Below are 72,089 nucleotides of genomic sequence, written 5' to 3' on the forward strand. Positions count from 1 at the left end.
TTATTCTGATGTTTTAATATGCATCTCCCATAATAAACAAGGTGCCTTCTCTTGTAAATGACACTAGCAGGTAAGAGACATCCTCCCTTCATACTGCTGTACTCTTTTTTCCCTACCATCACAGAAAACTGATTACTCTGTCTGGACACTCTTGAACACAAGGAAGTCAAAACTAAACCTCTACCTGACAGGGGCAGTGGTATGGGAAATTCTAACTTTGCTTTAACAGGATTTCACTGTCCCAGCTTAGAAGGCAACCTGCAAACCCTGTGGTGGCCAGGGCAGCCAATATGAGCTGCAGGCATGCATGGGGAAGGACAAGGAGCTTTAAACTCATGCTGCTTCCAGAGAAAAGTGGAACTGCGTCCTGAGGGGCCTGCATCATGCAAAGATGAGTCTCTGTTGATGAGTGAGTCCGCTCTGTAAAGTTCCCATCTGACTCAAGGAGAAGTCGAGATGAGTGTAGTTGAGATGCCCAAACATTAGAAGGCCGATGTTAAGTAAGATGAAGCCCATTTTCAAGTAATGTGTAACACACAAGCCTAAAGCCCAGCTTGCATGTCGCCTGCCTGTGAAGACACGTATCCTCCATCCTTGCCCTTCAGGTTGTGTTTTCCATCCTGAGCAGCTCAACTCTTGGCCCAGGACTGTCTGAGACACAGAAACTGAGCTCTGCTCTGACCAAAACCCTTGAGCAATCTAAGTCCAGCAGGCATTTGCAGAGGAAATAAACATACTGACAATTCTGGGATCCTCAGGAAATTTTGGAAGAAAGAGAGGTAGCTGCTGCTGCTTTCCTGTAAATGAGAACATATGGGAATGTATGGGTGCATCTTGCCCTGCTTTTATATAAAAGCTGAGTGGCAGAACATTTACCTAGGTAGTGGGAAATATGCTTTCAGCTCTTCCCTCTACTTGAGAAGGTTCAAACTCACATCTTCTGCAGCAGTGAAGTAGCCAGCTAAGCACAGGCTGGTCCCAGTGGTGTGTCATGTCTGAAGGTTGCCCTCTGGGGACTAATGTGGAAGTTTATCTAATTTCTCAGTCTGGCTAGGTCAGGGCAGAGTAGAGAGGCATAACTCTGTGTGAAAGTGAAATAGAGAGGCGGCACTGATGGATTTAGGCAAGGCGGAAGCTGTGAAAAGGTTTCCAGCATTGCACTGTTGGAGTCAAGCATCTCATTTTCACCGAAGATCCACTTCGGAAGCCCTCATGCCCTCTCCCTGAAAACTCAGTGGGGCAAGGGTTCAGCTGCCTGCAGCACACACAGCTGAGGGACAGATGCTGGATGCCACTTTAACGCTTTAAAGGTGTCTGAAGATAATATTTGGAGCTCCAGTGCACTTAATCCAGTCACTGTATGGGGGACAGCGGGAGCAGGCAGTGACTGTCAGTCACAAGTACCATTTTAAAGTTTCTTCCATGGATCTGATGGGCTCCTACTCTAGTTCATGGCCAGCAGCCCTTCCTGAAAACCATCTGGCTCCAATTTCAAAAGCTGTTTTGCCGTGTCTGTTGGAGGCAGCCTGCATACTTGGGGTTTTTGTTTTATGCCACAGCAAGATTCAATGAAGAAATATCAGGCGATTGCACCAGTCCTAGTGTCAGGAACCCCAGTAATTAAACAAATAATTTATTTTGTTCTCCAGATGATTGGGAAGGACTCCAAGGACCACTTGTGGTCTATAAAGATGATTATCTGAAAACCCTCCACCTAGGCTTGGGTGTTTTCTATTTATTATGTTTGTGGATATGCTACTTCATCCCCTAGGTAAACCCCATAGACCTTCTTCTTGTGTCCTTCCCATCAATATCATCATCAGACGATGTGTGAGTGGGAACAGGTGCACTGTAACAAATTAGACAGCACTGCATCCAAAAATAATTAATCTTAAGCAAGGGCTATTCTGATAAGACTCAACCATTTGAAATAAAGATTGCTTTTGTTTACCTGTAAGGTATTTACTAGAGTCTCAGGCATTGTGTTCAGTATTAAACCAAGGATGGAGTTGGAGTTTCCTTGGATGGTATTGTTATACCCACAGATATTTTCTCAGAGCTCAAAAATGTCAGACAGTGTAGGGTCTCACTGGTGCTTAGGAGTTTCCTGCTGTCTGGATTTACCAAAATCAAGTTTAAGAGAGATTTTAGCTGCATCCAAAATGGGAAATAAGGGTATTGCAGCAGTCGATCCAGCTCCCATCTGCTCAGCACCAGAGATAAGAATCCAGACTTCTCATTTTCCTTCTCCTGAAATTTGAGGAAGGCTGGAGTTACTTCATACTCACTTTGATGAAATAAGGAACAAAATGATCTGTTGGCATGAGTGGAGATTTCACAAATTAAGAGCAGCTCTCAATATAATGCAAGATTTCTGTAAGCTTTCCGCTATTCTGATTTATTAGTTCTCAAGGCTATGTGGAAAGCGAACAGAGAGCATACTTGAAAAAGAAATTAAATTACAAGAGCTTTCACTATTCTGAGGCACATTTGGACTCCTTCATTTGCAACTCTTAAGGTGTGATTGTGCTGTGCTGTTGCAATAGACTCCAGGTTTTGGATGGATACATTCATTCGGGAGCAAAAACACAGGAAAAGATTACCTCTATCTGTTGATTTTGATAAAATCCTGGGCATTTTTGGCTTCTGCCTGTCCCCAGGGGCATAGATCCACGCAAAACAATATCCAGGAAAGGAAAACAAGAGACAAAGCACACAGAATTAGCTAGCTAATCAAGTGGAATGGCTGACTGGTATTGCAAAAAGGCATTTAGCTGGGACGTGTCCTCACTGAGTTCATCCAGATAAGAACTGACACAGGTACTAAACACCAAAAGGTGAGCATCAGTGCAAGCACTGTTCCCTGTGCTCTGTGGAGTGTCTACCCGCAGCTCATTTTGGATCAGTGATGCTGTGGCTGCTCTAGCTACATTTTGTTTGTAAAACAGAGATTCCTACAGTGCCAGAGCTCGGAAAATAGCAAATGGCTCTGACGATGTATTTGGAGCCAAAACCCTGATACCCTTCCCATATGGCTCTTACAGGTGGAAGAGGACTTAGGACACAGATTTGTATGATATGGCAAGGGAACCAATCAGAAAAAAATGTTGTTAGTACTGCATGCTGTCTGAAAAAAAAGAAATCCTGTTAAAATCCAACTCAATGTGATAGTATTACTTTCGTTTCTTCTTCCTGTGCTTCCCAACTTCCTTCTCTGCTTTCCTCTACTTCCCTCTGTCCCTCCCTTCCTCTCTTCTTCCTTTCCTCCCTCTGTCCCTCCCTTCCTCTCTTCTTCCTTTCCTTCCTCCCTCCCTCCCTTCCTCTCTTCTTCCTTTCCTTCCTTTCTTCCTTTCCTTCCTTCCTTTCCTTCCTCCCTCTCTCCTTTCCCTCCTTCCTCCCTCCCTCCCTCCTTTCCCTCCTTCCTTCCTTCCTTCCTTCCTTCCTTCCATCCTTCTATCCTTCCTTCCGTCCTTTCATCCTTCCTTCTGTCCTTCAGTCCTTCAGTCCATCCTTCCGTCCTTCATTCCATCCTTCCTTCCTTCCTTTCTTCCTTCCTTCCTTCCATCCTTTCATCCTGCCTTCCATTCTTTCATCCTTCCTTCTGTCCTTCCATCCTTCAGTCCATCCTTCCGTCCTTCATTCCATCCTTCCTTCCATCCTGTCCTGTCCTGTCCTGTCCTGTCCAGACATTTGGAGGTACTGAATTTTTCCTTTTCAAATACTTTTTATTTTTGAATTGTTATGCTTATGTGGTGTGATATGTTTTATAATATGATCATGAAAATAAAGTTAAATGTTTTGTGGAGTTTATTTTTTGTTTCTCTTTCAAATAAAATGAAAACAAGTTAAAATCTAGAAATGATCTGAAATGGGATTTCTATTCTCCATGTAGATGAATGGCAACTGGGATCACAGACAATAAATTTTAGAACAGAAATGCTCTGGATGTATCGGGGTAGATTTATCACCATAAATTATTGGCATAAATAAAGGTATGTTGATTACTATCACTTGGATATCTCCTGTAGCTGACATTTTACTCCATTTCTCTATTTCTACTGAAGTTTCATCAGCACAAGAAATCAAAGCAGCAATAATACAAAAGAATCAGTATAGCCAGCCACTTACTACCGAGTGCTTTATTTTCTCCATAATATTTTCAGAGTGTTTTGGGGAGTAATTTCAAACAGTCAAGTCAGAGTCCACTGAGAATTGATTTTTGTGACCTCACATATTGTAACAGAAAATTATCACAGGAAATAAACCATTAAGTGATAAACAAGGAAACATGGATACAATTACTTTCAGAACATAATTTTATCCACTCTAGTTTTGAAAATGAAGAGATAGTACTGACTGGAACACCTCAATTCTGAATGCAAACTGTACAATCTATTGTATTAAACAAAGTCAAAAGCAATGTGAAAGATCTTGAATCTATTCAAGGCATGCACCTCATTACAGACTTAGCAAATTAAAACACAAATAGGATTAGAAAAGAATAATGTAACAATCTCCCACTATGGTCCCTGGAGCATTAAGTCATAAATTGGGTTTGCATTAAATTGTGCCTGCAGTATTGAATTCAGGGAAAGAGCTATAGGCTGGAGATAAACCTTGCTAGGCTGGCCAACTTTGGGGTGTGTTTTCATAAACACACAATGAATTTGTTGGTCTAAAAAGGCTCATTCAGAAACACGCATTTCGTATCTTAATTAGAAAATGCAGATATGGTATAGCAATTTCTGGCTATACCAAAGCCAAAAGGCATTTGAAATTGTCGCTTCATCCAAAGATGCTGTTTAAATATGGAAGTTAAGCACTTTTCATCAGATAACCTACTGGGTTTACACAAGTTTTCAGGTTTGCACAAACCTCTAGTGCGTTACAAGCTTCTTTTAAGTGGGGAAAACAATCTTACCCAAAAAGACTAGAGAGAAGCAGAGTTTCCATATTACAAATTTATTCTGTTGTTATGGGAACTAAAATGGTGAGTGATGTGAAAAGCATCCTTAGCTAACAAAGACCGGCTTGATGATGTTATGGCAGCAGCTGTACAAAGTGCAAAGAGATCTGCAGGAAATAAATAGAGCTTCTTTTCTTAAAGAGATGCAGACTCCTGAAAGTATTAACTCTAAAGAGAGTCAAATTCAACCTCTGTGTGCCCCTAGACAAATTACTGAGTAATACTAGGAATTAATTTCATGAATTTTTTCCTTAATAAAGGCTTTATCCTTCAAAGATATATTATTACTGTCATCATCCTAACTGTCATTTCGGGGATTGCTAATAGCAGCTGCTCTGGTTAAGGTGCTTGCGATTTCACGCTACAAAGGAGTCTTCGTATGATATTACACTGGTGTTTTGCTCCTTCTTTTTTAGGGGTTCTTATGGCTCCATTTGTCTGTAGTAGTCTTCTGCAATTTGGCAAGCAGAAAGCCCTTTGGGCTACCTAACTTTGTCGGTGTATCTTTTCTCAACTTTTGTTGCTACAGTCTCTCAGCATCTGCCAATTCCCTCCCCTAGTTTCCCCCAGTTCACTGCACAGAACTGTACTAGCAGCATGCTGAAATAATAACGCAACCCATTAGTATTTTAAGTCTAGTCTCACAGCCACTGCCAAAAAAGCATGCGCTGTCCTGGGAACACTTGGATTTTGACAAAGTGGCTAGGGAGAGAAGTGAACTTTGAGCAGTGGTTGGCGGATGCTGATACCAAGAACTGGTGCAGATCGATGGGGCTGCGGAGCCTGTATCTAACCAGTGGGGTCCAGGGACATTCGCATCTAAATTTGTATCAGGGCACCAACATGTTGGGCTGAAAGCAGACTGGTCTTGGTCTCTTCCTTGCAAGCATTTCCAGGGATGAGCAGGGGCAGGGGCATTGACATGGGACAGCAGCCGACTCTGGGGGACCAGCTCCACAGCTTGGACATGGCACCAGCACTGTGCCTGAGACTTATTTGTTGTCATATACAAACTGCGAGGAGGCAGACAGCGATGAGGCTGAACTTGGTTGCCTGGGCATAGGATGCAAGGATGCTCGAGGTCAGACCACATGCGTAAGATCCAATCCTGTCCAGCGTAGGGGTGCTCCAGCTCTCAGATGCCCAGTTCTGGGGAAGAGGATGCTGGAAAACGGATCATCTTGGGTCTACAGGGGAACATCTAAACTGAGGCTACTGGGATTTCTTTCCCGAATCCCAGGTCCCAGGGCTCAAACAAGGCTTGCCAAGGGGCATATACCTGAAGCTTGTGTGCACCCTACTGTGCCACGCACCCTCCAGCTGGAGCTCCAGGCTGCAGATAAGAGAACAGGGTTTTGGGGGTAACATTGCGTAGTTTACTGGTCCCTCATTTTAGAGCCATTGAGGTTTTATCCTGGACTGAGGATGGGAGGGGTCTTCTCTCCCTCCTCAGTTTGCCAGTGGAGAATTTGTTGGCTAAACAAGGCTGTCTCCTCCTCCTGCCTGACAGCTCCCTTCTGGAGCAACCTTTTAACATTTTTCTTGATTTTCTTAAACAGCAAACATTAGACACATTAAGAACAGCAACAACAAAATCATTAAGCACTATAACATTCTCCGAGGAGCCAGACATATCCTTTAATCAGGTTATGGAAAATTCATTCCTCTTCTAGCCATTTATCTTCTTTGTTTATGCACATACCGAGTGACCCACTTCTCAGCATCAAAAGTAACAACAGAGAAACAACCAAGGATTCTTCATTACTAATGGATTTATGTACCATTTATTTTGCTTTATTGGAAAAAAAGTAATCAAGTTCATTCATTCCAATTAAACACAACACGCAGTAATTGTCAATCATTTCTGTCAGGGAATCCAGTCTTTCACTTCAAAGTCACTACTTGACCTCAGTGGGGAAAGGATCGGTATCGCGCTTCCTTCTATAATGATTGATTGTTTGCGTTAAGATGGAGAAGCATAGACTGAAATTAGAGATATGCTGTGCTTTTCTCCCCATTACTTTACACCTCCAGTCTCCCATACAGACACAGGGGCTATAAACCCAACTTTATAATTTCATGAACTAAAACTGTAGACTGCTTCAGGTCAAATTTGTCCCCAATTTGCATGATATATAACAAGTATAATGTAGCTATTGTCATGTAATGAGTGATGCATAGATCTGTAACAAAAATTCTGTGAATAAAAACAATAAACATTTTATGACAAATGGCTTATTAAGTGGTTTATTTTAAAAATGGCTTATTAAAAGCAATAAGACCTTAGTCAGCCTAAAACCACTGAATTACTCAGGTAGACTTGACAGAAATTAGTGACAGAAGAACTCCTCATTACATAAGTCGTGTGCTAATGTGATTCATATTTTGGCAGCTAAACCAAAACTCTCCCAAAAAAGCAACTTCAGAAGAAATAATCTCATTGTTTGATTGAGGTTTCAGATCAGGTAATTTTTGTTGTTCTTGACAAAACTATTCAAAATGAAATTTACTTGATGAGAGGAATACAGGAAGGTAAAGTAGGAGTAGACACTGCAAAAAGTACTGTAGAAAGTTAGTTATATCAAGCAAAGATATTCATTAGTATAGGCAAGAATACTTCTAATTTTAAAGAGACTATATTGTGTTTTAACTGGCAATTAGTTGCTCAAAATTGGCATGGATTAGGAATTACAGTGTAAGCCATGATGGAAACAACAGAGCATAGAAAAATATCTTTACCAGTATGGAAAAACCCCCAACAAATCAACCTGCTTCTTTAGCCTGAAAAAAAAATGTATTTTGTTACATTCCATGTTAATTTTTATTTTCTCTGTTAAAACATAGTTAAAAAAGGGATGTAACTCCAAGGTTGTTTTATCAGCACAAAGCTGACTAGATATGAAATATTTCTCAAAAGCTGTTAAGAGGGCACTTTGTGGTACTTAGAGAAGCTGGAAGAAAAGGTTATAGAAGAATGTCAGAGGACAAGGCAATAGAACCAGGCTCCCAAAAACAGAGAAAAAGAAATAGCAAATACTAAGAAACATAAAAAATATCGACTTTGTCACTGTGCGTGATGTAACTCTGCTGAACATCTGCTAGTAGACTTCAACGCCATGTCAGTGACATTAGCACTGGTTATGATTTTCTTTTATGAAGAACGCACAACCACGTGCATTTCTGAAAATCTACCACAAACAATGGCAAGGTATTTGCCCACGGGGGCCGGACTGGCAGGAGCCAAATCAGTTTCTTTCCTGCAGTAGAAATTTGTCATTTCAGGATCCAAAGATGTTTCAAGTGGGCACATTTTCTGGTTTTATTCCCTGAGTTATTACGGGATATGAATGTCAATAATAGATAAGCACATCGCAAACAGACTCAGCAAGTTCTGCCTTTTGTGCCCCCGGAGAGCCACTGTTCAAGCAATATCTCAGTGGCAGGGTGACAGTTCTCCCTGGAGGGGGACAAGAGACAAATACCTTCCACTCCACAAGCCCCCTGGCCTGCACCATCTGATGAATTTATAGTTTCCAATACAGTTAGGTGTGTATAATTCAATGTATTGCCGAAGACCAGTTACTGTATTTTATAGCTGACATTACAGGGGATATTTTTTCTATGAAATAAAACAATATTTGTTTCCTGAAAGGGAAATGTGTGGTCTGTAGCTATCAGCAGCCAACAGTTGCTGCTGGCTAAAGCTAAGGGAGAAAAAAAGAGGTGGATTTTACTTTAGTGATATTGGAAAGAATGATTTATCATTCACAGTGCTTTTTCACGATCAGACGGCCCATTTGAAAGTCAGTATAGGATAGCTGCTTTATTATAATGTATTAAACAATTGTGTTAAAAATAAGGGTTACAGAAGATATCCTGACATGTCAAGCGCTGCAACTAAACCCAGATTCTTACAGTGTATGTGACTTTTTGTGTAAGGGTGTGACGAGGGGATGGAAGGTGCCTATCACTTTGAGGGTCCATAGCTATTTGCCATCAGGATTTGATTCTGTAATTTCCGAACACTTTACAGAAATTCATCACTCCATTCACCCAGTATGTCTGTGGGGTAGAAAAATGAATATGAGTTTGGGAGATTTGGGTTTTCCTTTGCTTTTGGCCCTATTTCAGACCTTGGGAAAGCACTAATGAGTGATTACATGGCTTGCTCCCTGGAAGACAGAGCTACTTTGAGGCATTAAATGCAAAAGTGACATTCTGGAGAGCACTTGGTGTCAATCCAGAGCTGCAGGTCTGTGTCAGAACAGCAAACCGACACCAGCAACATCTGCCCCAAGAGGCCTCCACTGGACTTGTCTGGGGCCACAGGAGGACTTACCCTTCCCAGAGAGATTACAGATCAGCTTCTCCTGCCCTACAAATCCCTTGCTTAGAACATCCACTTTTAACTGTTTCACAGGATACTGGTTTGGGGAGAAGAAAATTTTCTTTTGATAGGCTGTCTTCTAAGCACATAATGGACCAGTTAGCATTGCATATCAGGTCAGATATTAGCTCTTGCAAAGAAGATCACATATACTACTGTCCCATCACACAGAGACTTCCAATTTATTTCTTTATTTCTTTGTTGTTGATTTTAAGCTAAAGCAAAGGACAGCTGGGGTACAGGAACACAACGTGAAGAAAGAGCATTTTTTTTTTTCTACCTCCAGGAGTCAGGATATAAGAAATTATTCTCTTCCATGGTCCACATTTTTGCTAGGAAATAGATGCTGCAAAGGAGTTGAGGGAAGACCTGTTCAATAAGCAGGTAGAAACATCCAAAGGCTTCCCTGGTAGAAAGCTGTGATAATGCTACAGCTTCTACAGTGTTTAAAAAGCCTGTGAATGATCAGCAAATGGGTGAGGTGGCTTGTAAGGATGCAGAGACCTTATACACACTTTGCATGAAAAAACATGTGCTATTTGCGTTTTGCAACAATATAGTACAGTTATTTGGCCTTTCTACCATGGTGAGCCTGTACCAGACCTGGTGAAGGTATATGTGCCTCCAAGTCAAGGACCTGCAGTCCTTTGGCAGGCATGAGGCAGGTGATGAGCAGCTCTTGGGAGGACTCAGACATGGGCTATGAAATCATCAGAGGATATTCGGAGCATGACATGCCCAAACCACATGAGGGACAGGGTCTGCCACCTCTGGAGTGGCTTGTGATGCAGCAGGGACCTGGGTGACATTTACTGGATCACTGTGCACAGCTTATCTCCAGGCATCCCAAGTAGACTGACATGTCTACAAGAGAGGAAGGCAGCGTGATTTAGGGAATAGCCTGCCTTTCGGAGAAAGCCTCAGTGCTTGGGTAGTCCATCAGCCTCTCCATGTATCTCTTGCTGCTCACAATTCATTTCTCCTAGGCATTAGCTGTAATGAAGATGGGACGGTCTACAACTTCCTGACAGTTCCATTTATTTCTACTATTTTCACGTAAACTCAAGCAACGAGCAGCAGTTGCTTCCTCTGCAGCTTGATGAATGTCAGTATTAATTAAAATTGTTCGGAGTAGGGTTGGGTTTTTTCCCTCTCTCTGCACCAGGCTGGCAGGGAGGAGAAGCCTGACGGGCAGACGCAGCTGCTGAGCTGTTGACTGGAAATGTCATCACTGGGAATGAGGCAAAGGAGCGGTAGCCGGCCTCTGACAAAGTGGATTGGAAATAGTGGCAGCATTTTGTCACCTGCATCGCGCTGCCACTCAGCGCAATGTGGGGGAGGATGCCTGGATATGGGTCTTGAACTTAATCCTTTGCTCCCCTGACTGGGAAGTCTGCAAAGGCAGCTGTTCAGCCCATATGGAGGGGATAGTGCTCCCCCCCCCACTACTATCTGATGATGCTTTCCTGACTGACACTCCAGAGAGAGCCCTTGATTCAGGAGGGAAGGTCAACACAACACAGTGCCTTTTAGGATACAGGGGGAAAAAACTTGGGGATGCCCCTCTCCCTAAATCTTCCTGTGCCACCATGTACTTGTGTGCCCTCTCTTCGGACACCAGCCCCACCAGGACATTCATAAATAAAACATCTTCTGTCAGCCTCATGGGAGGTCAAGTAGCAACCAAAATTATGCTTCAGTGGTTGTGGATGTGCTTGTTTCCAGCTGTAGCGGGTCTGGATGCAGCCAGGGCCCCACTCTGACAGTCATAGTGTTGGCATCCTCACTTCTGTTACAACTGTGAGCTCAGAGGAGGCCATTGCGATCTGCTACAGCTGATTTTCATACAAGATTATGAAATAATTTTCTTTTTTCTTACCAATACTAACAAAAGAGGAAATAAATTCAAATGAATCCATGGGAGTTAAGTGCACATGTTCTCCCAACTTGGACTGAAACCTGTGCTTCACTGTCACTGAGGCACATCTCAACAACCTCCCCAGAGTGTTTTTCCTGGTGGAGAAAACAGCTTGGCTTGCACAGCAGGATCAATCCCTCTTTTGCAAAATGTTCTCAAGAAAAAAAAAGGTGAATGGTTTTACACACACTTTTCCTAAAGTTTTGTGTTGTTCTCTGAGAAACTGAAGTGGAGAGAGAGAGAGAGGAGGCTAGGGGAGGCAATAACCTCTCCAGATCAAAGGATGTATCCCAGCGAATAGAGAGTTGAAAAGGTTTTGGAAGCGCAAAATAAGGTTTTTGTAAAACCATGCTTCTTAGACACACACGGACACCTAGGCTTGATTTGCAGAAGCACTTGGTGAACAAAGGAAATATACCTCCTCTTGGCATCCGTAAAAAATCTCATCCACAAACACAGGTGTGGAACTGTAATTAAGTGAATATCGCTGCTGTAAACGACAACTCAGGTTCATTTCTCTATTGAGCTTTTTTCTGTTTCTTTTTTAGCTTTCTGGAACCACAGACTGATTCTTCTAAATACCGTCTCCTGCAGCTACACCTTGATTCAGGTACAAGCCCTATTTCCCTTGCTCTTGTTTCAATTTACTGTAATCCTTTGATGATTGCATTTGTTTGTATTTAGCACTGAATTCGTTTCCACTGCTGGTCTGTACAAATTACGCTTTTTCTAGAAAGATATTGACTTCTAAAAGTCTCTTTTCTGTGAAGACATCTGTCACACCAAGTGTAGTAGTTTAAAAAAAAAATCCTAAGTAGAAGTGTCTTTTACCAGTATAAAAAAATAACAATCAAGACTCTCTCACCTGTCCTCCTGGTCTAATCTTACAATGAGTTAGGGTTTCTGTCTGTATGCTCAAAAGAAACCTGGTTTCTGTAAATTTCTTTTTAATAAAAATGTGTTACCTCTGATAAATACATATTGCCTAGGTCAAATGAATATGATTGTGAAAACATATTGAGCAAAAGTATTGGTAGGATTTAATTTCATCTCTTTAAAAAAAAACCACCAAACCCCAAACTGTAGCTATTGAATGCTGGTTTGAATTAAATTCTATTTGTTTTAATAAAAGTGTAGTGGCCTGAGTGTACATATATTTGTTTTAGTGGCAGTGCATTGGATCCAATAAAACTATATTGGCTTCACTGCTTATGTCTCCTTTTCAGAGAAAATGGATTGAAAGGAAAAATGAAACAGGCATGAATCAGCCAGCCCTGAGGTCTCTGCTCAGCTCTGGCACCCAAATAAACTGGTAAAAAAACCCCAACTTTATTACTAAACATTGCTTTAAAATTTAAATATGTTTTAATGTCAAGGCTGCACATGAGAGGTTTAATTGTTTCTGTAAAAGAGAGCAGTTTTCGGAACCAGGCTTGGCTGTGGAGGGTCGGTGCATCTGCTCGTGGCTGCAAAAGTGGAAACCTAAGCTGGCTTCGGCTCTCCGTTCCCCTGGTGTAAGTCAGGCTCATTGGCAACGAAGGCGCTCAGCTGATGGCCACATAGCTTCGATAACACAGATCGAGTGTCAGCAGCCTCAGCACAGGGACACCTCTTTCCTCTTTCCAACACGCAGCAGGGATGTAAATCATGTCCACATTGGATACTACCTGCCGGGGACCGGCATTCCTGCAGGGACCCAGCTGCCACAAGGGTTTTGTACACCCTCCTCCAGAAGCAGTCATTTCAGTCACCTGGAGGGAACGCTGTAGTCACCCACTTTTGTATCAGATCTCACAAATGTCTGTGTTTTCTACACCGCGATACCACCTGTACATGTTACTGCAGGTAGGAAAGCCACCAGAGGATAATGAGGGGCTGGTCTGGAGCACGTTCACGGTGGCTTTTCAAGCTCATATGCAGTAGATTTTGCTAAGTGGTGATAAGGACATGCTCAGCAGAGAGTCTTAAATAAGCTAAAGTGTAGTTTAGCCATTTGTTTTACATTTGGAAACTACACAGTCCCGTTTCTAGTAAGAGTGAGGACCTGAAGAGAGCAGCTCTGTGCAGCTGGTTGATGCCCTTTGTTGAACATGGGAATGCGGTTCCTCACACTTTCACATGCATTTGTCTGCAAAATCATTGTCGCCTCAGTGTCAACACTCCTAAAAATGTCACCAAGCGCCCTTTCTAAACTCCCTAAATTGAATTAAAAAGTAAAATGTATTCCTGTCCTTTCCCAAGCTTCCTCAGTGCCACCTTTACAGCCAGTGCAACTGGGGGAGAGCTCCACGCAACATCTCTGAGGTTAGAAAGGACACTTGGCTCTCAGCATGGCAAGCACCATCTGGATATTTGCTAAGGGGTGAAATGGATGCTGTTGGCTGGCCTGGCTTCTCACATACCTTAAATCGCTGTAAGCTGACAACCCAACCTGAGTAATGCTTTGTTTGATGCCGTGCTTCCTTTTAGGAGACTGGAATCAGGTTTGTGTGAATCCAAATCTGCTATGATATTCCTTCATGAGAAAACATGATCTGCAGCAACTCATTTACAGTTTCTGCTGAACTGGGTGCCCCTGGGACTGCGGGAGCCAATCCAAGATAGGAGAATTTGGCTGCAGTAGTAGTTTAGCTGTGGGAGAGGAGATGGCTACAGGCTTCTCCAGTACTGCCTCCTCAGAAAACTGTGAATGAAGAAATAATTTTAAAAAGAGCAAAGAAGCTGTTATTGAAGGAACATTCAGGTAAAAACCCAGTTGAAAAGTGGGTTTGAGAGTTACTGCACTGAGCATCACCAACAAAATCCACAAGACTCTGTGGAAGTGGAATACAAGTTGTACACACTGCAGTCAGTTCCCATACCCCAGAAACAAGCTGTCTCCTGAGCCCAAGATGCCCAAACCAGATTTGTGGTAGCTGTGAGGGCTTCATCACCGTATGTGTGGTGGTGGTAAATGTGGCAGACCTCATGAAGCATCTAAATAACTTTGATTTGAGAGTGCTAGGGAAGATTGATGGGTGCCAGTGAATAAAATGGATGCAGCCTTCATGGTGATGTTCTGTGAAACACTCCCTGCACAGGGCTGTGCAGAAATGCAGATATCTGTGAGGAGCTAAGAGACATATAGGGGAAAAAAGTTTGGATTTTTTTTTAAAGAATTTGAGAAATCCTAGGAGGAGACTACCCAGAAAGATGGGATCTGACAAAACCAAAATAGGAGCAAATAGTTGGCTCTTACAATGTAAAGGGTTAAAGGAGAGTTTTAACTAGAAGCTGGCATAAATCTGGGTGCAGAGGAGTACACAGTCGGAGTTGACACCACCTCCAGGGGTGAAAACATAAATTCTGTATCAGAAAGGGATTGGATAAATTAAGGGAGGACAACTTTCACCAGGGCTATTAAATTCTATGGTCCAATTCCTCCTAGCTGCTGGAAGCTGGAGGTGTAAGTGAGGGATTTATCAGAGGCTCCAGGTCACGTGGCAGTTAGGTCTTCTTGGCCTCTTTCTTGATTTATGATCTCTGCACCAGTCAGAGTGATGCAGCTGGTGATGGAGAGATCTTTAAACCTCCTACTCACCACAAGATCACCTGCCTGGGCCCCACGATCCCACAGCCCATCTCTGCCCCTTCTTGCCTGCCACCCTGGATTCCCCATGGCCCACCATGCCCTGGTTACCATGCAGTGCCAGCCCCACACACCAGCCTCCTCTGGCCAGTCCTCCACCTCCCGATGAGTGGCCACCAACAGCTTTTCTGCCAAGCTGGGGATATTGCAGCCACCTGGGCAGCTCATGCAGGGCTCTTCTGCTCCTTTTATCCCCTTCCCAGGCACGTGGGAGATGCCTTGTTTGAGTCCTATATACGTTTCACTTAAGCTGGTACTGCTGCAATCTTTGCTAGATCTCTCTTTACATTGCTGTAATTACCATAATAAGCTGTTTTAACTGGCTCTTTTATAAGTTACAGCAACATAGAAATATCTCAGCATGTTTTCCTTTAACGAGCTACAACTTCTGTGTAATCTTCCCCACACTTTCTTTGGTGTCTCTGTTTATGGTGGATGTGACATCTTTTTCATCTCCTGAGCATCATGCCACTTCACCCCTGAGCAAGCAAGGTGGCCTGGGAACCCTCAGTTGGGCTTTGTCTGGACTGCCCCAGCCTCATAAATGCAGTGGTGATGATGCTGCGTGATGCCAGCATGGAGCACAGGAGCATTCCCCCTGCCCCTTCACCAGTAGCAAACTTTTCAGGAAGACTCAGGAATGGAGACAACTTTATCTATGGGTATCATGACCAGCTAAGCAGAGGGAGGGGACTCTTGCCACCACAGCCGTGGGACCTGCCAGCATGTGGGTCACACTGTCTGGCTGCTGCAGATGCTACAGGGAATGCGTTACCACCACCAGCATCTCGTGTCCATTTAAGGACACCAGCAGGAAAAGTGATGACAAAAGGGATTGATACCCAAATGCTAAGGCAGAATTTCAGTGCTGGGGATGGTAACTGATACAAGTGAGTACAGATGAGTTGCAAAGCAGAAAGGGTTTTGACTATGCGGCACACGGATTTGAGGGACAGCTGCAGAGAGCTTTCTCCGTCATTGCTATTGGCAGAAAGCGCTAACACCGTCAAGCCATCCGTTCACGCCGCTGCCACCCAGCTCCATCAGCCCGGTCTCAAGGAGCGCCTCTGCCCCTCGGCCTGCACCCCTCGAACACTGCTGCGGGGAAGAGCCAGCATGTGAGCACAGAGCACCATCCAAAAAGCCTCAGTCAATTACGCCACCGTAATATCACATCAGCAAACTCACAGTTTGACTGCTTATGGCAGATGGACGAACACTTGTCAGTTAGCTGGTGCTGAGTGAGAGGCAGATTTATTTCCAAAGCTTGTGACTCTCATTTCTCCCAGCTGAAGCTGCAAGGCAGAGTGTGCATCTGTGATTTTTTTTATTTTCAGGCGCAGCTCTGTTGCAGTGAGGTCTGTCACCAAAAATAATGGGATTTTTGGAGTGTTTTTACAGGGAAGTCAGGAAGGAGGGTGGAAGGTGTCACTGCTTTCCACAGCACTGGAAGCAGGTTGAATTCACACAAGCCTGAACTGAATTTCCAAATCTCAGCCATACCGTGTGTGCACTGACAGCAGCTTCACCAGCAAAGGACTGTAGAGCCCCATAAAGCAGGGTGAAAAGCATTGGGTATCTGGATTGAGGTGACATTAATGTGCACTCTAAAAACAAAAGAAATGGTGAATTGCCACCTTGGAGCTGCCCAAGGGTCCACTCAGCCCTGTCTCCAGTCCTGGCCAGCAGCAATATCGACTGTTTTGGGAAAATGGAAGGAAACCCCTCAGGAGACAGCTGTGCTGGTCTCTTGAGTAAGGCTGACTTAAAACTTGAAAGTAATGCACAGGCTACAGAAGTAACTGCACTTGCTGCAGCATCATATGCTTTCTGCCAGCGTTTCTCCAGCGAGACATCAGTGCAACACAAGAACTGCTAGTGGGCAGTGCTAACAGGGACTGAAATATATTCTGAGGTTTGAGATTTACTGAAACCTGTAAAGCAGCATCTGCAAGAACCTTACTTACTAGCCACTCACTGAGGCTCTTTTATTTCTTGAATATATCCTTGTAGGAAATCTGGAAAAAATGTACAATTTGCAAATGTCCATGAAAGGTATCAATAGCACTACTAAGGGATATCTTCTTTCAAAATATGCACTATAGGACTTTATACTTTATTGATTTTTTCTTTAAAAGATGGGTAGTATTTATTGGAAACTGTTCCTGAACTCAACCACTGATGTTTAGTTCCTTCATCTTTAAACCTGGACGTGGAGGGTTGTTAGTACCTGACTGGACAATGGTTTTGGTAGAAAAGGCAATGGAAAGTACACATCAAATGGGTATCAATTTTCTAAACAGTTTTCTCTGTTCATTTTTTATGAGGTCTGGCTTAGAATAACAGAAATAATAATTTCATTTGGAGCAGATCAAATATTTTGATATTACACTTTTTTTTTCCCCCCTTAAAAAAGATGACACAAGGGAAACAGGAAAAAAAGAAAAAAAACAGGCGCTGTGCTTATTGCAAGGAAATCTGTTTATGCATGATTTGAAATCAGAGCAGAGTTTCACTTCATTCTGTCTTGCATTGTTGTGTTTCATATTTCATGCTTTGGTTAACACTTATTTAGTCTATTCCTAGAGGCTGTGACAGGTTGTCCTGAAAGTTTTTAGACTTGCTGAGCATACACTCACCACAGAGCATGTCAACATGAAAGGAACAAAGAATTCATTCACTTTTATGCAAAAAATCCCCATTTTGATAGTTTAAAAACCCAGCCTTTCTGTCTGACATTACAACATGAAACACAAGTCATCAACACATAGGTTACCAACAGCTTTGAAGAAAACAGAACAACTTTGTGTGGAATTTCCTTTCCATAACTCAAAGAAACACGGGGGAAGAAATTAGTTCTCCTCCTGAATTCTGGTGAAATAAAAATTAATTGTTATTTTCCCAAAAAGTTGCCCTTTTCAGTCAATTCTAATGTTACCGGTTTCAGGGGCTTTACAGAGACTTTTCCTTCTTCCCAGTCACATCTCTGTGGGGAAGGAAGATATGACCAACACATGTCCTGTGCTTGTCAGCTTGTGCTTTGGCTTCATCATACTCTGACTGGGTGTGATTATACTGAAAATGTTTTAGAAACGTGGTAACATCATTGTAACCCCCAGCACATAGAGGATCCTTTGGGAAGAGAAAGTGATGGGTGGAGGTGACTGCATTTTGCCAGAACTGCGAAATTCTGACGCTGTTTCTTCCTGTTTTCCTAAGCCAGGCACTCCGGCCCTTGCCACAAGAAAACACCAATCTCATTTATTTGAAAGAGTATCTTGCTTTGCCATGACAAAGGGCACTACATTTATTTTGGTGCAAAGTCCCTGCTTCTCCCCAGCTTAGTCCTGGAGCGGCCGGTGTGACTCTGGAACCTGCATGAGCCAGGGTGGTTTTAAGGCATCGTTTCTACCCAGCTGAGACCCTTGCCCCCCACCTTGAGGCTTTCCATAAGGTTCTGACAACTGGGCATCGCTGGACTGACACAGGCCCTAATTGCATTTCTTTGGCTGGTGGCTGCCAGGAGGAGGACAGAGAAATGCGCCGGGGCTCCCTCGGGCTCGTGACTCCCTTCTGCTTGGGGATGCCTGGGGATGCCTTGCCTCCCAAGCCTGGGAAACGGCATCTGTGCCAAGCACATCCCTGGTGTTACCCAGCTCCTTTGTAAGTTTGCCACTAAAATGCACAACAGAGGGGATCCTTTAAAAAGCAGGAGACAGCAACTCTAACAAAGGCATTTGATCTCTAAGCTAATTAAAGGTGTGCACAGAGGCACGCACACACACACACGTCTGCTAAATAACCAGGCAGGCAGTGTGGTACTACATTTTCATTACTACCTCTGCCCCCTGCCCCATCCCTGTGTTTGAGGCCCCCAGAAGGGCAATTACCCTGTTCCCTGTCCTACCTACAGGCTCAGGAAACCCTTCCCCAGACGGACAGTGCCCAGTGCTTAATGATGTCCTCAATCTTGGTTTATAGACGCAGCTGCAAACAAAATCTTTTTTTTCCTGGTTGAATCCCTGTGTTCCTTGGGTTTCAGGTGTAGCCCCTGGATCTATTTGGTCACCTTGTGTGTTGCAAGTGATATAATTTTTGTGATTAAAAAGTAAGACAGAGTGGGGCAAAGGCTGGCATTTATTATACTGGGGAGCAGCACTGCTCACTCGAGCTGATGCTGAGCACACTCATCCCCGGTCTCTCCCACTTGCCTTTTCCATTGAGGAAATTCAACCCGCTGCCATGTCATTGTTATAATAATCTCAGGCTCCTGGACACCAGTCTGAGTATGACAGTCACACAAAACCGATGTTGCACTCATCTTGGGCAGGCTGTGCTTTGGCATTACATCTTCATTCCCAGCGGCTGCTGCGCTGACTTCCTGCCGTCATTCCCCTTTACGGCGGCTCAGGGCCGGGCATCGCAAGGAAGAGGAGCTGCCCGTGGCACTCCTTCTTGCTATGGCTTTTCTAGACCTGACTTTTTATTTCTTTCTGCCCTACAGCAAAAATCCTCACTTGTGTTGGTGGCTACAGTCTCCTTCTGTGTTCTGACCTTGGCCACATGCAAAACGTGAGGTCCTCTTCAAGTACGTCCCCGTAGCTCATTGACTCCTCTCTGAAAACTTCCAGTGCCTCCTCTTTTCTAACACAGACAGGTTTTTGAGAGCTCTTGATTTCAGGCTCTTTGCAGCCTTGCTTCTTTCTATTTATTGCTCTTGATTCTTCCAAGGAAGCCAGTGTATCCACAGTCCATTTTTTTAACAAAACAGCTCTCATGCATTTTTCAGTACCACTTCTCATGCACAGCGTATCACTCCTGAATTATCCACAGGGCCTGGGGTTCTTCCTGTCCCTTCTCAGCTTTTACCATGAAGGTTTGTTCTATTAGTGGTTCAGAGAAGGGGCAATTGGGATAAATGAAATTAATTTTAAAATATAGCTTCATGTTGTGCTTTTTTTTTTTTTCCTCTGGGCCTCTGCCTTTATATGCTGGATGCACTGTTGGTTTATGAGCTTCTCTAAATAGCAGCTATGTCTTTTCAGACACCCAAAGAATAATTCAGGGTAATCCAGTCTGACACTGCAGCTTTCCTTCCCAGCTGAGGTCTTCTTCCACAAACACTGCCAAGGGGGAGAGATGCTCATTAAAAGCCTCCTGCCTGCCACTCAGCTGGATGGAGGCAGCAGGCTCCGCTTTACATTGGGGAAAAAACAGCTCAAGGAGGAGTCTCACTGCTGAGGTCTTGGGGAGCATGGCCTGCTGGGTCTGATGCGTGGACACATGAATATTTCATGTCCTTGCCTTGAATAGGGTGCGATTGAGGCTGTGCTGCTCTGGAGGCTGCCAGGACTGTGGCAGGTGAGAATGCTCACTCAGCAATCCCATTGCACTGGGCAGGTTTGGGGTGTCATGAGATGGGGCTCCTGCTAAGACTCTGCCTTGCCTCCTTCTGCACAGCCCCCTTTGCTGCTTTCTTCTCACCTAAGACCAAAGCTGAGAAGTGCAAAGGCCTGTGAAAATGAAGAGCAAAACAAGAGGAAAATATTCCTGTGGGTTTCAGAGGCAACAGCCGCTGGAGGGGTGAGCACAGTTGTTGGCCCAAAAGAAATGAGCCCTTCATTTGGGACTTCAGAGAAAAAAAAGCTGATTCTTCAGCTGTGTGCAGCTTTTACCTCTGACTATCCACAACTGGATGCCTTCAACCTTCCAGAAGGGTTTCCGTCAACCCATAGGGCAGAGCTCACAAGCATGGGAAAAAGGCTGTGAAACCACTGGGATTTCAAACACAAAACCAAAGCATACACGTATATCTTCCCCTCGTACACACATACTAGCAAACAAGTGAATTTTTTTTTAATAATCTCTCACATTCAGGGGTCAAGATAGGGATTATGTTATGTGGACTGGTGTTACTGGCAGTTTGAAAATTGATTCCCTTTGCCCAGACTTCCCAGTTTTTTTCTGTTTGCTTTCTGCAGACATTAGAGCGATGGACCCTGGCTTGCAAGAACGCCCATGGAAAGTCCATTTGAAGTTTGCATTCTCGAATACTGCCATATAGCAGAAGTACTGGGCTGAGATGACAAAGCTGTACCAGAGCCTTAAGCTTAAACTTGCCTAATGAGGGAAAAAAATTCTTCATCCACCACTGCTGTGACCATTTCTCTTCATTCTGTGCTCTGCAATTAGTACATTTGAAAGGGACACTTCTTAGAACAGCGAGTCCCACTCTCTCAGGAAATTTTTCTAGAGTGCAGGCACATGGGCGACTGAATGGGGTTTTGACTGTGCCGTTGGCAACCCAGCCTGGGGATGCAGGTGCCATTATTTCAAGTAAATGTAATAAAAAAATTTCATTTCAGCTCTGCACACAGACAGTAAAGACTGCAGTACAACCAGTTTTCCAGGGCTGAAGCTTTAAGGAAAACCCCTCCAGCAGGATAAAATTTATATTATCCACCCAAAGCTCTTTCCCTGATCACAAAATTTGCATTCCTGCAGACAGAGGAAAAAAAACCAATCCTGTGTGATACCACTCATGATGTACTCAGCTCTCTTTTGAACAGGCAGGTTGAAATACTTATAGCAGACCCTTCACAGTCTATCTGACCTGTTAGGAAAGAAGAAAGATAACAAATTGGACAAGTAGATTTGAATTACATATAAATTAGAGGAAGCCACAATCAAGGTACTGACATTCAGTGAGCAAAGAAAAAGAAAGCTTTTGTGTGGGTAAATTTTCTACTGTGAATTATTTACTCAGCTCTGCTGTGAAGATCTCTCAGGATGGGGTGGACATAAGCAGGTACTTTGTTTGCTGGTTCAGGCTTCTGGTCCTGGGAATCAATCTTTGACCATTAAAAAAAAACACTGCTGTCTTTTCAAGTGTAATTTATTCAATAAGATGCTTTTTTTTTTTCAGGATGCTGCAGAGATTCTTGATTTTCATTTGTCTTTGTCTGGAGATGCAAAATAAGTTTGCCATATTGTCCATTTCATGCTAATTTCTCAATATATTAATATATTCATTTTGGATATGGGATTTGTGAAGGACTCTGCTGACTCTCAGACACTGCTGTTAAAAATGGAGATAAACCTGCTGAAGATAATTTAACTTTATTTCTGTATAGCAGGTAATATTAAAACTAATGACGTATGAGAGGAGCTAGGTTTTTTTTTTCACTTTGAGTGCTTTAAAACAGTTTTGAAGAGCAGTGGTCCTTGGACGGGGAGCAGGGAGCCCTGGCTCCTGCTCCACGCTGTGCTGCCAACACACTCGACCTCTACTTGAGGTGTTGGAAGAGGTCCTGCTGATTTGGGACAAACCATACCATCCCCCTCAGTTCAGCCTCCCTGTTCCCAGGAGACACTGTATCTCATGAGGATCTAATTTCATACACACAAGTAAGATGTTCCTCAAAGGCATGGGTGCCTCCCAATCCAGCACAGGCAGCAGCAATCTTTCTTCTGCTTTCAAGTGAAGTCCTTCAAACCCAGGGTAGTGGTGGGCGGGGTGGGGGGGGGGGGGGGCGTTAAGGCATGACTTGAAGCCTGGGGCTGGAATAACACCGCTGTAAAGGTGCTCCTGGGACAGATGCAGGCAGCGAGGGGTGTTTTATACCTTCTGTATCTTTATCTTCCACCTTTATATACACTTCAGGTTGACACTGGGTTATTTTTAGGTCATTTCAGGAATACGTATTTCTGCAAGAGCCATTTCTGGGAGAAATGCCAAATTGGAAACTGCAGTAACCTATATATCCCCCGCAAGGATGTACACCAAACAGCTGCTGCCGTTCGCTTCCTTGCTACTCCTTGAAGCCCCCAGGGAAAAGGCAAATCAGTCTGTAGGAAAAACAAATGCCCCTGCAAGGCTCTGTAAGAGCCAGTGCCCAGCAGAGCTGCAGGCACATGTCCTTTCTTGGAAGCAGCATGCGTGCACCCATCGTCCAGCCTGGCTCACCCACACAGATGCCAATGCACCGAGAGTAGTGGGAGTGCTGTGGAGGTGTGAGGGAAGGGCAAGGCAGGGCAAAGTTGGAGTACGTCCCCCCCACTGCCCCCTCACAGCTGTTCTGCTCCGTGCTCTGATGCAGTGGACAAAATGGATGGGAGTTCTTCGTATACCAGGCTGAAGCTGTTTGTCTGATCAGTAGGTCCTGCAACAACTGCTGTAACTCCAGATGTTGTGGCTTTCAGGGTTTGGAAATTCCTTGTGTTAGAAATGTTGACCTGGGTTTGGAATCCTGGAATTTCATCTAGGAGCATCTTTCCATTCATCAAAAATGCGTCATGAACGAACCAGCAAACCTGAGTTTTCCTGGGTTTGGATGCACTAGCAAGGGTTTGATGCAGCTGCAAAACACCATGTGCAAATGGATCCCAGGCACTGCTGGGGCAGGGCAGAAGCATGGCCCTGAGCACAGGAACGAACTGAACCTCTTGCAGTTGGTCTGCGTTTTTTTCAGGGCTTGAATGGTTCTCTGTTTGGTGTAGTACGGCACAGTGCTTTGAAATGTGGCCAAAGCTATGAAGCACAGTTGCTTCTCTCCGTTCATCACTGGCAATGCACTAGAACTAACGAAAAGTGACTAAATCCCTTTTCATGGCACCATCCTTTCCCGGTTTGGGTGTCAGGATTTTTCTGTATCATCTTAATCATGTCTACAAGTCATGATGCTATGAGTGCTACAGGTAGGGTTTTTTTTACTGTAACACTGCCTTTTTCCTTTATCAGAAAAGTCTGGATCAGCTAAATTCTGCTGTACATAGGGGAACAGTTTTCCACAAAAGAAGTCAATAGAGAAAAAGAATTTAATTGCTAAATTAACCCCCCAACAAAAGCAATGTTTTAGCCCAACACCTCCTCAACGTCCAGAGCAAATTTTGCTAAAAGCAAGTTTTGTAAGGAATCTGTGTCAAAGTAGATCTATTATCTGATAGATAAGTAATGGGCTTCATCAGTCATTTTTACCGTGGGAAGGGGGCAAAGGAGGGAAGAGGAAAGTGAGCCTGTTGGAAGGCTGTCTGTTGGAAGCATTACCCAGACAGTGAGATTGCACGTCTGCATACAGACTTGAAAGGACACAGATCATCAGATACCAGCGCATGCCTTTGAAAACGGGTCATAAACATTAGAGGAGAGGCTACAAGGACAAAGGGAGTCACAGAGCTTTAAAAAACAGAGGTTATTTAAGTGTGTGTACGTACGTGCATGTGTATGTCCGCATATGTGTAAACAAGCAGGATCAGGAACGCAAATCTGTCAAACAATGATACTGAGTTAAAGGCTTGTTTATAACAATATTGCTTGACACTCCTCTGCCTCCCTCCTTGAAGCTGTGCTGGGAGCTATGTTAAAATACCCTGTACAGTAGCATCTGAAATACATAGGGGAGCTGAGAAGGCATGGAGCAATGGGAGCTGTACTGCGTAATGTGTATCTCCATAGCATTATCTTGACTCGCTCCCAGGTACTGGAAGGAAGTTTTCTGTCCCATGAGGTTGTCAGCTTGCTCCTGATGTGGGACACAAACTCTCCTTCGATCAGCCCCACGGCATGGTTTATGAGTTGGCATGGTTCTGGGACAACAGGCAGTTTGGATGTCACTGCATCTTTCTTATAAGATGATTAAGAAGGGGACCTTGCTTAGAAGATGATGTGTTTCAGCACATGAGCATCATACATACGAAGCGATGCCTTACAAATGAAATGGCATGATTTGCACCCTTGCTGTCCTCCTTCCACACACAACCACTAGCTTCAAGGTAAAAAGTGGTCAATAAAAGTCTGTTAGAGTGATACAGGTACTTCTGGCTGCTGCTCCCTCCTCTGCTCATCTCACACTCTTTAGAAAAGAGGTTAAACCAGTAGTGGCTTCAACAACACTTCCTTGGGAAAATAAAGTGAAGGTACTGGAATTTAAGGAGTTGGTGAACTGTGGCAGCAGTGGGTTTCTAGAAGCTCTTCACATCTTTCTGTCCATAACAGGGGCTTTATTCCTCTTGTGACTCAAGGGCAGGAAATGGGAATCTGATAAGAAAATAAATCAGTTTGTTCATATTGCAGGAAGCCAGAAGCTGAGATGGGCAAACATCATGTGAGAAGTCCCAACGCAACAGGATGCATTAGAACCGCATCATGCTCAAAACCCAGCAGAAATGAACATGTCTGACAGTCCGAATTAATTGAAAATAGGGAGTATTTCTGAGCAGTTTGCTTAGTGTCATGTCTTTATTAGAAATGTTGCTGTCCGCCATCAAAAGTATGTGTGCGGCTGGAAGGTAAACGACATGTGCTCAACGCTCAGGTATCCTCTCCGTAGAGGGAAAAGAGTAGCCCTGTGAAAGACCTCCCACACGCTCTGGGATCATAGCCTCAAGACCTGGGGTCTCAAAGGGAAAGATATTTTCTATATTGGAGAGCACACAGAGCCCACCAAACACACATATTCCAATATTCCCTTTGTACTTGCCTCCAAACAGACTGTGGTATTAATAATAATCTGCCAAAACCAGCATATATAGTAGACTATAGGCTCAGCCTCAGCTTTAGTCACTCACCTGGCCTTTGCAGTCATGGAGACATGTTCCACCACCATCAGCAACTCCATAGTGGCTCCATCCCTTTTCTCTGGTTGCAGCCTCTTCCTCTCCAATACGGCCATAAAAAAAAAAAAGTGCAAAAGATTTACTCCAGTTCTTAGGGCACTGAATTTTTGAGACACCTGAACCTTGAAAGAAAGAGAAGAAGGTTTTCTTTCTGGAAAAGGGAACACAGTGAAAAATCAGAAGGCAAAAAGTAATTTTATTTGTGCTTTCATTCTCCCTCTCTCTGTGCAACCTTGAGTGTAGGAAGAGGTATTGGTCTCATGGGATATGCCAGCACGCTCCAGCTGAGCAATACCTAAAGAGAGCGTCCACTGAAGACGTGGAAGCCCCTGGCAGCTGAGGCAGAGGATGGTCGGACTGGTGGAGGAGTGTGCTGCCTCAGGGTGAAAGGACACCCCGGGTGAGTAGTAGCTCTGGCACAATCTGCCAGCTTTCATATAAATAACACAAAGCTTTTGTGTCTCCTCCCCTCTCTGGCCTTTCTCCCATCCTGCCATATATGCATATGCTGTATGAGCATCAGTTTTTCATAGATCATTCACCAGATATGAAGAAATACATGGTAGGTTGTGCCCATGGCAGGCTGGCCAGGATAGCTGCAGTCCAGGCTCTCCATGAGGTGATCACAGAGGGACTCCAGAGCTTCTCTTTATCTTCTGCCAAGTGAACGTGACAGCCCTCAGACGCAGCCAGACCATTGCAAAGCTGCCACACGTGGGATCCAGGATTAATGCACACTTAAAGCATTGCAAGTGATATTTTCCTAGTAGATGGGCTTAAGCACCACTTTTAAAGCTACTGTAACAGTGAGTGACATAGGGAGGTTACGCATCTACAGAAGAGCTTCAGACTGTTATTATTATTATTATTGCTGAGTGCAGTTGTCCTAGTTTCAAGAGGCAAGACAGATGAAATTTATTGCTGTATTAATAATCTTCATCATATCCTTTTTTTGCAGATCCCTCTTGCATGTTTCTTTAAAACCCATGAGATCATCCGCTGCCTGTTAATGGAAAGCAGTTTATTTCAAAGGAGGACAGACTGACAGATTTTTGTTCCCATGAACTGTATAAGAAATCTAACAAACTAGATGTAGATGGATCAATACAGGCTGCTCTTTATTTATCACCCTCTGTCTTCCTCACTTTATTTTTATGGCTATTAAAGATGCTATCATTGATATACCATTTTTGACTGTCGCTATATAATGTATACACTGGACAATGCTGCCATTGATATTCATGTAAAATGCTGGGGTATTGAATGACCTCGGAAAGCGGCGCAGCCTGCCTTTCATTTCTGCAGCACTGGGTTTAGCTGGGGCTGGATCTCTAGTGAGTAACATTTCTGCTACGCTTCAGGAGGCGCGAGGGAAGTTTGATCTTTGCTCTGAGTATTTCTACACTTTCAAGTTTTTCTTTAGGTGGGACTTCAGCCAGCGAGTTCCTGGGCTCTCTCTTTCATTAAAATAATTCCCTTTGGGCTTGTGATCACCAAGAAACATAGCAGTGCTTGACTGCAGCCCTTTGATGATGCGATTTCAATTAAAACTCACTACTTGCTATGGATGAGGGGAAGTCATGCTCCAAACTGTGACATTTTGTCACAAGTAAACAACCGATGGGAGCTGAGTGAATCTGAAGCTTGATGTGGCTTATTCACTGACTGACAGCACCATGTCAGCTAATTTGACTGTCGACAAGAGAATTAAACCTGATTATGGAAGCACGGGTACCAGAGATGAGAGCGTCTATTTTGCAGTCCTGATTGCAACTGCTGGACAACGTAGTCACCCGCAAGCCAGTTTTAAGTGATCCACCCTGAGTCTGGTAGCAGTCTGGAGGTGGGAACCCAAATTCAGCCATGAGTAGTCACCCCACTGCTTGGGAAGATTTACAACCTGCTATGTACTTTCAGTTTAGGGTCTGAAATTGGACTGAAATTGGACATGGAAAGCTTGATTTTCCAGGCAAGTCAACTCAGCTCTTGTTAAAAGCAAAGCAAAGGAGAACACCTCTACGTTTATCAAAAGCAGCTTCAAATGTGCTTCTGCAGCAAGATTTGCCTCAGATGTCAAAATGAGAGTGTGACGCTCTTATAGGTCTGCCATCAGGTAACTAGTGCTGTGTAGTTGGGAAATGTGGTCTATCTAGGCAGCCTGTATTGATTGAGGCAATCCCTGCAGCTTTAGTAAGAAGAAAATTAATTCCTTTGCCCAGTTAAATCTGGGATAAGCAGTTAGAGATCCAGAGCTAAAGCCTTACAACAGAAGGAAATATTATTCTAGCGACTCAATTTGCCAAAAACAAACGGTGTGGCATTTAAATTGAGGCATCTATCTCTAGCAACCCAGCACCTCTAATCAGTTTCTCACCTTTACATTGGAATGCAGTGAAGGTAGAGGTACTGCATTTACAATTATAGCAAATGACTTCATCCTTCTGAAATGACTTTAAAAGATTAGAATTCATAGATTATTTATTAACTCTTAGTGAATGTATTTCCAGAATGGGAGCAACATATTGCATCAATGTCTAGTTTCCCAGTTTAACTATTTTAATTAGCAGGGAAATGTATACCGCTGTAAGGAACTCAGCCCACATACCACTGTGCAAGGCTTTTTCCTTACTGTTTCCTTTTTAGTACAAAGCCTTTGTTCCTTTAAACTCGTGTTAATAACAGTGATCATAACACTGGAATCTTCCTGCGATAACTCATAAATAACAGTTCTAGCTGTTCAGCCAAAACAGGCAACTCAAGAGTTTAATTGACCCGTTTTGATAGAGAGTGTCTGATTCAGAGGTTGGCAGAGGGATTTGTGATGAAGTGGCCCTGGTAGCTTAACCCAAACACTCCTGCTGACTAGATAACAAAAAACATCTTGGGTAAGTTCATGACAGTAACTGCAGCATATCCAGAATTGTTTTCCTTCCTTGTTGGACCTTGTAGCAAATATCTCCTGTACTAAAGCCTTCACTTGATTCCTGGGTAGTAAAAAGGCTTGGAAGTGCTAAAAAAAAGACGAGACAAGCATAAACACTGAGTTCCAGACCTCCAAACCAGGTGCCAGTCCAGATGAAATATAAAGCTGTCCACAGCTAAGCGGAAAGAGTTTTCCAAGGAAGGCGGAGAGGGGTCAAGTAGGTGAGGAACCAGACCCATCCACTGCAGGAGGAATGCCAGCTCCTTGCAACAAAGCTGGGGAATGAGAAAGAGGTAAACACGTCCCTGGATGCCTGTGGTAGCTGATCAGCACCAGCACACCAACAAGCCACAGCCCAGGCTCTTCTGTAGGAAAAGACAGGGATCAAAGTCAGGAGGCAGAATATACCGTGCTGTGATTTGTTTTGACAAAGTGTTGTTCCAACAGTAAAAGAAAGCAACATAATTTAGATGCTGTCAGAACAGAATGTCACATTTCAAGAAATGGAGATCTAATTATCAAGATATCGTTTGGGAGACCTCGTATGGAATAATTCACAGGCATGGTGAAAAAGTAAAGATTTTCAAAGCCACATAAACATATTTTTCCTTTATCTTTAGTGTTTATGATTGTCAACTAGGTTAAATGAATCAAGCTTAATCATTGAGTATTTGAAAACACACTATATAATGCTTTTAGGCTTGGTGTAAAGCATTATTACATACTAAGATGCTAAGGACTAGTTTCACCTCAATGTTCTGATTCATTAAACAACTAAAATTCCATGGTGCCATCCTTTAACGATAAGACATATCTGCGAAATGCAGCAAGAATTTGCAGGATAGCACCCATACAATTAGGATCATTTGAAAGGCATAAGAACTAAGAACCAAAAGGACCCATCAAGTTCACGTCAGGCTATTACAAGAAGACTTGTTCTGTTAAACAACAGAGTTGCTTTTTTAAACTCTTGCACTGCACTTTTATAGTGGTGAACTCAAGAGCAAAGTAGTTACCGGGAATTGCCAAGCTGTTCTGAACAAGAACTGCCTTAAATCCTCGTCAAACATAAGCGTAAGTCTCAGGTTCCAAAAATGCATTGGCAATTTTCCATTAAAAAGAAATTTTTATTTGGAAAAGTGCTTTCACAATTCACTGAAGATTTTGAAATGGAATATCTTTTTTTTCCAGAAATTTTCAGTAGCCTAAATTTCCTCCTTTTTTTTCTGGACAAATAGTTTTTGCACATTTGGACAATGCTTAGGACAGGAAGCCAAACTTGTGCGTACTTAATAAACAAAGCGCTAAACAGCTCTATGGCTAATCCTTTGCTGGTTGCTACAAATAAAGGTAATTGCAATGTTGGAAAATTACAGTTAATTACACTTAAGAAAGGCAACTGTGGAACTTGATCCTGCTTAGTTTAAACCCACATCTTTCCTCTGGGTCAAATCCTCAAATTGTTTAATGCAGTTTTTTATTGCCTCAAACTTCTTTTATCTTCTAGCTTAAATTCAGTGCATACAGCATAACGGCTGCTGAGGTGGAGTTATGGGGCATGCCGGGAAAGGAACTCTGAGCTAGCAGTAATTTGCATGTTTAATTAACTATATAATCAGGACACTTGGGCAAGGCTTTTTTTTTTCCAAGGAAACATTCTTTACCTGGATATGTGCCGTCATCAAACCCAGAAACTTCTTGTGGAAACATATGTGATTCCCAAGTCAGGAATGGAAACTTCTGCCCCAAAGCAGCAAGCGAGGCACATCTTCCTCCCAGCAGGACTGTGGGCTGAGCGGGCATTTGCAGCTGCATCTCTGGTGTCCAAACGGAGGGGTCTACCCACCAGTCTCTTGCAAGGTGGAGCCAGGTCCACTTCTCATGCCTGTGTCCACATGGAAGAAACAGTTAATTTACTGGGAGAGCTTCTCTGGTTCAGTGATCATTATGTGAATCTACAGATAAAATATTTAGGAAGCAGGTTCCAGTCTGGACTGGGTACTTCAAGGATCTCTCATGGTCCAGATGGCAGCACTGGACTTTTGGCTACTGGGGCATGACCTGATTTGGGACACCATCCCCACTCCCTCCCCTTTCTAATGACCAGAAGAGGGTCAAGCTCTTCTGTGGAACAGCCCAGCTACGTGTGCAAGATTTCCCCCCACCAAAATTCAGAGCTAAAGCATTCTTATTCCTGCTAAGACAACAGCAGATTAAATAGGATGAACTGATCGGCTATACTTCTTGTAAAGATATCCCCAGAGATAAATGTACAATGTTGTTATGGAGGCTGTGGTGGTGTCTGCAGCGTAACTAAGGCTGACAGACTGCCTGCATGTGGGTGGCTGTCTTCTTTCCAGCTGTGACCAGCTGAATTATATCACCTGTCCCACTTGATATATTAGGATATGCCCAAACTCAAGATGCATGTTGCTGCAATAGGGAAATTAATGTCCACCACTGGAGGCAATTAATAATGATTAGGAGCAAAACAGCAGGGTTAAATCTGTGCATTTAACAAAGTGTTCATACAGCTTTTTTACGCTATACTCCAGCCATCGGCTTCTCTCAAATTTCTGCTCCTTTTTGGGGCGGGGGGGAGGCTAGGACAATCTTATCTTAATTAATGTGTAAACTTAGTTGAAATGTCAAAGTTGTTTCAGCGAGACATGTTTATTCATTACTTAATTCCAGCTTCAGCCCTGATAGAGGAAAGCATCAAACATGCCTGTGTGAAGGAGTCTGTAGAGAAAAATGTTAATGTTCATTTCTGTGTCCATTTTCATTCAGAACAGCACAGCTCTAGGTATTTTTCTTTGAAGTTGCCGCACGTCTTTGATTTCTGGACTCCTCAGCTAGCGTACTAAGAAGTGGCAGCAAATTGGCACATGGAAAATTTGCAATGCCTAGTTTAGTGCAACTCCTTAATTACCCTAGAAAATGGTGAGTGATGGGTTATTAATTTCTCTTTTGTGGCCAAAACACGATTTCAGGTATGAATATTGGGCATCTAATAGGAACAGGATGCTTTTGCATATTTTAAACCTCCAGGATACAGGAAACCTTGTGGTGAGGTGCTTTGTGAATCTGTGTAGGAAAGCACACAGTATTGCTGACTCCAGGCATTCCAAAACTGATTGATGTTTCTAAACTCATAAGAATTTCCTTTTATGCAGCTTTAATAATACTGAGATTCCTTAATTACTGAGATTTACAGCATACATACATACACATTCTCAGTCTTTCATCTGCCTTTTGATTTTTTATTGCCTTATTCACATTTTCACACCTTTGAAACTATAAGGACTTAAATCTTGCTATGGGGAACCTACAAGTCAAAAAAGACTACAAGACTTTAAGCAAAATATGACGATTGTGATAAAGTAGGGAGAGTCTACAATGGGGTGTATGATGGCAGGTCAAGGATTTCATTAACCTCAAGATCTGCCTCAAGTCAACTGTATCTCTTTGTTGGATTAGGCAACAGTTTTCATCAACACTGAGGGACAAAGATAATAGATTTCACCAAATCCAAGAGCCACCCTTGTCAGTCAGGGTGGGGATGGGGATGATGATGGCAAACCACATGTAAAAAATATTCATAACTATTTGCATCTTCCATGCTAGCTGTATCTTTCCAGCTTTCTTCTGTGATAAAAAGGGTTCTGGGAGTTGTCCATTTTCATGCTTGCAGTCTATGATTGGGTCATTTGCAGAATCTCTAAACTTTTGCCTTCCGTTCCATGCTTTCTAACTTCAGGGTCAGTATAAATATCATGCAGAAGCACTCTTCAAAATGAAAAATTTACAAGTTCGGTACTGATACACCTCACAAGTCCTGCAAGTTCATCAGATGCACAATACCTAGTGTTCCATTAGGTTCTGCATGTGAATGAAAATACAGAAATGCTTTTGCTCCTTGTAGATAAGGAGTCATACATCTACTTATCTGGAAGTAGAAGAAAAGACTTTTACTAGAGTTAAAAGTGATGTGCTATACCTTCAACTGCAACCTAATGGTTGGCAGGAAAGCCACTTTGTAACTGTCCCCCCCCCAAACCTGGGAAAGGTTTTGCATGCTTTGCTTGTTTTCACAGTGGATCAGTGCAATGTTATTTAACTTACATTCAGTCTTGAATACAGAATTGTCAGACTTCCTTCACTTGCCAGGAAAAAATTTACTTCCTTGGTGTTTATGATGATGAGCAAAAGAAGCCGTACAAAATGCATTTCACTGAAAATAAAAAAAAAATAGCCAAGAAGGAGAGAGAACCTGACGGATTACTTGAAACACATCAATTTCTGGGATAGTAATACAAAAATTGAAGTAAAAATAGAAAAGCAGACCCATAGACCATACCGAATGAGCTAGGCAGAGGTAACAGCAATGATCAGCAGACAACGACACCACTCCCATCAACTTGGCCCGAAAGGAGTACTTGCTATTAGATCTAAGACTCCTGCATAAAACATGGTGGTAATGATTACTCTGAACTGGGTCCTTGTGAAGAGGGAATGATACTGACAAGATAAATGGGGCTATAAATATTATTTCAAGACCAAGAAAAGAGACCTTGAAGCAATGAGATACTGACCCAAGACATTTCCTTTCCTGTGAGAGCGAGGATTGTCATGAAAGCTTCCACATTCAAATTGTTGACTGCACAGAGAAGTAATGATCTTTAATGACTACAGTGATATCAACTGAAGAAGAAATCTACTCTGTACAGTGTGCCAGTTTTGAAGATAGTAACTGATGACAGGAGCCAAAAAAAAAAAAATCAGGAATAGAAATACATCTTTCAACTGTATGAAAGGAAATCTTGAATTGCCTCAAGTGTTCTACATAAATATCTGTAAATCTAGACTCCCTTGCTGGCATGCAGGGCAAAACAACCAAGAATAGTTGTATAAATCTCAACGTGGTCCCCTGACAATAAAGAGAATAATAATGATAATAAAAATTAAAATAACAATGAATTTAAATCTTCTTGAGGCAAATTGATCTCAAGGAAGGCCTGGGTTTGTGATAGCTATCACCAAGAACCCATGGGTTATCTGCTTTGTCCCAAGATTTGTATTATTAATTTGCTGAATTAGTCTTCAGTATATAAAAGAGAGCATAGGGAGGGAGGTAGATTTTCTATCTGTTAATTATTTCTATCTGTTAATTTTCTCTGTTATTATTATTTTGACTTACTTGACTTTCAGCAATTATTTATGCAGACCTATCTCTCTAACCTAATCAGTTTCAACACATTTTTCTGTAGAAAACTTTGGGTGGCAGGAGAAAAGCTATTATTTTAGATGCTTTATTGGACAACAATAACAAGTGGATAGGGAATAATTGTTTAATCTCGTTGTTGGTTTTAAGATATGAATTGTAGCAGGCTGGGCTGGGCCAAGGCAAGGAGCAGACATCTGTTCATATGTCCCCAGGCTACGTTTGCTTGATCTTTCTTTATCGCAGTGCCTTGATCTAAGAACAAGGAGAGCTGTGTGCAGCTGGAGGATGGAAACACTGTGATGTTCTTTACTTTGTTTATTGATCTGAGCACTGCCGTACAAGGACCTGAAGGGTTTCGGTGTGTCTCACAAAACCTAGTTGAAATCAACTCTCATTTATTCTGTTATTTGGCTATTTATTGTTACTTTTTTTTTTTCCCTGCAGGCCTGAACATGACACGAGTTCGCACTAGTATTTTTCAAACACTGTGCCTCTGTAGCTGGGTTAATATAGACATAGTCAGCTAGTAGCTTGCTTTTAGATTATTTTTTTTTCTAAAAATAAACTTGTGCCAGATGTTTATTTAGAAAACTGGTAGAACAGACTGAGAGTAATTCCAGTTTCTGTGAGTGAAAATTGGAATTCATTATTACTGGGCACTAAATGTTCGGATGCTTTTCTGAGGTCCTTAAATCTATTTCATTTCCATGTTGACAGAGATATTAGACAGCTGCTGGAAAATCTGTCCCTTCTTTCAGTGCTACAACAAGAAAGCTTTCCGTTTAACTGCCAGGGGTCAATAAAGCTCTTTAATGTACTAATCAGTGTTGAGTGAAGTGCAGGAAAGTATAGAAAGAATTCTTTCACTTTGATTTTTGTGTGAAATTTCCTCAGCTTTGCCAGCTTACCAGTGTCACTCCTGGCCATGTTCATGATGGACTGGAGAGCTGAAGCACATTTTCTAAATGGTTGCCCCAAGGGCTGGGATGCAGTGGGCCTGTTGGTGGCAGATGTATTGGGGTCAGCAAAAGGTTTTGCTTTCTGCAGGATTTCCAGGCTGGAGAGGGAAAGGCTCCCCGCTCTTCCCCAGGGTCAGCCTGAGCAACTGCAATGCGGGGTTGTTTCTTGAAGTTATTTGAGATCTCGTGTTTTTTTCATGGTGTGAACAGAATCCTAGCAGAGATTGCCTTGTGGCCATCTCCTCTCTTGCTTGCAATCAAGTGACATCACTATGGAAACTGCTTGCATGGAAGAATAACATTAGGGAAGGCAGTCTGTGTTGTTAGCTCTCTTTAATGCAATATGTGTCTTAGTCTTTCCTCCCAAAAGTGGAATTATTGTCTGGCTTTGCTCTTTATGGGAGCTCTCCCATCCCAGCTGTTTTACTTCCCCACTTCTCCAGGCCATTCTTTCCTGACACCTGATTTTTCTTCCTCCTCAGTTTGCTCTCTGAGAGCTTGCATCCTTGCTCCCTGGGCATTTTACACTGCCAGCTCTGCTCTCCCTGGCTGTTCCTGCTCCTCTACTGCTTGCAAGCTGTGCTGACAAGATCCAGGCACACTGGTGGCTTTGCCCTTAACAAACATCGCTCTTCTTTCCTTTTCCTCTTCTTAACAGCGCAGGAGGATGCCAAAGTGGGGCATCTTAATGATGTCCTCCACCTTCTTCCCAGCTGCTTCACCCAAAATTTCAAAATTAAGAAAAAATTTAAGAACACAGTGTCCAGATGACTACCAAAGTGACCGCAGAGGAGAAGGCTTCATCTAAGCTTTGAAGCCAGCTTTCTGCAGGGAGTTGTGAGCACAGGCTGTTTGCATTTCCTGCCTCCCAGGGTGCAGAGCTGGTGCTGTAGGGAAGCGTTATTGTAGGTGTACACCTGACTGCCATGGGACATTGCTGAGTTTGTTTTCTATGAGACACAGTTCTAATATAACACTCAGCATGCCAGTGCCTAAGAAGAGGGGATTTTCTATCTCTTCATTTACCAGTTGATGCTTAATTTTTTTTTTCACATTCCTGACATCAGAAGTGGTTGAAAGTAGAGCTTTTTGCACTGCTCAGTGGCCTTCCTCAGATTTGATAGCATATTCTGTGTCCTTTTTGAGTACTTTAACATTGCAGTCCCCTTATTTTCCTGGAAAACAAGCAATAATTCAGAAACACATGGCTGAAAAAAATACATGCATGGTGGTGACTCCTGAGGAGCACAGGACTGACTGGGTGCTCTTCTAACCTTCAACCCTCAGCGGCACAGTGACCTAGATCCAAGCCTCCATAACGCTCCGTGTCCCTCGTTAGCCATTTGTAAAGTATGTATAACACCCCAGCTTCAACCTCCATGAATGCAGGGCTGCAGATCAGCACAAAGTATTACTATATTATTATAACTAACAGGTGTTAAGCGCTGCCTTTTTTTGCCAGGCGATTTCATGAGTCCCCATTTTGAACAGAACTTGTAGGAGCATTTTATAATAATTTGCCAATGGGATGCTTGGCTCTCAAATTCAGTAATCTAAACCAGCATGTAAGAAGAAAGAAGTACTTTCTGCTGGTGTAGCACACTAACACTCTGACATGAAGGTAAATGCTTTGCAATTGTTTGCTATTAAAGTTTTAAAATCAATTTTTCCAATAGCTTTAAATACTTGGGTAAAACCTTATAATAGGTTGGGTAATCATTTTAGCTTTTATAACATAATGTGAATTCAGACACATGGTTATGCTAAAATCTTTCCCACTTGCATACCTCTTACACAGATTACAAAGGGAATGTGTTACAGACAATAAAATCTAGCGGGGGGGAATTGTCATCCCTTTTCTCCTATGCCATTAAGCACAGAGACAGTGATGCTGGCCATTCCTTTGTAAAGGAAAAACAACAAGTTTACGGTTCCTCATTTCCCATGGCAAACAGATTGCTTATTTTAATTTTGAAAATAAAACGATGGAGGCAATGTGGGTCTGTAAATAAGAGTGTGCATCTCAATTTTCTGCAAATGCTTAAGTGGTTTACATCTGTTTCCTCCCAGTTGTATTTCTCAAACATGAATTTCCATTTTAAAAAGAGTCATAAAATCACTACTGTTTCTCTGTGGATCTATTAGCAATAAAATAGCCTACAGAGGTTTGCACAGCCATGGAAAATGTACAGTGATAATAGGCTGTCCTGCTGTTACATGGCTTATGCAAACTTTACATTTATCACTGCAGAACCATCTATCCGCAGGGTTGGAGTACAGCAAACAACTGAATAAAAAAGACCAAAATAAGGAAGATGATACAGGAAGCTCTATATACACATCATTAATCAGACATGATGAATTCACAAACTTGAATATGTGTTTTCTCAGAGCCAACCAACGGAAAAAAAATGCTGATCACAATCTGAAATGTTAAAACTTTACATAAAATTAATCTCCTGCAAACTGATACTGCACTGAAGGACAGACAGAGAAAGAGAAAAAGAGAGAGAGAAATTATTTTCATATCTGTCTGTTAGCTTTCATTTATGGCACTCCTGCTATCCAAGGACTAGCATCTTGTGGAAAAAAAAAAACTTGCAGGCTGTCTGATACTGGAACCAGTCAGTGATTAGTGCAAATCAAAGCGTCAGGAGTGTGAAAAGGCAGGAGTTGCAGCCAGACACGGGAGGATCCCTAAACTCTCCACCAGGACCAGACCCACCACTTTCCATTAGCCAGCCGCAAGGCCAGCACTGTCCCCGTTTGGCATCTCCAGCTGAATGGGGTTTTACGGCCAGCTGAAATTCCACAGAAGAAAGCCTTTGGTCACCTAAGTCCAAATGAAAGCTAGAATTACCAAGACCAGGGTTATAGCTGGAGGTCTTCAGATAATTGTCACCACAAGCAGAAGCTCAAGACTGTTCTAATTTTCACATGGTCCTGGTTGGACTTGAGGATTTCCTGAGGCAGTGGGGAGCAGATGGTAGGCCCTTGCATTCTGACCACATTGTCCCTTTGCCAGCTATGCCTTCTGCCAACGGTCACCAAGGAGGACAGCTGGAGAACCATTAAACTCACTCTTTACCTATTTGGGACTCTTTAGCATCTTCCATAGGAGTGGTGGGCTGCAGCTCCTGCAGAAGAAGCACACATAAATTAATCTCTCACAAGAAGGCCTCACGGGGTTGTTCCATGTTTTTCTCAGTCTAGTATAAATGTTTATCAGAATGAAAGCAACTGGCTGCTCTTTATAGATGGCAGAAGGCGACAGTAATATCATTGGATGCTTCTTATCTAAAGGGCAATTGGAATCAGAGGAGGAAAAGGGGAAGAGGGGACAAATAAAAGGGGAAGGAATGTGGCTTCTAGAGGGACCACAAAGACTGGTGAGAAAAAAAAACCTCTCCCCATTTGGATGGATTCCCACCATTATTCGAGTTGCTAGCTTCACAGCATGAAAGCCAGAAAAGCACCCATTCCCAGCACACAACATTAATCTGGTTGCTTAAACAGAGAAAAAAGGTAAATGAAGAGAAATGATTCCTCAAGAGAAACACAAGACACATATGAGCTCAGAAAGAGCAATGACTTTTTGTATATTACTTTGAAGTCAAAAGCAAATTGTCAAAACTTTCTCTTTGAAGGTCTATGTGCTAGCTTTTGTACAAATGCATCATCTTTTTCTCTCATCAGGCATCTTGCAGGAAGCATGACAGCAGCCTTTATTGCTTGTAAATGGCATACTGAAAAACACGAGGCAGATTCATTGCTGGTGGAGTCGTAGTTTTGTACAAGTACCTCTGTGGGTAAGTTTGGTCCTTTGAGACCTTCTCAGTGCATTGCTGTTTTTAACTGAGTGTAAGCATGATTGGAAATTTCAGCTTTGTGAGCAGGAGCTTGGCTGTTGACTGTTTTAGGAGAGACGCATAAGTCACAGTGATGATAAAATACTTCCATATTTCAAGATCAGTGAAACATCCTTAGTCAAAAAACTCCATCATGCTGGAAGAAGCTACTTTTCTCTATCCTCTCAGATGATACACTGGCATTTTTTATGTGGCTCCAGGTGTCTCGAAGGTTTATTTCTACAGCTAACTCTTCTGTTGGAGCCAACACGCAATGTGGTAGCTTCATTATTAATGAGTATAGTTATTACCCAATGATTTTCAGAGGCAGAGTTATTGAGTGCTGCAGTGTATATTCAACAGGGAGGCTGACAGCTAGCCCTCTGAATTTCTATAAGCCTCTACTGTCCTTCAACACTGGGAATCATATACTAGAGTTTATATTTGCCAGTGCTCCAGGACTAATCCTAACCTTCCAGGAGCTGAGGGGAATCTTAGTCTGTGTGTTTATGCTGTGCAGGGCATTTCTTACATTCTCAGGAAATATGAGGAATCACTTTCTTGTGGGAGATTTCCTTAATGCAAGCAAAATTATGGCTGTGTTGTAGCCCTGTGTCCATGGAGCCTGGAGGGAGGCTGGGTTTCATGTTCTGGCTCTTTCTCTTTATGGGCAGCTGCCACGAAATCTGCAGAAAATTGTTTTCCTGTGTGTTGTTTTGAAGCACAGGGACATCTCCCTTGTTTCAGTAAGCCAGGCAGTTTTAGCTTTGTATGGGCCACGTAGACAGAAGACAGATGGTGTGAGGAAGGGTTGTGAAGCATCCCACTATGACAGTGCTACAGCAGTATTGACGGTGGTACATGCTGGAGATTACTTTCCTGTGCATGACTGGGAGGATATTTTTGTTCTGGTAAAGAAGATTTAACACCTGGAATTGATTATCATAAGAGAACTCTTTCTAAGATTGGTCATCAAAAAATAGCATTGTGGAAGACCTAAACAGAAAAGCAGTGACTGACATCCTCAGTGAAGAAAAAAAATAGTAGCATGACATTTGTCAACAAAAGATTAACAAGTTTACAGGACAGTGGTGTTAGTTATTCAGTGTCTGGTGGTTCTACATCTTGAAGAAATGGTAATAAGTAAGTGTTCAGCAAACATTTAAGAAGCACAGGATTGCTTTTCAGGTGAAAAAAAACAGGGTTATGATGTTGAGCAACAGGATTTTTACCATCGACTGTCTTAAGTTTTCATACTTGGCTGTTATTAATACTCCCATAACATTGGATTAGGGATGTTAATACGATTGTTACAGTTAAATTCCAACTCAGCTTTCAGTAATTACCTCTTTCCTGCCCAAAATCCCCCAGTAGTTTTAACTGCATGAAAGGCTGCGCTCCTCCCATTTCAAGCTTCTCTGTGCACAGGCAGAAGATTTGCACAGCTCAGTCCGGAGGTGGCTGCAGTTCATGGGTGGGCAAAATGATTCAAAGCATGCCAGAGTCTGCCGATCCCTCGGTGGGAAAGAAACCTTCTGCAGAAGAGTCCATGGGTGCCAGGCAAGAGGCAGAAAGAAAGAGTGATCAGCTGTAGGAAACCTTAGTTCATGACAACTGGCTTCTTTTTCTTTGTAACTAGCCTGAAAAGCTGACCCCATGCTCCAAACCTATCAGATAAAGGGCCAAGATAAAAAGATACATAATCATAGTCTGCTGAGCAAATTTTGGGAAGCAGAGGAGGTCTGCTGTCTGAGGGTGAGACCAAGGGCTGAACAGTTGCCCAGGTGAAGATGAACTCATCTAAAGGATGCCCAGCTGGTTTCGACTCAGCTGGAGCTGTGCTGCCAACCTGTGCCACCAAAAAATGCCTGCCAGCTCCTGACAGGGGCAGCTCACCTCCTGGGTTCAGATGACTGGGTAAACAGACCGGTCTGAGCTGTTAAGGTAGGTCTGGCTGCAGAAAGGCCCCAAGGAGAGTCATCCTCCACTGCACGGACAAGGAGGATCCAGTGGATGCCCGCCTCACATGGAGGACCACCACTCAGAGATGCAGCATATACAATGAGTGACCAGACTCTGAAATCAGATAATTTCTAAAAAATATCTTTTTTGTTGTTGTTTTTAATTGTTCCACCTCTCCCAGTCATGGAGGGATGGTTAGAAGCCTAAGTTATTGCTCAACTCTGCTGCTTTTGAGGCCATCTCAAAGAAAACCTTTGGGACGCCTGCAGAAGAGAGGGAAATCCTTGCTAAAGCACGTTCCTAAGAATCATTTTAAACAGTGAAAATATCTTACTGCTACTCAATCTAGTTAAAAAACCAAAACCCAATGAGCTCCTGCAGCTCCTACTGACAGCAGCTCCGTAACATCGTCACTGATATGAACCTTAGGACAACTCTCTCTCTGCTGATGGCACTCCATAAATAATATTCCTACTTATTACTAAAACCTGAAGAGAAATGTCATGTGCCTGATATAACAATATTACCGATCTGAAAGCTAATGCTCCTATTTTTTTCCTTCATATTGCACACTATATTGAGAAGACCCAGTATACTCTATAAATGAGGATACCTATAATTCTTTTTTCCTCCGGGAATCTTCACACTTTCTAGACTTACTGAATGCCATAGAGGGAAGGAACAAGTTTAAAAAACAATTAGTAGGACATGTGGTGCTCATTCTTGGCTGAAACTGCACATTCTCATCTGCCTGAAAATACTCAGCAGTCGTTCATGAAAAATGTTTTCGAGCTAATGAGCTATATTTGCATTCCCCTTAGAACAGATTCAGAATTTTTCATCTACACTGCACCATGAAAAATGGATGCGTTTTTCACAGAGGTAATTTGAACATAAACCACCGCATCAATGGGAAGACAACCTTTGCAGAAACTTTTTAACTTAGCACATTCCATTTGTTTTCGCTGGGGAAGGTCAAACTTATGTGAGAGATGTAAATTTCATGCACAAACCTAGATGCTGATGAGATTTGTTTTTGTAGATAATCTGCAGCAGAGAAATTTTTCATAATGTCACCGCAAAATAAATTAAAATGTTCATCTTCATATGGCTGGTTCCATTGCATTAAAATAAATGTTGCAAGCTCATTTAATTAGTATAGTTAGGAATGTCTCTTCCCTGCTTCACTGACTCTCCAAATCACAAGTTAATTTGTCAAAATCAGACCATTGTTTTTCCTTCATTCTTCATTACTGAAAAGACAGCCCCATTTAAATAAATGTTTATGCTACAGAGAGCAGAGCAGTGAACAACCCCAAATATTTTTCTAAGCCCGTGTTGGAAAAGTTTTGAGTACAAAGAGCTGGAGTGCTTTTGTGCGTGTGCATGCATGTGTGTGTGTTGTTATTGGATATCTGACTTGCTGGAAAGGTGCAAAATTGAGCAGTCTGCTGTAACTGATGATGTAGTGCACACCATCTCTCATGCCAGAGGCTACATGCACTTGGAAGCAGTTTTCTTCTGTGTTTTCAAAGACAAATGATGACAAAAGATACAATCTCTATAAATTACCCTAATCAAATCATTCTCTTCAAGAACTCTTGGTTAATCAATTAGTCAGTGTTCGCAGTTCTTATGAATATCACTTCAGAGCCTCCCATAGTGTTGTTCTCTTCCAACAGTAAATATTTAGAGCATTTTATTAAAGGGAAAAAGAAAACAACAACAAAGAAAAACAACAAATTAAAACAAGAGCTTATGTAGCAAATAGACAGAGAACTTCTGCAACCATATGGAGTCCATTAACATAAAGCAAACTCTTTGGATTTACAGCACTTACTTGCATTTTGTTTGTTTGATTGGCTTAGTTATTACTTATACCAAGGTCTTTTCAGAGGGCATCTATTGTGAATGAATGGAAAGACCTCTAAACCATCATCTGAGCAACATATTAATGCATTTTTACACTTTATGAGGCAGGTACTGTCTCTGCGGTATATGCTGCAGTGCTGTTCCTCAGCCTTCTCCAAGAACCTCTCCATCTGCACAGGAAAAGCTTTTACATCTAGGTGCTATCTTCCTTCTAACTGAGAGGACTCAAAACAAAGTATTTAGAGGACTCCTGTGATTTTTCTTATCAGGAGGTTTTGGGTTTGGGTTGAATTACATTTGGGTTTGTTTTTTTTTGTTTTGGGGTGGTTTTTTTTTTTCTGTTTATCTGACTTCCCCTTATTTCTTTGTGTGAGTTGTCTGGAAAGGGGCAAATGAGGGCACAAAGGAGCATTCTCCCAGCTAAGTTCCTTGGCATGGCAGTATTTTAAAATGTCATTCAAAATCTGTATCTAATGTGAATCTTATGATACTGTGAGGGAGAATCAGCCCTACTTTCTTTTTCAAGAGCTTCAAGATGAACCTTGTTTCATTAATAAACTATGTAATTAACAGGGAAATTTAGTTGCAGTGATACTTCATGAATTCACAGTAAAGGCATGCTATATATTAATGGTTGGCATATCGACTTCCAGACATAGGAACTCTTGTGAACTGTGGAAAATTGACGTGTGCAGCTGTTAGGAAAATCCCTCCAAGATCACCAGAGTAGCTGAAGAGAAAGTGATATATTGAAAGGACTTGTTAAAAGCAAGCCAGAACCTGGATACATCTTTTTAGGGACCTTGATGATGATGCCATTTTCTGACATGACCTCTGTTTCACCTTCCTATTTCCATTTGTAGTGGACATAAGCATCCCTAAATAGGAAGAGCAGCTGTCATTAGGCAGTTTTGGGTAGCCTGGGTTTCTTCAGGCCACAGCTTGTGTCCCAGGGCTGGATTAGCTGTGTAACAGGACAGCTTTGCCCTATGTCTGAGGAGAGAGAAGAGGGCTCTGTCATGCCCCAGGGTTGGGGCATCTCTCTGCCCATGATGGCCTTCCTTCTTTTGAGACAGACTGGAGATCTCACTAGCAGTTTGGCCTCTGTAGCCAGTCTATCACTTTATTTAAGTGCTGTTCTGGTTGTGGGGTTGCTTTCCCAGTAGCTCCGCAAAAAGTCCCCACATGGATCTGACAATCCTGTGATCCCCTATGGTCTCACATGCTCTCGAAGCAAGGGACCATGAAGGAGAAAGAAAGAACACCGCCACACTTTTGGGCTGGTGGGTGCCCATGAAAGCCCTTCACTCTTGTGGTTAGACAGAGGGGAAGCAAAAGACCAATTTTAGTAATCTGCCCCCCTCCTCACACACCCATAGACCAATGGCATCTGGAGTAGATGCCTTATATTTACCCCCAACACATGGAGAGCAGAGATACCCATTGGATGAAGAACCTCAGGCAGGAGGTGCAGATTTGCCTTGGGATCCTCCTGCTCAAGGAGGATCAATATAGTGTGCATCTTAGTTGCACAAGGAGAAGTTGCTGAGAGTGTCCAGGTAAAGGAGACAAAAGCCTCAGTGCCCCTGCCTCCATTGGACCAGCTGAAGGTCATTTCCACTTCCACAGTTCTCTGGAGAAGAGGGTTATGGAATGATCTGGAATTATCTCCTCCTTTTTCTCATCGGCCATCTGGCACACAGCTCCTGTGCTAGCTCAGCAGCAGCATACGAGTCTAGGAAAATTCACTGTAAAAGAAAACACTGGCATGTTTATTATTCCTCTATAGATTATTTTGTATAGGAAATGTTTTGAAAAGTACCAACTAGATTTGGACTTATGGGGCCTGGTTCTCTTCAGCAAGTCAGCTACAGCAGATTGCTGGAGTAAGTAGGCTTCAACTCATAGAATCATAGAATGGTTAGAGTTGGAAGGGACCTTCAAAGGTCATCTAGTCCAACCCCCCTGCAAGAAACAGGGACATCCTCGACTAGATCAGGTTGCTCAGAGCCTCATCCAGCCTAGCCTTGAACGTTTCCAGGGATGGGGCATCCACCAACTGTCTGGGCAACCTGTTCCAGTGTTCTACAACCCTCATTGTAAAAAATTTTTTCCTAATATCCAATCTAAATCTACCTCCCTCTATTTTAAAACCATTACCCCTCATCCTGTCCACAACAGTACTGCAGGTGGGAGTTTCAGGCAAAGAAGACATACAAATCTGTACATTCAAACAGCTATTACACAGCTTGAGCATTGCCAGCTCATACTATTTCCGAATTTTTTTCTTTAATACTCTCATGTTGAAATTAAGAGATTACACAAGAATCAGCTTAAATCATTAAAAAAAAAAAAGCCAAGGCTCAAAAATAAAACTCCCCAGAAATAATCCTGTTGGCTGAAGAAGAAAATACGAACTCAGCTCATCCTAAAAATCCGAGAAACAAAAAGACAAAGTTAAATACTTAATTTTTAGCAGTCATGCATCTATGAGGCCTTTTTTTTTTCATTACTGTGGTTACCTGATGGCTTGCTCTGAAATACATGGACTGAGGGGGCTGCAGTGCAAAGCTGTGCATGGAAAAGTCTGTTGTATGCACTTTCTGCCTCAGCTGCAAATTCACTCCCTGGACTCAAAGTCTGCTTTGAGTCCCTCTCAGAGGTCACAAACAAGAAAACCTTTTACTCCAGCCAGCTACTATCATCCTATTAAGAGATAGCAGTCCTCTTCATGGCCAGGTATGCTGGCAGCTACCTGAAGTATCTGAGATTTGGGCTGTGGCAGTGATGCTACCTTGCCTAGCTGCAACAAGAATCGTGGATGGAGGATGGAGGAGGCAAATTCCACCCACAGACCAAATCTGTGAGGCCAGAACTGAGGTGGTTTAGGGTAAATAAAATAAAAACTGGTTGTGATAAGACTTTTCCCAATGGAAGCAGAGCTCACGTGCCGGTATCCAAAATCTCTTGCGCTTTTCCACCCACACTGAAGTTACAGATGGCATTTGTTCAACAGAAAGGGAGTGGGAAGCATCTTGAATCAGGCAAATTAATCTGCTCCCCTCTCCTTCCCTGGGAAGGGAACAGCCTCTGCTGTAATAGAGAGCTTGTTTTTGCTTCAGTGAATCAGATTGCATCAGAAACTCCAATGAGACGTTTCTGAAGAGCTAAGAAGTTTCATGACCTTTCTTTGTTGTCAGTGCCTCCAGGACTCAGCTATGCAAACAGATGCTGTATCACCATCCACAGGCCGTGCGTAAGAGACACAGTGGTCTCCTAAACAGACGTGCAATAAAAAATGACAGGAGGGAATGCGGAGTACAACTCCGGATTGCAGGAACCCATCTTGATTTTAAAAGCCTATATATGGTGATAGCTCTGTTCTCACTGTTATAAAAGTTCTTAAAACAATCCAATAACAATTTATCATTTTCATAAATGTTAGTCTGTAAAATCACACCCTCCTCACTGCATTGCAGGGCTGTTAGACCTTGTTGCAGATCAGAGAGGGGCAGGAACGCTTTTTTTCCAGGGTTTTTAAGGTTTTGCTGAGGCACCGGCCATACTCCCCCTTTACCTAAAGGCGCCTGTGTCCCAAGGACTGATGATGGTAACATCTCTGGTGAGTGAATTTCTCACTATCCTTTTCAAGTTGCATCTGGAGATACATGGTCTTTGAATATTTTCAAAGTGGAGAAGTATATACCAGAATGGTGTGTAGTTCACTGACATTCGTGAAAAAATGTCTCAAGAAAACATTTGCAGGGCAATTTGCACAGGCAGGACCATGAACAGGTGTGATAAGACTACTAGTTATGTCATACTGATATAGTCATACTGATATGTAGAGTTTGTATTTACTACTTTCATCAGTCTCTATCTATATAATTTAACAGAGATGCTGCAAAAGTCTCTGAGCCCCACTCTTTGCTATTGTGCATCATGCCAGAAGCTGCGACTCTCTGTCTTCTACCTATTTACCTGTAGGCAAAATCAGAAGATAATGCCACTATACTCCTTTCTACTTACTACCTGTGAGCCATCTCCTTTTGTCTGCGGGAAGCAGTGCTTGCTACCAAACTCTGCCTCAGAAAGAAAGGCAAGGCTGTACACAAGCATCTGAGTAAACTGTTTCATCGCGAAAACTTGTGTTAAGCTGCCCGTAATAAATACATTTATTGGGTAGACAGTAAAAAGTACTGAACAGTTTAAAATAAATTCTGAGTTATTTAAACTTAATTTATGACCAGGAAAATAAACCTTCTCTTCTACTATTAATGTTTTCTATCTGGGCCATCAAATGTCACACCCTACTGATTTTGGATGTAAGGTCACTGGAAACAACATATCAGTAGTGTCAGCAACACAAATCAACTGAAATTCCCCTAAAAATAAAAATGTCAAGAGTAAAATAATAGGCAATAGTTATTTCATGGTGTGAAAGTCTTGTAATATATCAAGAGTTCACCTTTTTCTATCTTTATCATATATCACTGTGAACATTAAGTATACCTCCATTTCATATATTTTAAGTATAGATAATGTATCTAGCTAAAACAATAATCTTAGAGAAAAGTGCACTGAAATGATTGTTTGGGATTGCATTCACTTTTTGAAATGTATCCTAATTTATATCAAATGACGAAGCAATGGCCCTGGCTACAAAAGGCAGTGCGGTGCACCAGCTGATGCTTTCTAAGAACATATTTCTGAGTTAATGGAATATGGGAATATAAAATTGATCTGGAGGAATGATTTTAGCAAGAAGAAAAAGAAGGGGTGACGTTTCACTCTGGCTGATCCTTCATTTGGCCCAAGAAGAGAAGACCCAACCTAAACCAAGCATTGCAGGAAGTGGTAACAAATGCAAGCAGCACATATTTGTGAAAATGCCTCCTTTGAAATTTCTGCATTGATGAACATATCTGTGTCTGTTAAATTGTCTTTAATACAAATAGGGATTTCCTCAGGCCATTTATGACTTATTAAATGGCTACCAGAAAACAGGTTACTAATTTGGCTTGCATCACCATGCTGAATTATAACTAAACATGCTAAATATCACACTGCGCTGCATGTGGCACTCTCACAAAGAGAAATAGGTGGCTGTAAACCCATGTTGTACAGCCAAAGCAACATAAAACTGCACATCCAGTTCAGATGCAATTTGGCTTGCTGATGATTGAGTAGCAGGCTGCTAGCATTTGGACTTTTTGTGCCTATGTATAATGAGGAAGAGAATGAGGATGGACTCTGACTCAGTGCTGTCATATCACTTACTGGTAACAAATCTGGTCCTGGGTCTGTGGAGCTTCCAGGCCTGGAAACTTCTTGGGATCCCTTAACATTTTTTTAGGGTTCAAGTCCTTGCTCCTCTGTCACACATGAGAGCAGAAGCCAGGACCCTGGGTGCCCATCCCCAGCACTGTGTCCTTGGATGCTCATCAGTGCTGCTGGTCAAGCAGGAGAAGCATCTTTTGTCTGAGCCACATGTGCGACTTCCATTTCACCTTGCCTTCAGAGAGAGAAGTGCTTACACAAAATAGCTGCAGAATCTTGTCTCATCATTGCGTTTCATCTGGCAAAGACGAGATGCAGTCCTATTGTGGACTACTGGATGCTCATGCAGAGGCCTTGGTAGTGGGCAGCTATTTGGGATGGCTTTTAAATAATTTGCTATCAATCAGTCAGAATTCATAACTTTTTTTTCTCATATCACTCTTTGTATATTTGGGTGATGTTTTTATCAAGTCTAAGTTACCCTTTTCTGTGTGTAGTGCTAAGAGGAGTGCAGAGGCAATGGTAAACAAGGGAAAGAAACGGAACGAGGAAAAGTTGTCTTCACAAGGCGGGATAAGGTGAAATCCGTTTGGGATGGGATGAACACATCAGAAGCTAAGCCAGAAGTGGTCTCAGAAGCTTCCATCTTGAAACAGGAAAGAACATTGAGAGGCCTATGGGAAGTAAAGTATCCAGGCAATAGTTCAGGGGGGAAAAAAAAACCCACCCTGCAGTTAGTATAAACATTTATTGTAAAGGAGAGCTATGACAGTGGTTAGAGAACACTTTTGATAGATTCTACCTATGTCTCAAAAAGTTTATCTTTAGGGTCCTTTCCTACAGAAAGCAGCACACTCATTCATCAAGTCCTTCCATGTTATACAGGAGTGCAACAGCACTCCACTTTTCTGTCATGTTGAAGTTGTTGGTGCCCAATACTATATGAATGCACACCATGCAGATGTGGTGGTGGTGGAACATGAGGTGGCGACTCAGTTAAGCTTAACTTGACAAGTTAAAGATAGATCATACCAGCCAGCTCCCATGCATGTTCTTCTAGAAGGGCTGATACATCACTGCATCACGTGGAGCACAAGCCAAAAGGTACATCATCTGGAAATGGATGCAGCCTAGAAGGTAGGAGAGATGTCAGGTAGGTAGAGGTGACAGATCATTTCTCCTGTAGCTGAAGCCTGCGAAAGAGATCCTGTAATATTCTCATTAGGGAGTTTGGAAGCACTTCAGTGATAAGAGAACTGCTTTTCTGTCTATGTTTTGTGATAACTATTACAGCAGGTTTCCTATTCCTTCCAGCACTTTTCCTATTCCTTCCAACACTTCTCTTTTGTGTTGATTCAGCAGTTTTCTCAGGCTGAAACCCAAGAGAACTTGGGTTTCATGGCAGTGACACATTCTAGCTTGGACCAGCAAGGTATATTCTCCAGAAGAGAGATCTTGGAAACACTTTTAATGTTATATCATTTATGCCATGCAAGAATAAAGATACTGACTACTACGAACTGTGCATAACACCCTTTTCATTCCCTCTAGTACTACCAAAATATTGTCTTCAGCATGGAAAAAGTGAAATATATCTGATGAACACAATTTCATTATGTCAGGAATTTTCTGCTGTTATGATGGACTTCTCCATTTCTGACTTGGATTCTGATTCTGCCTCTCTCCTGCATTAACCTGCTGTGATCTCATCAGGAAAGCTGATCCACAAAGCTGAGATTATAGCAAGTGTTACTTAACCTAATAACTGGTCTGACAAGTTTTTAAATGTCTTTTAATATTTTCTCTCCGGTTGTGTTTTCGCTCACACTGTGCTGATAGCAGCTGAGTAGCAGCAGCCATGGAGGTAGGCATGAAATCTGTATTTTCCTTTCCCATGGTACGAACATATTTAAACTCCAGAGGAATCTGTGAGATGGTCTTGTTTACTCTGCTTGACCTGCAAGCATAGCCTTTCTCTGTACTTCTAGCTGTAAGACATTTTTAAATCTATTTACGGCACAAAACGTAAGGTTACCCACATTGGGGGAAGAAATCCTTTACTTATCTGCAGCAGGTTCAAGAGCACTACAGATAGACGAGGTCCACACTATTTCACAAATACAGATCAGCCTTGACCTGCAGAAACCAATCATGGGCTTATTGTGTTGTTTGTGTGATATAAACCCAGTGCCTCTTCCCTGTTGAAAGTAACCTGAGATGACTAAACTGACTTGACTTGGTAATTCTCTCAGCAATCTGATCAAAATGATTAATGGTCATTCTGGTCAACACTGGATTTAATTCAAGGTCATAGAAAAAAAAAAGATAAAAGGTCACTTTGCTGACCAACCTCTATTTATCTACGGATTTTTGTTATTAAAGGAATTAATCTGATAGGTGTTTCCATACACAACACATTAATTATTTATACTTTTGATACAAAATGACTTCATACAAAGATTAAGATTGAATCTTAAATTGCCGGCATGGGGCACAGAGATTTAGTCCTATGATGAGCCTTATCTAGATCAACACAGCTGAATCCCAATTTAAAAATATAGGTTTAGATGTGTACTGAGCCTGGTATTACTTACACAGAGTCAGACCAACTTACACCGGATGTTACATGCACTGGGTAAACTGAAGTCCAAAAATAAATCTTGCCTTGAGAAAAATCTTAGCTTTTGTGACACATTTACTGGAGCGTCTGTTTTCAGGAAGGCTTAGCCCACCGTCTTTGATTTTGAGACTTGAAGTGATGGATATTTAAAACAAATAATGATACAGCAATTTTATTCAGTCTCCAGAAGTTTGTGGGGAACATTCCCAGCCTTAAGACACTGAATTTCAGTCACAAGTAATTTCTAATGTTGCTTCATCCTATTACTTGTAAATTCAATATAATTAGAGGCATATTCAGTTCATTACCAATTTGAACTCTTGCCCAGTTTTTTTTCAGTCTGTTGCTTTTTCAAAACACTTTATTAAAAACTTGTTTTGCTGTCATATGTTTTAAAGGGAAATAATATCTCACAACTAATCATTTGTTAAGATAGTGCAACGACAAAATGCAGAAAAACAAAACCGTAACCTTGCTAGAAACAGATGGAGAGTGAGAAATAAACCTTTGCTTGGTTGCACATGAATATTTTGAACTTACACTTGAAATATGTATTAGATGTATTTTCATCCCAGGAGTGATAAATACAACATTAGATTGAAAAATAATTATTTCCCTTGCTTTTGGGTATAGAGTATATTATTACCTAGACTTGCTTATTGTTTCAAATAATGCCTTCTGAATTTTCATGTGCTTTTCACTTCTCATAAATGCCTATAATGAGACACAGGAAACCTGAGCAAAATGTGAAAATTGTTTCACGGTATTACTGTTATTTTTTTCTTTCCTTTCTCCTGCCTCATTAGGCCAATTGTCAAAAATCACACAGCAGAGAGCAAAGGTTTCAATTTTTAGTGATGGATGACAGGCAAGAGCAATCTTTTAAAACTACAGACAGTGCCTGCCCAGTACAACCCCCTTTGATGTTGAGGGGAGGTTTTACATGGATTAGTGAAAAAAGAAACGTTTATATATTAGTCACAGAATCCCACAAAGCTCACATTAGGAACCATGCACGCCAAACTCACTATCATCAGTAAATACTGGGTAACCATTTCGTCTGGTCTCCGGCAAGTGTTAGCAATGGTCTTGTTGTGTTCCTTCCGTTTGCATACAGCATTGCTGCTGTGGCTCTACACAAGGGTATGAAACCTGGTTCTCCACACATTCTTCAAAGCTTTACCAAGAAGCTTGAGATCTCTCTCTCCTGTGTCGCAGGGCCATCATTTCAGCAGCACATCTTATCTGAAGATGTATTTGCTTCATCCAGAATTAACAAGATAGTTACGGCACGTTAGGTGCTGGGACAGCAGTAAAAGGGCTGTGCTCCCTGTCCAGCCCAGCGATACCCGGGCATTAGCCTTGCTGAAAGATGAGTGGGGATTGCCAATAATTCCCCAACAGGAATGTTAAAAAAATACATCCCAACTCATGTTTACAGCTTCTAAGGGATGAGTCTGAAATGCAAAGAGACCTCTGCAAAGAGTTTGGGTCAGTAATGGCAGAATGATCCCCAAAAGTGATAGCTGGACCTGGGATGCAAGTTTTGCAGGGAAACAGGACTTTTCCTACCGAGTCCTGTTGGACTTGTGCAAGCATCATAACAGCTTTCTAACTGGATACCCAAGGAAAGAAAAACCTCTCAGAGCTGCTCTGTAGTATAGGTATACACTCTTAATAGCACAGCAGCACTTAAGTAAACTTTTGCAGGCTCACAGGTTTGCCAGTACATCTCTTAGTAGTGTCTAGCACTCCCGCTCACTGTCCAGGGAGGTTTGTGAGCTCTTAGTGTAGGTCAGTAAGATTAAAAACAAGTCTTCCAGTAAGCAGCATTAGGGGAAAAGTCTCTGAAGTTCGATCTCTGAAATCTCCAGTCTCCCAGATAGTTTTTAACAGTATTGAATTACTTTATAGTTATTATTTATTCATTTCCTTCTTCTTACAGGCAACATCCCTCAAGTATAAGTACTCACCTATCTACATATGTATACAAATTTTTTCTCCTTTTTGTTTTTCTTATGTTTTGCGCTTTGTTTCCTTTTCTTTACCACCCTCCTTTTTTTTCTTCCTCTCTCTTTTGTTTTACTGCTGTTGTTGTTGCTCTATTTTTTTTTTCCTCTGCATTTCTTGTTCTTGTTTTAGCTTGTCTTCTACTCCTGGCTTAATTCCTATCCCCACTTGTCATTAAAATGTCCAGTGATTAAATAGTTAACATAATAGAACCACCACAGGGCTTCTAAGTTAATACGCTGCTATCATTTAAAAGTCTAAGGGAAACTGAGCTCCTAAGAGATAATAATTAGGGCTACTTGCACATTCAGGAAAACAATATTAAATTGGTTGCACTTCTTTCAAAGTACATTGCAGCCATGAGGGCCAGAAATGTAATGTTTTATATGTTTAAAAAACCCCTAGCATATTGCTTAAAGTAAGAGTATGTTGTTTAAGGCAGATGAATGTATAGGCTGGGCCGAACCCAGGCTGCTGCCGTCTTCCTGCTCAGACAGGAATGGCAAAATTCTGTAACGAAGGGCCTGCTCTGATTGTATGCTTTTGACAAACAGTAATGTACAGAGGACTCACACTTCTGTATCAGCACTGAGGCTGCAGGGTTTTCATATGTCCTTACCTGGCCAAAGCTCGTTAATTTTTATCTAAAGTTTTTGCTGCTTAATTTTCTATAGGCATGTAAATATCCCAGAAGATATTTACATGTCTTTCAGTCTAAAATAGGGATCTCAAGAAAGTTCTTAGTGGGTCCTGGCTCCATTGTTCTTGTTTGGGATGGGAAACAGTGTCTGCAACCCCTAGGGGTTCATAAATCCAGATTATTTCCAGATTATTGACCAGATACTTCACCTGGCCTCTGCAACTTCTGAAAAAGTCTTTCACACAGCAGTGAAACACAGTGACCCAGAGGTGGGAACCTGGAGCTCTTGTTGCCGTCGGCATGTCTCTCCCACCCAGGGAGAACCACCGCAGTCTGCGGGTCAATCAATCCGGCACTTTGCACAAACGGTGGACATGTCCCTGAGAGGGCTGAAGGGGTTGACAGGACAGTGTTAAAGGCATTTCTGCAAGAGTAGTTACTACTCGGATCTTTTGGAAACCACAACGTACAGATAAATCAATCACAGGCTAACCACAGCTGGCAGTAGATACATTCACATCTCATGAATGGAAGTGAATTGTCTTCTTGTTTGGTAATTCAGTTGTTTAGTCCCAAGATCAGTTTGCCAGTTTGAATCAGTGCAGGTTTCTGTACCTCAGTACTGCATGTCACAGCTCGAGTGAAACAAATGCTCCAGTCTTCTTTGAACTTCTAAGTATTTTGACCTTCAGAACTTGTACCATGAATTTTTCAATTAACTAGCTCATAATTAAATCAACTGATTAAATAAAGAAGTTTTAGTTGATAAAGTACCGTTATGCATTCAGATGGCACAGGACTTTTAATGATATGTAGATTGTCCCTAAGAACAGCTCAGAAACAGACTCCATCCTCCTACACAGCTTCATGGGTCCCTCCCGGCCCTGCAGCCTCCTTGCTGCCCAGGCAGCCCACCCAAATGAGGTACAGAGGCCCTGTGGACAAGGATTTAAGACAATTAGCCTCTGCCCTTGGCTCCACAGGTGCTGGCAGGGTGTACCGCTATTTTGTGCCTCCATTTAGAGCTCAAAAATGAAGCTGTGATGCCACCTCTATTATGGGGTGCTCTGAGAGGAGCATGATCTAACTCATCCTTCCCCAAGCCCGTAGTGTTGCACAGGGTCTTTGTGACCCAAGTGCAGGATTTGGCGTTTAGATGCCCTCTCCTATTGTTCGATTCAACTTTTGAGCAAGAGATGCTGTTTTCTGTGTAAGTAGACAGCTTGCCTAAAATATTACATTTCCCATGAATTTTTCCCATTAATGGCAGCAACCTCCAGAGTTCTCAGTCTTGGTTCACAACTGGGCCCAGGCATCAAGACACAATGAATGAGAGTTTACCACATGACTATTGCAGGTATCTCAAGCCCAGGCCACCCTTGTCCTTGTTTGAGCAAAAAGAGCTTTCCATCGTATATGAACTTCACCTGGCTTTGGATCATTACCAGGCTGCACCAGGAAAAGCTGTGTGACTTAGAGGTGTCATTTGGCGCATCCTTTCCTATCCCTCAAAGGTAAGCACCGTGACAAAGCGCAACAACAAAAAACATATTTATCAGAGGACAGAAACAAATCACTCAAGATTTTTCTACAAGCTCTTTAGGCCAGTTTCTCAATGCAAATCTTCTTCCAAATGTAGGACTCGATAAGCCACGTGAAGCAATACCTACTGCTCAGAGTCTAAATTTAGGCTCTCTTCAGAGCTGAAATTATACCAGAGGAAAAACATTTAACTACGGTCTTTATTTAATTTGACATATCCCTCTTCAAATACTTTGCTTGCAAAATCCTTTTGTGTTCTTTTAAGTAGGAAGGATTCTGCCTTTTGTGTAATTCAAGTGTGGCATAAAGCGGGAGCTACTCATTTAAAAACACACGCATGTACATGTAGAAAGATAAGAGGAAACACATCTCAAACAACCAAACTGCTGAATATTGCAAATAGGAAGTTAGAGAGAGGAGGGAAGGAGGAAAGAAAAAGCACTAGGAAGAAAAAAGAAAAGGAAAGAAAAAAGTTGCACAACGTTTTGCTGATTCTTCTCAGGCTAGGTTGCATGTACTATTTATCACATTGTCAATATTTTGACACTGTCACTTAAATATCTCACTATTGAAACAACCTGGAAAGTTGTAATTTTATTATTATTATTATTATTATTATTATTATATTCCACAGATCAGTTCCTTTGCATGCGTGCCTTGTCAGCTTTTTTTTCTGTATTTTGTTTCCCTTTCATGAAAGCACATGAATGGGAGCAGGATTCGCTGCTACTCCTACCTAAAGTCATAACCGCATGTTTCGGACGTGAGACCTAACTCTTGTACGATGGACTGAGGTAATGCAGACAACAGATAATAGGATCAGAGGAATTAAAACAAGGCTTCTTAGAATCAAGCAAATGTGTTTAATAACAGAGAGGAACCCAAATCCATAAAAGAATTCATACTCTGAAATGGCACTAAGTGGAATGTTTTTAAAAACATTTTCAAGATGTATTACTAGATTTTTAATTCCTGAACCATGCATATAGCACATTTGTTTGATTTAGTGTCTAAAATAAACTTTTACTACTTTTTGTTCCTGCTAGCACAGAAACAACTAACACAGCAAAGGGAGACTATACGAGACTTGCCCCCCCCCAGCCCACTCATCAACACAGCTCCTATGTGCTCTCCTGACTGTGTAGTCCAACTTTGTCCTTAGCTTTACATCTGCAGCCCCACTGGTAGATGTCTCCTCATGGCTGGAGAGGGGATGTAGTTTTGGTTCGTGTTAGGAGGAAGAAAATGCAAATACCATTTTCCAAAACTCAAGCAGCTAGGTATTGTGATGTTGAGACGTAGGGGGATCTCAGAAGGGTATTTAAACAAGTAATGGAGACAAGATATATCAGACTCTAGATAACTTCTGAGCAAGATACTCAGAGAGCCGATGATCAGATGATGGTGCATGTGGGAGGTGTGACCATGGAAGGGGAAACACAAGAGGCACAAATTTGCTTCACTGGAGAAAAGGAGTACAAATAGACAAACAATGTGAGGACAAGAGATTCAGCCCCAAAAGAAGAAAGAGGTAGCAGTTAAAGAAAGAACAAGGATGATTCATAGGATGCTGCATGACAAAAGAAAAGCCAGATTTTTGCTCATATTAAGAAGAGGAAGGTCTTTGTGACCAGTGATTTTTAATAAGAGTAATTGAGAAGACTGTTGTCAAAGTCAGACAAGAGAATGGGTACTCACAACTGGGAGCAAGGATGTGCTGTAGGACTGGAAATTATCCTGTTTGGAAAGAAAGAAAATCCACTGGCTATCCTTCACGGTGGGCCAGTTGACACTGCCATGGTCACATTAGAGGTGATCGGGGATGGCTGCCAGGTGAAAATGCAGAAATTAATGAAGTTACAGGTGCCTTTCAGTAGGCAAAGAGCAAAGGCATGAGTCAAGAGGTAGGATAAGCTGATGGCTCCTGGCCAGTGCTATGAACAAGGCTCTGAGCCGTGTGACCCCAAAAAGGGTTTCACAGGGTAAGGACTGCTCTTGGGAGTGGACTCTGTGTGGAAAATTCCTAGGATTGTAGTCACATGACTGATAAGTGCTTTAAACTAGAAACAGAGGGGAGAGGGCTCGGAGAGTCACTTAATCTCTATGCGTGATTCTAACACAAGAAAAAAAGGAAAATCAGATAAATGAGATTATTGCAATGGGTAATAGGACACGGAAGGGGAGAGGAATAGGCAGCAAGAGAATATGGGAATAATATTGAAGAGAGGAGTAAATGTTTGTGTGATACATTTAATGAAATTTGCTATTTAAAACTGGATTAAAACAGAGAAAATCAAGAGAAATGCTGTACATTAAGACCAGATACATATAGGAAGTAGAATCTCTGGTGCAGAACAACATAAAAGGATATTACAAGAACAATAGAAACACATTGGAATAGTAATCTTGCCTCAGACAGAGGCATTGAAAGATACGCATTATCTAAAAAAGAAGAAAAGGTAAAAGGCAGTGAGGTAGCAATTCTCATTAACTGATGAAGTAGACTGAAAAGAAATAAGAATTGATTGCTTCAGTAAAACCCAGAAACAGGCTTAGTCAAAAATCACTTTTGGAAAGTCTGAAAAAAGAGGATCTACGGAAATTAAAATAGGGTCTGCCGCTCACTTTGATGGTTGGATTTTGGCTGGACATCACCGTCTTATTACGGGAAACTAAAGGAACAATCATTAGAAGAGTTTCAAATTCACCATGCAGTAAGCAATGTTTCCAAATACAGAAGGACACATTATCTTTGCATGAAAGGGACAAATTTCTACAGCAAGTAGTCCCAGGCTCTAGAGCAACATCACATTAGATAGTTCTGGTAAGTACCAAAACACTCCAAGGTAACTGTAGCATAGAAGTTTGGTCTAAATGATCATAAGCTGGTTTAATTTTAAATAAGCTGAAGGACAAAAACAGGCCTAGACTCATGATCTGTGAGTTTGAAGATGAAGTATCCTGCACGTCAGAAAGTAAAATCTGAAGACCTCTAGGATCTGAATGTAGCAGAGACTTTGCATCAAGGGTATAAAAATTCCTATGAATTTGCACCCCCATCCCAACTTCCTTACACACAACCAAGGGGAAAAATTGTTGTGGAGTAGGACAAACACCCCTCACAAAAAGGAATGAGGAAAGAGCTGACACAAATGAAAAGAAAGAGCCGATCATCAAAGAAAATCTTATTTAAGGTCAAGAAGTGCAAGACTGAACTACTACTGTGTAAGACCCAGGAAGTAGGAGATCCTGACAAAAAAAACCACAGCAACACAGCAATTGTGCACCAAAATAAGTCAAAATATGAACAAACAAATGCAAATATTGCTGTTGGGGCATTTTTCACTGGCCTTCTGTTCCAGCTATCCCAGCGTAACTCAATTTTTACCAAGATCTGCTCAGCAAAAAGCAGCATATCCACTTCCAAGACAGACTGGAGCTGGTTTATACTGGAAAGATCTGTGCAGTCTATGAGCCTACCCTGTCCCATGTCACAGCATACGAGTTAAGCAAATCTGTTTTATTTTGCGTGGCACTGGATGTGAGGAAATGCAGACGGCTTAGTTCTATGTCTCCAGTCTGGGAATTTACTTACCCAGATGTGTAATCAGCACCATAAATCATCTCACCATACCAAACTACTTTTGACTACAGGAACTGCATAAGGACACCAAGCACCATCTTTGTGCTTTTATTTATATTTCATAGTGGCTGCTGGATGGCCATTTGGAGAGAGCAGAGTTGGCAGAAATGGGTGAGGAGGAAAACACAGCTGAAGAAAGAGTGAAGATCTTTATATATTAATTAGCCTGGTATAAAGGATAACCTGATGCTTAGGAAAAGTAAGAGCTTGAAGCTGGTCTTTGCAGAACAAATATCATGCAAATGAGAGCAGACAGCACAAACTTTCCACAACACAATCCCAGAGCTGTGCTGTGAGTGCAGACAGGAGGAATCACACCCACATTGGGAGTGAGCATGAGCCCCTGTAGTGTTTTGGGGGTAGGGATGGTGTTTATACTGTATTTTTATAGTTATTAGTGCAAGGAAGTATTGAGTTTTGCTTAGGTTTCTAGATGCAACTATAATAACTACAAAAATAAAGGGTCTTGAGCTTCAACTACTGTTTCCCGTGAGCCCACCAATGAGTGACAGCAGGTCACTGTGACAGCCAAGATGCAGTCAGGCTTTCTTCCGCAAGGTGGCCGAGACCTAGCATTTCATGCCATATGCCACAAACTTATAAGAAGTCATATGCAAAGCCTTCTGAGCATGGTGTCTGGACATGGTGAGGACTGTCTTACTTGGGCAGATGGTCCTGGGAACACTGAACCCACAGCCAAAAGCAAGAATCAAAATCAGATGCCTAGCTGCAGCCAGGGTGAGTCCAATCTAACCACAGCTCCCATCACTGCTGGGTACCTGGTCTGGCTAGGAAAGCATCCTGAGTGACCTGTAAAGCCCGAGTCAATTTTTCATTATAATCTTGCTTGGTGAAGGCATTACAGAGCCCCAGGCCCACCTAGTATGGTGGGCAGGTATTTCCCAGTCAGCATCCCAGCACCTGGGGTCAGAGTAGCCCTGTGACCACATTGGAAAGCAAATGATGTGGGCAGCAGTGACCTGCACCATTCATGAAAGGCATGGGGATCCTTTGCAGTCCTTTACCAGTCCTTTGATCTCTCCAGCACTACCTCCCAGTATCACTGGGGTGTTCCCAGTCAGTTATTCCTCCTACCACTTCTAAGCACGCACTGGAAACGGCTGCCGGCTGTGTCACTCCACCATGCTACAGCATGCAACAAAGATTCCCAATAACATCTCCCTAGAGAATCCAGAATTTCTCTTTTAGGGTTACAGAAAGTTTTAAAATAGTGGATCTCACACACGGCATATGCCTCCACCAGCGTGAAAATAATGTGTGTGGCTGTGCTCCTTCAGGCGACTTCTGCGTGCATCAGGTAAATGATGAATTACCCTGTCAGTCAGAGCTCTTCCTTTCAGGGAGATAAAAAGCATGTGCCTGAATAGAAGTTACTTGGTTTTAGCTGCCACACAGCCTCATGGATGACTGTGACAAGTTGTTTCTGTGGCATCCAGTGCTGGGAGCTGCCCCTTAGATTCAGCATGTGAAGTGCTGCAAAACAGTGGCCAGAGATGAAGTCTGGGTTTGTGGGCATCACCCAGCTACATAAAACACTGCAAAAACTGCAAGGCAAGGACAGCATGGACTTGCTTTCATACCCAAACCCAGTGGCTGACACACACAGTTTCCACTTCAGGCTACAGCATAGCCTTGGCCAGGGTAGGACTTTGGGCTTTGTGCTTGGCAGATCCACCTGGGCTGGGAGCTGGGGGACTGAGTCAGCAAAAAGCTGCAGCCAAGCCAGGACAGATCTCCCCAAAAATTATTAATATATATGTATATATAAATGACATGAGGAAAGAAAGGACTAGAGAAAATTCATAGGCTGTAGAGCAGCCCTGTCCTACAGATGACTTCATGGAGCCTGTTTTTACACTTCTCACAACCAGATACTTACCAAAAGAGGAAAATGTCGTTCTCAATGAACAACCAAGAAGTAAGTCCAGCTCTTTACTGGACCTACCTCCATCCTCATGGCACTACCTTGCTATCCCCATAAATATTTTCTCCAAGAGTGATGAAAGAAACCGTTACAGAGCTGTTGGCTCTACCCAGTTAAATGCACAGTGGGGAGAGGATGGTTGCTTTTTATGAGGCCTTTATAATGAGGGATGATCCAGAAAGATTTTAACCTTCCCATCATCACGATATGATAGCCATGAGGGTAGTGAGCATTGTAAAACCAGGTTGGTCCACTGCCAACCAGTCTGAAATTTACTTACAGCATGCGGGTGCCTGTACCAAATTGTCTGGAGCATAAAGAAAACCTGCACAAGTCCTACTCTACTTTTTACTGTACTGCCTAATAGATGCTCTGTCAAGTTATACATTCCTTGCTGTGACAAATTATTCTTCTTCTCCTGACAGGACCTCCAGCTGAGTCCGCTGTGCTCAATTAGGAGAAAATGCATATTTTAATCCGCCCCATGGTGTAGTAACATTTCACTCTGTGGCCTTGGCAAAGGAGCCGTTTAACTATTTCTGCAGTGGTTTCACATGCAGCACATTATTCTAACATCAGCAGCATTTCCGTCTGTTCCAGTTTCCTTGGCAGTCCTCCCCTAGGCACTGGGATGTGGACAATTAAAGCTCACTTTATCATTTTGGAACCAATGATTTCCTTCCCTTGATACAGTTCATCACTACACACCAGCTGCTCTTAACATCGCAACCATCTTTGCTTCTCCAGGCCGCTACAGCCTGCTGGTAAGCTGTTGTGACCACTCTCCACCGGAGGACTGGCAAAAGGTGCTCCTATACCCCTCCTAAAATGATGCACTGGGTCTCTGCCCTCCTCAGTAGCCATGACCAGCTCCAGATTTCTTCTCATCTACGGCAATGGAGAGAGATAATCTCAAAACCTTAGAGCCAATGTTATATAAAGGCTACCTCTTTCCAATAAACCATCAGGCCTTCTGTGAAATGTCTTCTAATGCGGTCGTAGCACTTGAAAACTACCCAGGCATGACTCAGCAGTCATGGAGAGCTGATGAGATAGGAACCCACATAACATTACTTTTATGGTGCATTATGGCTCTTTTCACTGTTTGCAGGGAAAATAAACAATTAAGGGTTATTTGTGGGGGAACAAATAGTCTAGGGAGAGGAACAAATTGCACTAAAAAAGGAAAAGTGGAAGATTTTTTACAGGAAATCAGGATCCCTGTGGAAATACTCAGTCATGCTGGTACATCCAGGATGGAGTCTGCTCAGAGGGATGGTACTGCTCTTTTTGACTGCCTCCAGCCTATTTTTGGCCCACTGAGTTTCAGAAATACTTCTAGAGAAATCTGTAATTTGAAGTCCCAATTTTTAGCCTTTTAGCTTTTTGCAGAGGATCTTCTCATATGCTGTTTTGCTTCTCTGTAGTCAGAGGTTTGATCATTTGAAATCCTTGTTTGCCCAAAGCAAACTCATGTTCCCTGATGTATTCAGTAACCTGAAAATCCCATTAATTATTGTTGTGGTTTAACCTCAGTCAGCAACTGAGTACCACACAGCTGCTCACTCACTCTTTTCCTCCTCAGAAGATGGGGGAGAGAATCAGGAAGAAAAGAAAATTCATGGGTTGAGATAAAGACAGTTTACTAGGATAGCAAAGGAAAATATAATAATACCTATATAAATATGATGATGTTGATGATAATAATAATAGGAATAACAATAGGAATAATAAAAAATACAAAACAAATTATGCACAATGTCTCACCACCCGCCAACTTGATGATGGATTCAGCCTGTCCAGAGCAGCAATCATGGAATGAAAAAAAACCTGAAAACAATCCTGGGATGACTCCAAACGGCAAGAGAAAAGTGAGCCAGCTCACTAACCCACTCCACTTAAATACTGAGTGTGACGTTTATGGCATGGAATACTCTCTTTGGCCAGTTTGGGTCAACTGTTCTGGCTATACCTCTCACAGCTTCCTGCACCTGCACATTAGCAAAATCTGGGAAGCTGAAAAGTGTCCTTGGTCTCTTTAGCAACAACTAATAGCATCAGCGTATCATCAACATTCTTCGCATACCAAATCCCATACTAAATCCAAAACACAGCAGCTACTGAGAAGAAAATTAGCTCCATCCCAGCTGAAATCAGGACAATTATTTGAAACCATGGTTAGCTGAATTAATTCAATGTCTTCTACTCAACTTGGATAACAAAGGTTTGACTGCGTTTCTTTTACTTTTATGTGAAGTGTGCTCTCTGGTACTACTTACCCTATTAAAAATATATCTTGCCTTTTTATCAGCACAAGAAAAACAAAGATAAGCCTGCTGAAAAGGGCTTTAAAACGCAGTTAAAGTAGCAGAGGAATTACGTGCAAGTCTGTAGAGCATATTTATGGTTATAAAACATTATGTAAAAATTTAATTGGTATCCATGAAAGGCACCAGCAGCTGGGTTGAGAAGGTTCTCCATGGAACAATTCAGCAAGGCAGCAGCAAAACAAATGTTTGCCTTTCTGATACACTCAAAGCCTGTCTTGGAGCACCACTCCTGAGTGGCGAAGCCCAATTAGTCCTTGACTTCTCTAATGCAGCCAGTCAAGGTTGACCAGGGAAAGGGATCAGTAAGCAGTCTGATCAAATGCCTTAAGTTAAAGGTTTAAGGCTTTGTATTGGCAAAGGCAGCCAATGCGAGCAAATCAAGCCAGTTTGAGATTAGGACTATTGTATTTAAAATAAGATTTTAAGAAATGGTCACCTCTCACACTGCATTGCAATACATCTGCAAGTCAACAGACTCACCCACTGTATCTCTGACGGCCCTGGCATCTACTAGGGCATCTAGTCTGCTCCAACCAGCTGGATGATCCCAGGAGTCCAGAGGAAAATCCAGTGGCAATTAGAGGGCTCTAGGACACGTCAGCTCCCTGGTTAGCAACAGACCCAGTAGCTACCTTAGATATCAAAGTAAAAGATATGTACACAACAACACGGGCTTTCATTAACAGCACCTCATTTCCATCAGTGAGTACCAAGCTCCCACTTCACATGGTTTGCACTGCTCATGCAACATTACTGATCGTATTGTCACTGTGCACCACTGTCATCTGATGTGGTGGGTGTGCTGTGCAGGCTCTGCTAGTGAAGAGCTAGCTCAAACCATGAACTCCTTTGAGCTAGTTGCTATTGCTTTTTATTGTAGATCTGTGCTGGATTTGAAACAGTGCCTTAGCAATGAAAAGCTCCCCAGGAGATATGGGAATATCTCATTAGCAAAATTACTTTTTTCCAAGAGTGGTTTTTGTATAAACATAAAGCCCTTCATTTACAATAAGAGCATTTCAGCAGATATCTCTTCTTCCTATTTAATGTAATTTGCCAAGAACATGTATTCTTTTCCTGTATTCATATGGAAAGGAGCAAGATCCTTCAGGAGCTGGCTGATGAGGTGCATATTTCAGGCAATGATAAGTAAAAACACAAACGTAATCTGGGTGTGGCTTTCTGTTTAGTTGTTTTCCTGTTGCTTAGCTGCTTTATCTTATTTGGCTAGATTAACCCCAGCCCTATCACAGTAGGGCCTTACTGGATTGTGGTATCACATGTGGCTCATATCACAGTAAAGAGCAGAGGAGAGATGTTTCACAGGACTTCTTTGAAGCAGGTAGAGCCCAGTACAGTTGTCCCAGATCACATTTACTCAAATTCACTGGTCACCTCTCCAGCAACTTCAGTCATTCTTTACACCCAAATGGGACGTAAGCAAGCAATGTAGTTTTGTTGTCTTTTTTTTTTTTTTTTTTTTTTTTTGCAATTAAGGAATCGGGAACAAAGGGAGAAAGTGAGGAAGGGTTCTAGGAAATTCAGTTAGGGAAACATATTTATAAAAAAAAAAACTTTCAGACAAATAACTTTTGAGGTGGGACTTAAGTAACCTTGAGTTATTTACACAAGCACAAAATAAGCAAGATGTGATGCCATCCAGAGGGACCTGAACAAGCTCAAGAAGTGGGCCCATGCGAACCTCATGAGGTTCAATAAGACCAAGTGCAAGGTCCTGCATCTGTGTCAGAGCAACCCTTGGTATCAATACAGGCTGAGGGATTAAGGGATTGAGTGCAGCCCTGCTGAGAAAGACTTGGGAGTACCGGTGGATGAAAAGTTGGACATGAGCCATCAATGTGTGCTCACAGCCCAGAAGGCCAACTGCATCCTGGGCTGCATCAAAAGCAACATGGCCAGCAGGTCAAGGGAGGTGATTCTGCCCCTCTACTCCACCCTGGTGAGACTGCATCTGGTGTACTGTGTGCAGTTCTGGGGTCCTCAGCACAGGAAAGACACAGACCTGTTGGAGTGAGTCCAGAGGAGGGTCACAAAAATGATTAGAGGGTTGACTGTAAGTCCTGTGCAATTTACAGAAGTGGGCTGCAGGGCAAAGATCCAGTGGAACAACTCTGACTGTACAGCCCCAGTGCAACTCGTCAGGCCAGAGCACCAGTAGACCGATGGCCACCTGGGTGACTGGATGTGCTGGTAGACCACAGAGGCATGGAGCTGCCTCTTCTATATCAAAGCCAACTGTATGGAAATCCCTGAAACTCTGTGTGAATTAGGACCTAGGTGCTAACCTCTTTTTGTCGCCCTACTTTCACCAAGTTAAACTCATGCAACTTGATCTCAGCTTCCCACCGCAGTGATATATCAAATGCAAAAGTGAGACTTGTTAGCACTTTCTTGGTGACAGACTTCTCAGTCTAGAAGAGAAAAGGAGAAGCAAAAAAACTCAGGTGAAAGCTTTGATCTGGCAAAAGAAATATTATTCAACAGCAGCTAGGAGCTGCAAGCCTGCAACCAGTGAGCATGTAACAAGGAGCGTGGTCATCTAGCCATGGGAGAGAACTTCCTTCTGAGCATCACTGTCTCAGGGACAGAAGCGTACTGATAGCCAGCCTTTATGCCACACTGTTTCTATCATAACTTTGGAACACAGTTGACAAAGTAGGTCACATTAAAACCTGCAGATTATTAAATGAGGTATGAGGTCAAAAAGGACACGAGACCAACCAGTGCCAGAGCTGATGGCAGAACCCAGCACTCCTAAGTCCCAGTCCAGCACCCTGTCAGAGCTTGTTTTCTCCAAGCTTTCTTACCTACCCCTGGATGCGACGGCAGCGTATTTGCATGCCGCCTCCACTCCAGTGACACTCACCTTCAGGAAAAGGATACCAGCTAATTATGAGCATGCTCACTGATGATCGGTTCATTTGTAATTCCTCACAAGCACGGTTTTGGGATTGTATAATACAAGGCATAATTCCGGCCAGTCCAATAAGATGAATCAAGAGAGACATGCAAGTGAAGAGATGAGCATTTGTCCTTGAGGGAGGACGTTTAGCATACCTAGAAACACAACCATTTTTAAAATTAATTAATCCCCTTAAGGAATTGTGAGTGATGGATTAGAGACCTTAACTGGGGAAGCAGTCTGTGACACAGTGTGTGTTGGAGGAGGCGCTGAAAAAGGACGTGAGTTTGCAGTCTCATCTGCCTAAGCAAAACCATCAGCCTTGGAGTGAAACATATTTATTGGCTGGAGAAGGAGACGCTCGGGGGACCCTCCAAGCTACACGCAAGTGGAGGAGGATCTGCAGCACCTACTGCTGTCCAGCCAGCCAGCTCAGAGAGCAGTTGTGCAAGAAGAGGAGGGGGAATATAGGAGAATAGGGAATATTCCGGAGAGGAATATAGGATGCAATGACATTTTTAAAACATATTCTTGACTCTGAGAAATGTCTAGATAAGCAAGGTAGCAGAGGATATGTAGATTTCTTATTTTAATGGAAAAGAACAGGAGAATATTGCTTCAGAAGTACTTCCTTACTAAATCTGCCTGTTAGTTTTTGAGTCTGAGTCATCTCTTAGTATGCAATGTGTTCCACCAAGTAATGAGATTTCTTTGAGTTTCCACTGTATTAGATTTCTCTACACATCAAATATTTAATAAGAATTAGCATCCAGCCATCCTCCCTCCTCCCCTCCTTGATAATATTAACTTCTACCGATACACCAACATTTTGCTATTCAAAGCGCAACTTTGAAGGGTAAGTGAAAAAGCCCTTTATATTTTTTCAAGGGATTTGCTGCGGCCCTCTGCAAACACACAGCAATTAAGAAAAAGAATGACCAAGAGAAAAAGACACAGTAAACTGAAGGTGCAAAAAGAGACCTCTCATTAGTCTTTGTGTCAATTACAGTATCTGAGGAACAATTTCATAGCAATAGCATATTTATTTGATGTGGCACAGATATCTGGGCTCGCTGTTACGGATGGCATTTGCTCTTAATGCTTAAAGTACCTCTTTAACAAAATGACACTCCATAAAAATTTAGTGTGTTCCTACTGTAATTAAAAAGCCCTAGTCATTTTTGCATTTATGATATAAACTATAATAGCTGTAAAATCCTGCAATTAATTTGCGCCAACATTTCATACTTGAGAAATTCTCATTACAAATTTCATTACTTATTCACTTATCTGTAATTTGTCCTATATAACCTAAAGAATATTAACAAATTTAGAGTCACTTTTGCTCTATTAAAAGCTAAATAGGAAAGCCTTTCACCTAGCAAGCCAACTGCAATAACATTCCCAAGCCTGCTCCAAAATGGTGGGGAGCTATGGTCAGGCTATACAAAAAGAGATATTCTCTGTGAAGCGCAAGCCATAAATGACACACAAAGCCCTTTGGAAACTGTAATCCACTGCACCCTCATTAGTTTAAAAGCATTACAAGGTTTGAGTGTCTTCTACTACAGCGGTGAATATGATGCACAGCTATCTAAGAGCAGGACTGGCCATAAAGCAACAAGGAAACAGGCATCTATCCAGCCAAGAGCAACCACGCGAAGTCCAAAAGACAGAGATTTCTGCTTCCTCTTTCCTCTTCAGTTTTCTTCCCTGCTGCTCACAGGTCATAATTTGCACTCTGATGGCTGCAGGACTTTGAGGGCTGTAAAATCTTGAGGAGCACTGACACAAAGCCTCCATTTTCTTCCAAATAAGTGATGGCACTAGCAGAACTAGACAAAAGAAAGGACTGGCAAAAGAGGGTTGCACATGAGCCAGCAAGAAGGGGACAGGAACTTCTGCTGCTCTGTAGTTTCTCCCAGCTGCTGAATTCTGACAGTGCAACAGCAAGAACATACAACTGCTCTTGAAATTTTGACCATATCTTCTTCATGGTTTTTCTTCTCTGTCATCTCCTCCAGGGCCAGAGGTCCAACCCAACAGATGACAGAATTCTGCTGAAAGTACCTTAAGTAAAGAAATCCATCGTCTCCAAGACCACTGACAACCTCTTGCTCGATCCAAGTCCAGTCCAGCTCTGCCCAACCTCAAAACATTTCCAAACATGCTCTTCATGAACTTTCACGATCTTTGTTTATTTAAACTCATTTTTTACTTAAAAGAGGATGCTTTACTCCTTTCCCAGTTCTTGACTGTGCATTTGCAGGACAGTACCACTCATCTCACGCGCTGTATTAATGGGATACTCCTGCCAAGTCTTTTATATGATGGTGACATATAATCACAGTAGAAGCCAGCAAGGACCAGGCAGGAAAGGCTGAAACTCAGATTGGCCCCCTGGCAAAAAAAAAATTAATAAAGACATTTTCTTCCTTGTAGTGCAAAATTTAGAAGTACAACTCCACCTCCAAAAACCAGCTCACTGAACGATTTGTAATACAGTTACAGTCACATAAGCTCTGAGTATTTTCTGATATGCTAAGAAGAAATAAATTACAATCTCTGAAAGCATGGGTAGGCTGAAACAAGAGGAAACATACTGGGATACCATCAGCTTCATTTAACTGAGAACTCTCAAAATTGTGCAAGTAAAGAGTAAGACTTGATTCCAATGGGAAAAAAATGAACCTTGGCTGACTTTGCATCTTGACTTTGCAAGCATTATGAAAGCCATTATAAAACATTAGGCAAATTAGAAGTATTATGGAAAAAAAGGCCTAAAACCAAGTAACTTCACCTCCCTGCAACAGAACAAAGCCCAGACACTCCACCAGGATGGTGTTACTTAGTTTCCAAAAAACTATATTCACAATGAACAGAAACCCAAATACAAGTATGTATGTATGTACTATATAAAGACATATATATATATGTCTTCCCAACAATATATAACATTATATTGGCATTTTACTAGCTTTTATACCACATTCATTTTACTTCAATCTGTAATTAACTTCTACAAAATTTAACTGTGAGACAGGAAATTACTATTCTAGCATAAATAACCTTGCTTCTGAAAATGGCAGCTTTAACACAACCAACAATATTCATACGTGAAAGAAATTGGCATACTTATTATGTTTGTGTGATCCATCTTTTACAGCATATTATGGTATAAATTGAAATTTTATATGATTTAATAAACTTATATGATAGCCAAGTACCTACATAACTGTAACAAACTGTGCTCCTCTCTTAATCAGGGCTCTTGGTACATGCAGGGCTCTCTTTCATTATCGAAGCCTTAGCTTATGACAAACCAGACACTATTAAAGTACCTTCAGAACAGTACATTTACAGCACCACAATCCTTCAAATATATAGCCCTTACTTCTGCAGGATAGTTGTTGTAAAGTGGAATATAGAATCTAGCTTTCTTCCATCATGAATCAACTTTGCAAACACGTTACCCAGCAGAATTTCCATTGTGCTGCATAATAAAACAGTGGCGACAAACAAATATACCTACAGACACATGTGGGGTTTTGTATCAAGCTGACAGACACTAAAATGGAATAACAGAAAAATTCAGGAGAGAGAAAGGTTTATTTGGCCTCCAAATCTCTGGTTAGTTCTACAGAGGTAATACCTAAGATTTAAAGTTTCTTTGTCTTTGGTGCGCCAGAGGCAATATATGATGCCAGCTGCCATCTTTCAAAAAGTTGCTGGCCCATCTAGACGAATGGTCCCCTGTAGAAAGGATATTGATACACAAGGCTTCCGGTTTGATCTAAAAGCCTTTTCCTTCAAACACGTGTAAATGCGTTGCGTATACTGAGCAGGCATGCACCACTCTGCAGCTGCCTTAAGAACAAAGACCATCAGTACTCTGACACTGCTATTCCTTATAAGCTGGGTATCATCTCTTTACTTGCCAGGATTATGACACCCTTGACATCCCTTCCTGTACAATTAAAGGGTGTCTAGGAATTAGGGACAATGTTTACCCTGGTTATCTGCAAGAACGTCTCAATGAAGGAATGATTCAGTCAGGCCACAACATTCCCTGAGAGCCACCCTCAAGCATTTGCAAACAACTGAATGAAAGATGATCGGTTGCTGCACAAAATGCCAGCAGAGCTATAAACAGTGACTTGCAGAGGCAAAGGAATTGTCACTGGTTTTTGTTCTCTGCTTCTAAGTTTTAAACATGACCTTCCACTGGAGGCTTTTGATGTATTTTTGCACTCCAGAGTGCAGATCGTTTCACCTAAGTTCATGCCTGAAATACATTTTCTGTGTTTGCAATACTTTTAGAAATTATGTTTATGGAATATCCTTGGAAGAGAACGAACTCTTTATTCATAATGCATAAGCTTTACATTTTTAATAACAGAATTAGACCTTCACTGGTTTTATAACTATACTATTAGCCAACACATTCTGGTTTCAAATTAATTCAAAATAACTCACACAATGGCTTTCTGCAGTCAGAATTGGAGAAGCATGGACTTTGAAGTATGCAGAGTCTGTTACATTAAGTGATAATTGCAGCTACCACTAATGAAAGCGCAGAACAGTTTCCCTATTCCTTTGCACATAGCCTGGATTTCTTCTGAGACGGAAGAATGGATGAGCTGCTGATCACCTTTTGCTAAAATCTTATGTCAGAAGTGGCACAAAGGTCTCCGAACAAACTGCGTTTCTCAGTATATTTTCCCTACTTTCTGTATCATGCCAATAGGTTTGTTTAAGAGCATAATGATAATTTACATGTATGCCAGCATGAAGTCTGTGCTACCTTCTCACTACATACCTATATTGGATTAGCACTTCCCATCCTCAGTAGGATCACATCCCACTGTGGCAGGAGATAGGAGATGTGCAAATGCACAATTGCACATGACTAGAGACTTCTACAGATGTCAGAGACTCACTGCTCCAAGCAAAGGAAAGCTTCCCCTCATTACAGCATTTAAACATGGGAGCTTTCCTGAGGGAAGACTACAATGTTCGCCAATGCCTAACACAACTAGGACTTAACTGGAGCTTTTAGCTGCTGCTATAACATGAATGTGTATTACACAGGTCATATTAACCCATAGAGTATACACACACTGAACTTCCAGACTGGTAAGAAATACACATGATTATGAAACAGAAAATATCTTTGGGAAAATATTTTTGTAGTAAATGTCTTAGTCTCTGTGCTGGACCCTAACAGCATGTAGAGGGGTTAAATTCACAAGACACAGGGAGTGCAAATAAAATGTTGTATTATCTTGGAGTGGAAAAAACTCATCCCACCCCTCCCTCCCAAGTCCTCTAATGTCCTACATTTTCAAAGGGCCTTGTACCGCAATACTAAACTCAATAAAGCTATTTATGTAAGTGCTACCACTGCAAACTCAGTATCTGTAGTGGTATACTCAAAGTCCAACAACAATATCCCCATGCACTAGGTGATGAATAAACTGGAGCTCTTCATTTTGTTTACATGCTTCAGACTCAGCTACTTTCTTTACTGCAAGTATTTCTGTGGCAGATTCAAATAGACCCACGCACGCTAAGAAAGGCAACCAGTGCTGGGCAGTTTCTAACTGTGGAGGAGAAAAGGTTGTCTACTTTTGAGAACTGACAGGTCCTCATATGATAAACCTGTCAGAAGTGTTACCTAACATTGTTGTCTGCATTGCAATCTGTTTCCCAGTAACACTGGGTCTGAGTAGCAGTAATAGAATTAATTATACTTCATTTTGCTGTCTTTAACAGTATTGACCAAATTTAAGAACAAATGAGAAGCGCTTATCAAGCTTGAAGAAAATAATCCATCAGTGGCACAATTTAAATTCTCTGCAGTTCTCTTATTAATCAAAGTAACACTTACTATCCTATCTCCACTTCCCATTAACAGTCATTAAGCACTGTTGCTGATTGAAGCAATTTCTTTAGGGATCTCAACCTCATTTTTAAGAGAACCTTCTACAGTGGAAAACAATATCATACAGGAACAGTGACTTCAGGAGAGGAAGAAGGTTCTTCAATCATGTTCTGACCTTGACATTTCTCTGCAGCAGAAGCTCACCAAGTACACAACCAACATGCTCCAAACTTCTGCTGTCTTTCTTCCGGCGGCACAAATGCCCCCCCTATTAACCAGGAAGGAAGACAGTTATAGCCAGCAGGTTAAGTGTCTTTAACAACTGTACCAGCCTGCATCAGTGATTATTATTTATACAGCCTTTTCATACACAGGGAACCAATAAACAAAAAAAAAAAGAAATCATGAGACAGCTCATTTTGCCACCTCACAGCCAACTCTCAGAGAAATCCAAGCTGTGATAAATCTCAAAGGTTATACAGTACAGAAAAGATTTCTGATGTTGACTTTTTCTCCCTGTTATAAACAATGTCACAGATTGATAGCTTTTGTTGGAATAAATGCAGTCCTTCTTAGAGGAAGCCTAGCACATGGATGTAACACAAAGAGGCAGGGAAAAGCCTGGGCCGTGAGCACTGAGCGGTGGAAGCGCAGATCAATACGTGTCCAGGGCTGTGGGTGGATTGCCTGAGCTCTACACTGCCAATCCCAGGCTTGTAGGTGGCAGACGACCACGCGGGGTAATAAAAAGCATTTCATGATTCAGGGGGTTCTCGTGACTCTCTGCACTCTCAAGGAGTTTGTTCGGTGGATGGGGCTTGTTGGGTTCCTTGCAAGGCCCTCACATTTACTGATTTTACAAGTGTTCATCTTGTGCCATTGTAACCAAACTCAGCATTTCCCAGAATATTTCACTTCTATGTCTTGAGACAGTTATAGGGAAAATGGTTCTCTTCCTAAATCAGGAA

At 42.1% G+C, this 72,089-nt stretch overlaps 2 long non-coding RNA genes across 2 annotated transcripts; both read right to left on the reverse strand.

Moving 5' to 3' along the window:
* Window positions 1–18,450: 18,450 nt before the first annotated feature.
* On the reverse strand, window positions 18,451–25,550 carry LOC147601629 (uncharacterized). Its single transcript, XR_015257783.1, has 3 exons — window positions 25,466–25,550; window positions 24,113–24,164; window positions 18,451–21,512 (listed from the first exon to the last, which is right to left on the reverse strand). It is a non-coding gene; the product is annotated as an uncharacterized LOC147601629 (long non-coding RNA).
* A 4,556-nt stretch (window positions 25,551–30,106) lies between these two features.
* On the reverse strand, window positions 30,107–56,258 carry LOC147601630 (uncharacterized). Its single transcript, XR_015257645.1, has 3 exons — window positions 56,095–56,258; window positions 48,617–48,714; window positions 30,107–30,321 (listed from the first exon to the last, which is right to left on the reverse strand). It is a non-coding gene; the product is annotated as an uncharacterized LOC147601630 (long non-coding RNA).
* Between the last annotated feature and the right edge of the window lie 15,831 nt (window positions 56,259–72,089).

The sequence above is a fragment of the Chlamydotis macqueenii genome, chromosome 2 (assembly GCF_036417535.1).
Source record: "Chlamydotis macqueenii isolate bChlMac1 chromosome 2, bChlMac1.mat, whole genome shotgun sequence".
Lineage (NCBI taxonomy): Eukaryota > Metazoa > Chordata > Aves > Otidiformes > Otididae > Chlamydotis > Chlamydotis macqueenii.